Source organism: Vigna unguiculata, chromosome 3 (genome assembly GCF_004118075.2).
Source record: "Vigna unguiculata cultivar IT97K-499-35 chromosome 3, ASM411807v1, whole genome shotgun sequence".
In the NCBI taxonomy this organism is placed as follows: Eukaryota; Viridiplantae; Streptophyta; class Magnoliopsida; order Fabales; family Fabaceae; genus Vigna; species Vigna unguiculata.
Genome location: NC_040281.1, coordinates 45,848,303 through 45,920,391, shown reverse-complemented (window position 1 = coordinate 45,920,391; position 72,089 = coordinate 45,848,303). Strand labels below are relative to the sequence as shown.

The following is a 72,089-nucleotide window of genomic DNA, read 5'->3' as shown; positions in this document are numbered from 1 at the left end:
TTTTCGTAAAAAGTTTTAAAATTTATTAAACAATTTATTTTTATTCTTCAAAGGGAAACACTTATTATGTACTACAAGTTTGAATATAAGTTACAAAAATCAACCCTTATTAATTTCACTAGGTGGCTGCTATTAAATAATTTATTTTTATTATTCAAAGGGATGCACTTCTTATGTACCACAGGTTTGAATATAAGTTACAAAAATCAACTCATATTATTTTCACTAGGTGGCTGCCATGTAGAAAAAGAGAGGCAAATATGTGGTGCATAATAAACAAATAAGTGGGGATCAACGTATTATTTTCGTACAAAGGTTAAAATATATTCATCAATTTTATTTATTATCCAAAAGGATGCATTTCTTATGTACCACAAGTTTGATTATAAGTTACAAAAATAAACTTTTATTGCTTTCACTATATGGCTGCCTTGAAAAAAAAATTGCAAATTAGTGGCGCATAATAAACAAATAAGTGGAGAGCTACGTATTATTTTCGTACAAAGTGTTAAAATATACTCATCAATTTTTATTTATTATCCAAAAGGATGCACTTCTTATGTACCTCAAGTCATATTATAAGTTACAAAATTTAACCCTTATTACTTTCACTAGGTGACTGCCTTAAAGAAAAAATTAGGCAAATAAGTGGGGCATAATAAACAAATAAGTGGAGAGCTATCTATTAGTTTTCTTAAAAAGTTTTAAAATTTATTAAAGAATTTATTTTTATTATCCAAAGGGATGAACTTCTTATGTACCACCAATTTGAATATAAGTTACAAAAATCAACCCTGATTACTTTCACTAGGTGGCTGTCTTGAAGAAAAAAAAAGGCAAATAAGTGAGACTTAATAAACAAATAAGTGCAAAGCCACCTATTAGTTTTGGTAAAAAGTTTTAAAATTTATTAAACAATTTAATTTTATTATTCAAAGGGATTCACTTCTTATGTATCACAAGTTTGAATATAAGTTACAAAAATCAACCCTTATTACTTTCACTAGGTGACTGCCTTGAAGAAAAAAATAGGCAAAAAGGTGGGACCTAATAAACAAATAAGTGCAGAGCTACCTATTAGTTTTCGTAAAAAGTTTTAAAATTCATTAAACAAATTATTTGTATTATTCAAAGGGATTCACTTCTTATGTACCACAGGTTTGAATGTAAGTTACAAAAATGAACTGTTATTACTTTCACTAGGTGGCTGCCTTGAAGAATGAAATAAGCAAATAAGTGGAGCATAATAAATATATAAGTGCAGAGCAACGAATTAGTTTGGTACAAAGTGTTAAAATATATTCATCAATTTTTATTTATTATCCAAAGGGATGCACTTCTTATGTACCACAAGTTTGATTATAAGTTACAAAAATAAACTTTTATTACTTTCACTAGGTGGCTGACTTGAACAAAAAAATAGGCAAAAAAGTGGGGCATAATACACAAATAAGTGGTGAGCTACTTTTTATTTTCTTACAAAGTGTTAAAATATACTCATTGATTTTTATTTATTCTCCAAAAGGATGCACTTCTTATGTACCACAAGTTTGATTATTTTGTACAAAAAAATTAACCCTTATTACTTTCACTAAGTTGTTGACTTGAACAAAAAATTAGGCAAATAAGTGGGGCATAATAAAGAGCTATCTATTTGTCTTTGTAAAAAGTTTTAAAATTATTAAACAATTTATTTTCATTATTCAATGGGAAGCACTTATTATGTACTACAAGTTTGAATATAAGTTACAAAAATCAACCCTTCTTACTTTCACTAGGTGGCTGCTATTAAATAATTTATTTTTACTATTCAAAGGGATGCACTTCTTATGTACCACAGGTTTGAATATAAGTTACAAAAATCAACTCATATTACTTTCACTAGGTGGCTGCGTTGTAGAAAAAGGGAGGCAAATATGTGGGGCATAATAAACAAATAAGTGGAGAGCAACGTATTATTTTCGAACAACGTGTAAAAATATACTCATCAATTTTTATTTATTAACCAAAAGGATGCACTTCTTATGTACCTCAAGTCATATTATAAATTACAAAACTTAACCCTTATTACTTTCACTAGTGATTGCCTTAAAAAAAAATTAGGCAAATAAGTGGGGCATAATAAACAAATAAGTGGAGAGTTATCTATTAGTTTTCGTAAAAAGTTTTAAAGTTTATTAAAAAATTTATTTTTATTATCCAAATGGATGCACTTCTTATGTACCACAAGTTTGAATATAAGTTACAAAAATCAACCCTTATTACTTTCACTAGGTGTGCCTTGAAGAAAAAAGAGGCAAATAAGTGGACATAATAAACACATGTGTACAGAGCTACCTATTAGTTTTGGTAAAAAGTTTTAAAATTTATTAAACAATATAATTTTATTATTCAAAGGGATTCACTTCTTATGTATCACAAGTTTGAATATAAGTTACAAAAATCAACCCTTATTACTTTCACTAGGTGGCTGCTTGAAGAAAAAAATAGGCAAATAAGTGGGACATAATAAACAAATAACTTCAGAGCTACCTATTAGTTTTCGTAAAAAGTTTTAAAATTTATTAAACAATTTATTTTATTATCCAAAGGGATGCACTTCTTATGTACCACAAGTTTGATTATAAGTTACAAAAATCAACCTTTATTACTTTCACTAGGTGGCTGTCTTGAAGAAAAAATTAGGTAAAGAAGTGGGGTATAATAAACTAATAAGTGCAGAGCTAGCTATTAGTTTTCATAAAAAGTTCTAAAATTTATTAAACAATTTTTTTACTATTCAAACGGATTCACTTCTTATGTACCACAAGTTGAATATAAGTTACAAAAATCAACCCCTATTACTTTCACTAGGTGGCTGCCTTGAAGAAAAAAATAGGCAAATAAATGGGGCATAATAAACTAATAAGTGTAGAGCTACCTATTAGTTTTCGTAAAAAGTTTTAAAATTTATTAAACAAATTTTTTATTATCCAAAGGGATGCACTTCTTATGTACCACAAGTTTGATTATAAGTTACCAAAATAAACCCTTATTGCTTTCACTGGGTGGCTGCCTTGAAGAAAATATAGACAAATAAGTGGGGCATAATAAATAAATAGTGGAGAGCTACCTATTAGTTTTGGTAAAAAGTTTTAAAATTTATTAAACAATTTAATTTTATTATTCCAAGGGATTCACATCTTATGTACCACAAGTTTGAATATAAGTTACACAAATCAACCCTTATTACTTTCACTAGCTAAGCTGCCTTCAAGAAAAAAATAGGCAAATAAATGGGGCATAATAAACAAATAAGTAAAGAGCTACCTATTAGTTTTCATAAAAAACTTTAAAATTTATTAAACAATTTATTTTTATTATTCAAAGGGATGCACTTCTTATGTATGACAAGTTTGAATATAAGTTTCAAAAATATCCTCTTATTACTTTCACTAGGTGCCTGCCATGAAGAAAATAATAGGCAAATAAGTGGGACATAATAAAATAATAAGTGGAAAGCTAGGTATTAGTTATCGTACATTGTGTTAAAATATAATCATCAATTCTTATTTATTATCCAAAGGGTGCACTTCTTAAGTACCACAAGTTTGATTATACGTTACAAAAATGAAGTCGCATTACTTTCAGTAGGTGGCTTGTCTTGAAGAAAAAAAAATAGGCAAATAAGTGGGGCATAATAAAATAATAAGTAGAGAGCTGCGTATTAGTTTTCGTACAAAGTGTTAAAGTATACTCATTAAATTTTTATTTATTATCCAAAGGGTGCACTTCTTAAGTAGTACAAGTTTGATTATAAGTTACAAAAATCAACTCTTATTGCTTTCACTAAAGAAAAAACTAGGCAAATAAGTGGGACATAATAAACAAATAAGTGCAGAGCTGCGTATTAGTTTCGTAAAAAGTTTTAAAATTTATTAAGCAATTTTTTTTACTATTCAAATGGATTCACTTCTTATGTACCACAAGTTTGAATATAAGTTACAAAAATCAACCCTTATTACTTTCACTAGGTGGCTACTTTGAAGAAAAAAATAGGCAAATAAGTGGGGCATAATACACAAATAAGTGGAGAGCTACTTTTTATTTTCCTACAAAGTGTTAAAATATACTCATTGATTTTTATTTATTCTCCAAAAGGATGTACTTCTTATGTACCACAAGTTTGATTATTTTGTACAAAAAAATCAACCCTTATTACTTTCACTAAGTTGCTGCCTTGAAGAAAAAATTAGGCAAATAAGTGGGGCATAATAAACAAATAAGTGGAGAGCTATCTATTTGTCTTTGTAAAAAGTTTTAAAATTTATTAAACAATTTATTTTTATTATTAAAAGGGAAGCACTTATTATGTACTACAAGTTTGAATATAAGTTACAAAAATCAACCCTTATTACTTTCACTAGGTGGCTGCTATTAAATAATTTATTTTTATTATTCAAAGGGATGCACTTCTTATGTACCACAGGTTTGAATATAAGTTACAAAAATCAACTCATATTACTTTCACTAGGTGGCTGCCTTGTAGAAAAAGAGAGGTAAATATATGGTGCATAATAAACAAATAAGTGGGGATCAACGTATTATTTTCGTACAAAGTGTTAAAATATATTCATCAATTTTTATTTATTATCCAAAAGGATGCATTTCTTATGTACCACAAGTTTGATTATAAGTTACAAAAATAAACTTTTATTATTTTCACTATGTGGCTGGCTTGAAAAAAAAAAATTGCAAATAAGTGGCGCATAATAAACAAATAAGTGGAGAGCTACGTATTATTTTCGTACAAAGTGTTAAAATATACTCATCAATTTTTATTTATTATCCAAAAGGATGCACTTCTTATGTACCTCAAGTCATATTATAAGTTACAAAACTTAACCCTTATTACTTTCACTAGGTGACTGCCTGATGAGTGCGTAGTTGTGGTGCTAATGGTAGCTAACGAAGATGGTGGCGCGCCAGTTTCCATGGCTGCTGCGTGAGGAAGAAGGTGGCGCAAGGTGCAGATTCGTGGTGGTGGCGAGAACGGTGGCGGAGGTTTGTGTGTCTGGTTCGATCTGTGAAAATGGAGCAGGTACAATGGTGCGGAGCGTGAACGGAGAGGTGCTACGATGGTTGTCAGAAACGGCGGCGCGAATGGAGGAAGATGGTGGTGGCGCACAGAGCTACTGGACGCGAGAAGAAGATGGCGTTGCTGTTCATGGTGGCCGGAAGACGTGAAGGTGCGCAGTGATGACGGAAATGGCGCAGTGTTGTTGCGGTGGTGCTGTCGCTGCTGGTGCGTCGCCAGCAATGGTGTGATGGTGATGCAGTGGTGGCCGGCGAGGTGAGGAGGTGCGGCGGCGGCTGCCATGGTGGTGGAAGGAGAGGAGAAAATTAGGGTTAGGGTTTTGGGAGATGAAGATGATGACGTGGCAGCCTTCCATTGGACAGCTTGTTAGTGCAAGGATTGTTGCCACGTGGCTTGCTTTGGTTGGCTAATTTTAAGAGGTGGGGATTGCCACATGACATGATCTGGTTAAATGGAGTTTAAGTGGTAGGAGGGGTGCAACTTAGTGAAAACTGGGGGTGCAGAACAGGTTTTTTGTGGTCCACTTGAGGAAAGAGTGTGCAAATAAAATCTGGGGGTGCATTTAGCTCCTGATTTATTCTTTTTCAGAATTTCTTGATTTTGGACTTATTTTGTAACTTTGAATATTTCAAAATCACATTATTAATTGACTAAAAATAAATTCCAGCTGCATTAACAAACGTTAAAATATCCAATAATATTTTATGCAACTAAAATCAATTTTTACGCCACTTTTACCAAACTTACTCAATAAATCCAATAATCACAAATCCTAATTAAATCAATCTTTAAGCACAGAAAATTCAATTAAATCCCCAAATTTAAATATTAAATGAGGGCAAAAACTTGAACTCATCACACACCCACACTTATCCTTTTGCACTCCTGGGCAAAATTGAACAATTTCAAAACTTTATTCTGAGGTCTTTTATTCCATATTTTCAGTGGATTAAAGAAATGAATACCAATGGAAACAGATCAATCTTCTAGAAATCATGTTGTCATGCACATACAAATGGATAAAATTTGATAACGTTGTCGTTGACGCGATCAAATTAATACTACTTATCTTATAACAACTTCAGTATTGTTAAGAAAGTAGTCAACAAAATAGTAAGGGTAAAGTAACCCAAAGTCGTCTCCCAACGAACACGGAATTGATTTTTAACAAATTAGTTCTTATAAACTATACAAATGAGTTAGTCAAATAAAATAAAAAATATAGGGGATTAAGATAAACAAGATAGAAATAAAATTTAAATGATAAAAAGAAATAAAAACAATAGTAAAGAAAATAGATTGATTCCATTGCTTTTTCAAAATAGATTCATCCTCGGTTATCTAAAGATTATTGCTCAATTAACTATTGTTATAGATTTACAAATTAATCAATGTAAAGTCTCAATTAATTTGTTGGTGTTCTCACTTTTAACCAAAGTACAGTATCAATTAAAAGTGAGAACTTTTAGATTATCCACAGTAAATTCAACCAAAGTACAGTCTCAATCAAATTTACTATGCCTAATCATGTCTATTCTTTTATCTCCTTACCAAATAAAAAGCTTAATTAATCAAAGTAAAGTCTCAATTAATTTTCGTTAGAGTAAATACCTTTAATCAAAGTAAAGTCTCAATTATTGGTAAAAACTCATTTAATCATATGAAAGTTTCTAAATAAAATCAAAGTAAAGTCTCAATTAAATTTAAAAACCCTTGACTCATATGATCAATATGCATATAGATCTAAAATCATTATTTTTTATGAGATTCAAAGATAAAAGACATAGATGAAGGAAAACCTCAACAATAATAAAAGAACAAAGAAATTAATTGATCTAACCTCAGAATCCAATTAAGAAATTACAATGGAATCAACCCGAGAAGTTTAACAATTCATGGAATACAGAATAAAAATGGAAGAATGGAGATAGAGAAAGGAAACGAAATTAGGCCCCCTAAGGGTTCCAAAACTCCGAAGTCCCGAGCTTGTTTTCTTCTACTTCTCCCTTGGTCTCTTTATATAGGAATTGGACTAGGCTTTTCTGTTGCTAAAATCTCTCAAATATCTTTTAAAATAAAATAAATATAAATATTTAAAAATATTTGGAGAGATATAGAGTATTTGACAAATATAGTTGGTTGATAATATCAATATCTAATATAATTAAATTAATTAATTACTTAAAGATATATGATAAATTATCACCAATTAATATTTGTATTAATTTTCCAAATCAACCCTTTGCAATCTCCTCAAATTATCTTCTAAATAATCCAATATCTTCAATATATATTTGTTTGTTGTGGATCTAAAAAGATTCCAGAAGATCTTGTCATATTTAAAAAGATTTGGTAGTTAATATCTTTTAATATTTTATGATATAATTAAATAAGATAATTATTTAAAAATATCAAATAAAATATCTAAAGATATCTTTTTCCCAAATTATCTCTATCATAAAGATAAAGAAAACCGTAAGGTCCAATTTTTTTGTTCCTCTCTTCTTGGTTTAGCCAAACTTCTTCACTTTTTCAAGTTTTTCTTGCCGTCTTCATGCAATGCTTGGCTTGAATTTTTGTGCTTTTGATAATTCCTTATTCTTGGATTTATCTTTAAGGTGTCATAAAGCTTTAATCAATATATTTCCACACCTCCATGAGCTCAACTTAGCTGCAGCTGCACTAACACACCTCAAAATATCTAACGAACATTTATGTAACTAAAAAGGTATTTTTAACATGTTTTTGTATCTCAAGCTCAATAAACCCAATTATAGGAAATCCCAATTAAATCAATCTTTAAGCACACAAATTCAATTAAATACCTATAATTAAACATTAAATGAGGGCAAAAATACGCACTCATCACTGCCTTAAAGAAAAAATTAGGCAAATAAGTGGGGCATAATAAACAAATAAGTGGAGAGCTATCTATTAGTTTTCGTAAAAAGTTTTAAAATTTATTAAAGAATTTATTTTATTATCCAAAGGGATGAACTTCTTATGTACCACAAATTTGAATATAAGTTACAAAAATCAACTCTTATTACTTTCACTAAGGACTAATTGAAAGGTATTCACATACTTATTCACCCTCTTTCTTCTTTTTGTTTAGTCCAATGAACCCCTCTTTTATTTCTTTTAAGATAATTTTTTGAAAGTGTTCAAACTAGATAGATTTTGCAATTGATAAAAGAACTGGTATCTAATTCTAAGAAGTATCATTCTTTTAGGGAATCTTCCAATTGATTGACCAATCCAAATTATATCAAATTCTATAATTATATATTCCAATTAGATTATTATATTATCTATCTAATAGGAATATTAGAAAGATAATTAGTCTATTCATAAGAGGAGATGAGATCATATGAAAAATATAACCGATTATTTCCTTTGTTTGGGCTCTTGGCCATCCGCCGGAAGTTTCGTGTTTAATACCGATATTTTAGCAACAAATCCAATAAATCTTAGTGTAGTGTTAGGTCTACTGGTTTTTTTTGGAAAGGGAGTGTGTGCGAGTTGTTTATTTCAAAGAATAAATTGGATTTAACCAAACTGCATTTTTTAGTTTAGTTAGAATTAAGAAAATGTGCAGAATCCTGCGAATTACTTCTGAATTCATTTCTTTTTTGAATAAATTAAGAAAAATCTTAAAGAACCATAGCATTTCGCGCTTTATTGGTAATCCACTTTGATTCTCTATTTACCAAAAATTTTGGACTATTACCATGGTTAAAAAGAGTTTGAAGTCTATACGCAGTGTAGTACTCTTTCTACCGCTATATTAATACAGAAAGGAAACGGTTTCAAAAAAATTATTCGATTTTTTTTCGATATAAAACACTCATGTCGATAAAAAAAATGGCTTGAATCCTATTTATGGCGAGAAAAAAAAAACGGGTGAATTTAAACCTCCCCTATGTACGATGCGTAATGCCTTGAAGAAAAAAAAAGGCAAATAAGTGGGACATAATAAACAAATGAGTGCAAAGCTACCTATTAGTTTTCGTAACAAGTTTTAAAATTCATTAAACAAATTATTTGTATTATTCAAAGGGATTCACTTCTTATGTACCACAGGTTTGAATATAAGTTACAAAAATCAACTCTTATTACTTTCACTAGGTGGCCGCCTTGAAGAATAAAATAAGCAAATAAGTGGAGCATAATAAATAAATAAGTGCAGAGCAACGAATTAGTTTGGTACAAAGTGTTAAAATATATTCATCAATTTTTATTTATTATCCAAAGGGATACACTTCTTATGTACCACTAGTTTGATTATAAGTTACAAAAATAAACTTTTATTACTTTCACTAGGTGGCTGACTTGAACAAAAAAATAGGCAAAAAAGTGGGGCATAATACACAAATAAGTGGTGAGCTACTTTTTATTTTCCTCCAAAGTGTTAAAATATACTCATTGATTTTTATTTATTCTCCAAAAGGATGCACCTCTTATGTATCACAAGTTTGATTATTTTGTACAAAAAAATCAACCCTTATTACTTTCACTAAGTTGCTGCCTTGAAGAAAAAATTAGGCAAATAAGTGGGGCATAATAAACAAATAAGTGGAGAGCTATCTATTTGTCTTTGTAAAAAGTTTTAAAATTTATTAAACAATTTAGTTTTATTATTCAAAGGGAAGCACTTATTATGTACTACAAGTTTGAGTATAAGTTACAAAAATTAACCCTTATTACTTTCACTAGGTGGCTGCTATTAAATAATTTATTTTTACTATTCAAAGGGATGCACTTCTTATGTACCACAGGTTTGAATATAAGTTACAAAAATCAACTCATATTACTTTCACTAGGTGGCTGCCTTGTAGAAAAAGGGAGGCAAATATGTGGGGCATAATAAACAAATAAGTGGAGAGCAACGTATTATTTTTGAACAACGTGTAAAAATATACTCATATATTTTTATTTATTAAACAAAAGGATGCACTTCTTATGTACCTCAAGTCATATTATAAATTACAAAACTTAACCCTTATTACTTTCACTAGGTGAGTGTCTTAAAGAAAATATTAGGCAAATAAGTGGTGCATAATAAACAAATAAGTGGAGAGCTATCTATTAGTTTTCGTAAAAAGTTTTAAAGTTTATTAAACAATTTATTTTTATTATCCAAATGGATGCACTTCCTATGTACCACAAGTTTGAATATAAGTTACAAAAATCAACCCTTATTACTTTCACTAGGTGGCTGCCTTGAAGAAAAAATAGGCAAATAAGTGGGACATAATAAACAAATGTGTACAGAGCTACCTATTAGTTTTGGTAAAAAGTTTTAAAATTTATTAAACAAATTATTTGTATTATTCAAAGGGATTCACTTCTTATGGACCACAGGTTTGAATATAAGTTCCAAAAATCAACTCTTATTACTTTCACTAGGCGGCTGCCTTGAAGAATAAAATAAGCAAATAAGTGGAGCATAATAAACAAATAAGTGCAGAGGAACAAATTATTTTCGTACAAAGTGTTAAAATATATTCATCAATTTTTATTTATTATCCAAAAGGATGCACTTCTTATGTACCACAAGTTTGATTATAAGTTACAAAAATAAACTTTTATTACTTTCACTAGGTGGCTGCCTTGAAAAAAAAATAGGCGTGGGGCATAATAAACAAATAAGTGGAGAGCAACGTATTATTTTCCTACAATGTGTTAAAATATACTCATGAATTTTTATTTATTAACCAAAAGACAAAACTTAACCCTTATTATTTTCACTAGGTGAGTGCCTTAAAGAAAAAGTTAGGTAAATAAGTGGGGCATAATAAACAAATAAATGGAGAGCTATCTATTAGTTTTCGTAAAAAGTTTTAAAATTTATTAAACAATTTATTTTTATTATCCAAAGGGATGCACTTCTTATGTACCACAAGTTTGAATATAAGTTACAAAAATCAACCCTTATTACTTTCACTAGGTGGCTGTCTTGAAGGAAAAAATAGGCAAATAAGTGGGACATAATAAATAAATGAGTGCAGAGCTACCTATTAGTTTTGGTAAAAAGTTTTAAAATTTATTAAACAATATAATTTTTTTATTCAAAGGGATTCACTTCTTATGTATCACAGGTTTGAATATAAGTTACAAAAATCAACCCTTATTACTTTCACTAGGTGACTGCCTTGAAGAAAAAAATAGGCAAAAAGGTGGGACCTAATAAACAAATAAGTGCAGAGCTACCTATTAGTTTTCGTAAAAAGTTTTAAAATTTATTAAACATATTATTTTTATTATTCAAAGGGATTCACTTCTTATGTATCACATAGTTCAAGAACTTATTTTTACACTTTCTTTATTTATTTTTATTTTCTTGATTTTTCATTTCTTAAACTTTTTAAATTCTTTTTTAAAGTTGTTATCAACTTCTTGATCCTTTTTAAATCTCCAAATATTTTCTTTAAATTTGTTTTGTAAAATTTTAATCATCACATTTTTTTATTCTCTTAAAGTTTTTAAATTCTTTTTCTTGAACTATATTTTTACACTTTTCTTAACTTTTTTTATACTCTTCATTTTCAAAACTTCTTCAAGAACTTATTTTTACACTTTCTTTATTTATTTTTCTTTTCTTGATTTTTCATTTCTTAAACTTTTTAAATTGTTTTTTGAAGTTGTTATCAACTTCTTGATCCTTTTTAAATCTCTTAATATTTTCTTTAAATTTGTTATGTAAATTTTAATCATCACATTTTTTTATCCTCTTAAAGTTTTTAAATTTTTTTTCTTGAACTATATTTTCTCACTTTTCTTAACTTTTTTCAACTTTTCATTTTCAAAACCTTGTTCAATAACATATTTTTACACTTTCTTTATTTATTTTTCTTTTCTTGAATTTTCATTTCTTAAACTTTTTAAATTCTTTTTTAAAGTTGTTATCTACTTCTTTATCCTTTTTAAATCTCCAAATATTTTCTTTAAATTTGTTTTGTGAAATTTTAATCATCACATTTTTTATCCTCTTAAAGTTTTTAAATTCTTTTTCTTGAACTATATTTTCTCACTTTTCTTAACTTTTGTAAACTCTTCATTTTCAAAAACTTGTTCAAGAACATATTTTTACACTTTCTTTATTTATTTTTCTTTTCTTGAATTTTCATTTCTTAAACTATTTATATTCTTTTTTAAAGTTGTTATCAACTTTTTGATCCTTTTTAAATCTCCAAATATTTTCTTTAAATTTGTTATGTAAAATTTTAATCATCACATTTTTTTATCCTCTTAAAGTTTTTAAATTTTTTTCTTGAACTATATTTTCTCACTTTTCTTAACTTTTTTCAACTTTTCATTTTCAAAACCTTGTTCAATAACATATTTTTACACTTTCTTTATTTATTTTTCTTTTCTTGAATTTTCATTTCTTAAACTATTTATATTCTTTTTTAAAGTTGTTATCAACTTCTTCATCCTTTTTAAATCTCCAAATATTTTCTTTAAATTTGTTTTGTAAAATTTTAATCATCACATTTTTTATCCTCTTAAAGTTTTTAAACTCTTTTTCTTAAACTATATTTTCTCACTTTTCTTAACTTTTTATACTCTTCATTTTCAAAACTTCTTCAAGAACTTATTTTTACACTTTATTTATTTATTGTTTTTTTCTTGATTTTTCATTTCTTAAACTTTTTAAATTCTTTCTTAAAGTTGTTATCAACTTCTTGATCCTTTTTAAATCTCCAAATATTTTCTTTAAATTTGTTTTGTGAAATTTTAATCATCACATTTTTTTATCCTCTTAAAGTTTTTAAATTCTTTTTCTTGAACTATATTTTCTCACTTTTCTTAACTTTTGTAAACTCTTCATTTTCAAAAACTTGTTCAAGAACATATTTTTACACTTTCTTTATTTATTTTTCTTTTCTTGAATTTTCATTTCTTAAACTATTTATATTCTTTTTTAAAGTTGTTATCAACTTTTGATCCTTTTTAAATCTCCAAATATTTTCTTTAAATTTGTTATGTAAAATTTTAATCATCACATTTTTTTATCCTCTTAAAGTTTTTAAATTTTTTTCTTGAACTATATTTTCTCACTTTTCTTAACTTTTTTCAACTTTCATTTTCAAAACCTTGTTCAATAACATATTTTTACACTTTCTTTATTTATTTTTCTTTTCTTGAATTTTCATTTCTTAAACTATTTATATTCTTTTTTAAAGTTGTTATCAACTTCTTCATCCTTTTTAAATCTCCAAATATTTTCTTTAAATTTGTTTTGTAAAATTTTAATCATCACATTTTTTTATCCTCTTAAAGTTTTTAAATCTTTTTCTTGAACTATATTTTCTCACTTTTCTTAACTTTTTTAACTCTTCATTTTCAAAACTTCTTCAAGAACTTATTTTTACACTTTATTTATTTATTTTTTTTTCTTGATTTTCATTTCTTAAACTTTTGAAATTCTTTCTTAAAGTTGTTATCAACTTCTTGATCCTTTTTAAATCTCCAAATATTTTCTTTAAATTTGTTTTGTGAAATTTTAATCATCACATTTTTTTATCCTCTTAAAGTTTTTAAATTCTTTTTCTTGAACTATATTTTCTCACTTTTCTTAACTTTTTTAAACTCTTCATTTTCAAAAACTTGTTCAAGAACATATTTTTACACTTTCTTTATTTATTTTTTTTTCTTGAATTTTCATTTCTTAAACTTTTTAAATTCTTTTTTAAAGTTGTTATCAACTTCTTCATCCTTTTTAAATCTCCAAATATTTTCTTTAAATTTTTTTGTAAAATTTTAATCATCACATTTTTTTATCCTCTTAAAGTTTTTAAATCTTTTTCTTGAACTATATTTTCTCACTTTTCTTAACTTTTTTATACTCTTCATTTTCAAAACTTCTTCAAGAACTTATTTTTACACTTTCTTTATTTATTTTTTTTTCTTGATTTTCATTTCTTAAACTTTTTAAATTCTTTTTTATAGTTGTTATCAACTTCTTGATCCTTTTAAATCTCCAAATATTTTCTTTAAATTTGTTTTGTAAAATTTTAATCATCTCATTTTTTTATCCTCTTAAAGTTTTTAAATTCTTTTTCTTGAACTATATTTCCTCACTTTTCTTAACTTTTTTAAACTCTTCATTTTCAAAAACTTGTTCAAGAACATATTTTTACACTTTCTTTATTTATTTTTTTTTCTTGAATTTTCATTTCTTAAACTTTTTAATTCTTTTTTAAAGTTGTTATCAACTTCTTGATCCTTTTTAAATCTCCAAATATTTTCTTTAAATTTGTTTTGTAAAATTTTAATCATCACATTTTTTTATCCTCTTAAAGTTTTTAAATCTTTTTCTTGAACTATATTTTCTCACTTTTCTTAACTTTTTTAAACTTTCTTTTCAAAAACTTGTTCAAGAACATATTTTTACACTTTCTTTATTTATTTTTTTTTCTTGAATTTTCATTTCTTAAACTTTTTATTCTTTTTAAAGTTGTTATCAACTTCTTGATCCTTTTTAAATCTCCAAATATTTTCTTTAAATTTGTTTTGTAAAATTTTAATCATCACATTTTTTTATCCTCTTAAAGTTTTTAAATTCTTTTTCTTGAACTATATTTTCTCACTTTTCTTAACTTTTTTAAACTCTTCATTTTCAAAAACTTGTTCAAGAACATATTTTTACACTTTCTTTATTTATTTTTCTTTTCTTGAATTTTCATTTCTTAAACTTTTTATATTCTTTTTTAAAGTTGTTATCAACTTCTTGATCCTTTTTAAATCTCCAAATATTTTCTTTAAATTTGTTTTGTAAAATTTTAATCATCACATTTTTTTATCCTCTTAAAGTTTTTAAATTCTTTTTCTTGAACTATATTTTCTCACTTTTCTTAACTTTTTTAAACTCTTCATTTTCAAAAACTTGTTCAAGAACATATTTTTACACTTTCTTTATTTATTTTTCTTTTCTTGAATTTTCATTTCTTAAACTTTTTATATTCTTTTTTAAAGTTGTTATCAACTTCTTGATCCTTTTTAAATCTCCAAATATTTTCTTTAAATTTGTTTTGTAAAATTTTAATCATCACATTTTTTTATCCTCTTAAAGTTTTTAAATTTTTTTCTTGAACTATATTTTCTCACTTTTCTTAACTTTTTTAAACTCTTCATTTTCAAAACTTGTTCAAGAACATATTTTTACACTTTCTTTATTTATTTTTCTTTTCTTGAATTTTCATTTCTTAAACTATTTATATTCTTTTTTAAAGTTGTTATCAACTTCTTGATCCTTTTTAAATCTCCAAATATTTTCTTTAAATTTGTTTTGTAAAATTTTAATCATCACATTTTTTTATCCTCTTAAAGTTTTTAAATTCTTTTTCTTGAACTATATTTTCTCACTTTTCTTAACTTTTTTAAACTCTTCATTTTCAAAACTTGTTCAAGAACTTATTTTTACACTTTCTTTATTTATTTTTTTTTCTTGAATTTTCATTTCTTAAACTTTTAAATTCTTTTTTAAAGTTGTTATCAACTTCTTGATCCTTTTTAAATCTCCAAATATTTTCTTTAAATTTGTTTTGTAAAATTTTAATCATCACATTTTTTTATCCTCTTAAAGTTTTTAAATTCTTTTTCTTGAACTATATTTTCTCACTTTTCTTAACTTTTTTAAACTCTTCATTTTCAAAAACTTGTTCAAGAACATATTTTTACACTTTCTTTATTTATTTTTTTTTCTTGAATTTTCATTTCTTAAACTTTTTAAATTCTTTTTTAAAGTTGTTATCAACTTCTTGATCCTTTTTAAATCTCCAAATATTTTCTTTAAATTTGTTTTGTAAAATTTTAATCATCACATTTTTTTATCCTCTTAAAGTTTTTAAATTTTTTCTTGAACTATATTTTCTCACTTTTCTTAACTTTTTTAAACTCTTCATTTTCAAAACTTGTTCAAGAACTTATTTTTACACTTTCTTTATTTATTTTTTTTTCTTGAATTTTCATTTCTTAAACTTTTTAAATTCTTTTTTAAGTTGTTATCAACTTCTTGATCCTTTTTAAATCTCCAAATATTTTCTTTAAATTTGTTTTGTAAAATTTTAATCATCACATTTTTTTATCCTCTTAAAGTTTTTAAATTCTTTTTCTTGAACTATATTTCTCACTTTTCTTAACTTTTTTAAACTCTTCATTTTCAAAAACTTGTTCAAGAACTATTTTTACACTTTCTTTATTTATTTTTTTTTCTTGAATTTTCATTTCTTAAACTTTTTAATTCTTTTTTAAAGTTGTTATCAACTTCTTGATCCTTTTTAAATCTCCAAATATTTTCTTTAAATTTGTTTTGTAAAATTTTAATCATCACATTTTTTTATCCTCTTAAAGTTTTTAAATTCTTTTTCTTGAACTATATTTTCTCACTTTTCTTAACTTTTTTAAACTCTTCATTTTCAAAAACTTGTTCAAGAACATATTTTTACACTTTCTTTATTTATTTTTCTTTTCTTGAATTTTCATTTCTTAAACTTTTTATATTCTTTTTTAAAGTTGTTATCAACTTCTTGATCCTTTTTAAATCTCCAAATATTTTCTTTAAATTTGTTTTGTAAAATTTTAATCATCACATTTTTTTATCCTCTTAAAGTTTTTAAACTCTTTTTCTTGAACTATATTTTCTCACTTTTCTTAACTTTTTTAAACTCTTCATTTTCAAAACTTCTTCAAGAACATATTTTTACACTTTCTTTATTTATTTTTTTTCTTGAATTTTCATTTCTTAAACTTTTTATATTCTTTTTTAAAGTTGTTATCAACTTCTTGATCCTTTTTAAATCTCCAAATATTTTCTTTAAATTTGTTTTGTAAAATTTTAATCATCACATTTTTTTATCCTCTTAAAGTTTTTAAACTCTTTTTCTTGAACTATATTTTCTCACTTTTCTTAACTTTTTTAAACTTTCATTTTCAAAACTTGTTCAAGAACATATTTTTACACTTTCTTTATTTATTTTTTTTTCTTGAATTTTCATTTCTTAAACTTTTTATTCTTTTTTAAAGTTGTTATCAACTTCTTGATCCTTTTTAAATCTCCAAATATTTTCTTTAAATTTGTTTTGTAAAATTTTAATCATCACATTTTTTTATCCTCTTAAAGTTTTTAAATTCTTTTTCTTGAACTATATTTTCTCACTTTTCTTAACTTTTTTAAACTTTCATTTTCAAAACTTGTTCAAGAACATATTTTTACACTTTCTTTATTTATTTTTCTTTTCTTGAATTTTCATTTCTTAAACTTTTTAATTCTTTTTTAAAGTTGTTATCAACTTCTTCATCCTTTTTAAATCTCCAAATATTTTCTTTAAATTTGTTTTGTAAAATTTTAATCATCACATTTTTTTATCCTCTTAAAGTTTTTAATTTTTTTCTTGAACTATATTTTCTCACTTTTCTTAACTTTTTTAAACTCTTCATTTTCAAAAACTTGTTCAAGAACATATTTTTACACTTTCTTTATTTATTTTTCTTTTCTTGAATTTTCATTTCTTAAACTTTTTAATTCTTTTTTAAAGTTGTTATCAACTTCTTGATCCTTTTTAAATCTCCAAATATTTTCTTTAAATTTGTTTTGTAAAATTTTAATCATCACATTTTTTTATCCTCTTAAAGTTTTTAATTCTTTTTCTTGAACTATATTTTCTCACTTTTCTTAACTTTTTTAAACTCTTCATTTTCAAAACTTGTTCAAGAACTATTTTTACACTTTCTTTATTTATTTTTCTTTTCTTGAATTTTCATTTCTTAAACTTTTTAATTCTTTTTTAAAGTTGTTATCAACTTCTTGATCCTTTTTAAATCTCCAAATATTTTCTTTAAATTTGTTTTGTAAAATTTTAATCATCACATTTTTTTATCCTCTTAAAGTTTTTAAATTCTTTTTCTTGAACTATATTTTCTCACTTTTCTTAACTTTTTAAACTCTTCATTTTCAAAAACTTCTTCAAGAACATATTTTTACACTTTCTTTATTTATTTTTCTTTTCTTGAATTTTCATTTCTTAAACTTTTAAATTCTTTTTTAAAGTTGTTATCAACTTCTTGATCCTTTTTAAATCTCCAAATATTTTCTTTAAATTTGTTTTGTAAAATTTTAATCATCACATTTTTTTATCCTCTTAAAGTTTTTAAATTCTTTTTCTTGAACTATATTTTCTCACTTTTCTTAACTTTTTTAAACTCTTCATTTTCAAAACTTGTTCAAGAACTTATTTTTACACTTTCTTTATTTATTTTTTTTTCTTGAATTTTCATTTCTTAAACTTTTTAAATTCTTTTTTAAAGTTGTTATCAACTTCTTGATCCTTTTTAAATCTCCAAATATTTTCTTTAAATTTGTTTTGTAAAATTTTAATCATCACATTTTTTTATCCTCTTAAAGTTTTTAAATTCTTTTTCTTGAACTATATTTTCTCACTTTTCTTAACTTTTTTAAACTCTTCATTTTCAAAACTTCTTCAAGAACTTATTTTTACACTTTCTTTATTTATTTTTCTTTTCTTGAATTTTCATTTCTTAAACTTTTTAATTCTTTTTTAAAGTTGTTATCAACTTCTTGATCCTTTTTAAATCTCCAAATATTTTCTTTAAATTTGTTTTGTAAAATTTTAATCATCACATTTTTTTATCCTCTTAAAGTTTTTAAATTCTTTTTCTTGAACTATATTTTCTCACTTTTCTTAACTTTTTTAAACTCTTCATTTTCAAAACTTCTTCAAGAACTTATTTTTACACTTTCTTTATTTATTTTTCTTTTCTTGAATTTTCATTTCTTAAACTTTTTAATTCTTTTTTAAAGTTGTTATCAACTTCTTGATCCTTTTTAAATCTCCAAATATTTTCTTAAATTTGTTTTGTAAAATTTTAATCATCACATTTTTTTATCCTCTTAAAGTTTTTAAATTCTTTTTCTTGAACTATATTTTCTCACTTTTCTTAACTTTTTTAAACTCTTCATTTTCAAAACTTCTTCAAGAACTTATTTTTACACTTTCTTTATTTATTTTTCTTTTCTTGAATTTTCATTTCTTAAACTTTTTAAATTCTTTTTTAAAGTTGTTATCAACTTCTTGATCCTTTTTAAATCTCCAAATATTTTCTTTAAATTTGTTTTGTAAAATTTTAATCATCAATTTTTTTATCCTCTTAAAGTTTTTAAATTCTTTTTCTTGAACTTATTTTCTCACTTTTCTTAACTTTTTTAAACTCTTCATTTTCAAAACTTCTTCAAGAACTTATTTTTACACTTTCTTTACTTATTTTTCTTTTCTTGAATTTTCATTTCTTAAACTTTTTAATTCTTTTTTAAAGTTGTTATCAACTTCTTGATCCTTTTTAAATCTCCAAATATTTTCTTTAAATTTGTTTTGTAAATTTTAATCATCACATTTTTTATCCTCTTAAAGTTTTTAAATTCTTTTTCTTGAACTATATTTTCTCACTTTTCTTAACTTTTTTCAACTCTTCATTTTCAAAACTTCATCAAGAACTTATTTTTACACTTTCTTTATTTATTTTTCTTTTCTTGAATTTTCATTTCTTAAACTTTTTAAATTCTTTTTTAAAGTTGTTATCAACTTCTAGATCCTTTTTAAATCTCCAAATATTTTCTTTAAATTTATTTTGTAAAATTTTAATCATCACATTTTTTTATCCTCTTAAAGTTTTTAAATTCTTTTTCCTTAACTCTATTTTCTAGCTTTTCTTAACTTTTTTAAACCCTTCATTTTCAAAACTTCTTCAATAACTTATTTTTATACTTTATTTATTTTTCTTTTCTTGAATTTTCATTTCTTAAACTTTTTAAATTCTTTTTTAAAGTTGTTATCAACTTCTTGATCCTTTTAAATCTCCAAATATTTTCTTTAAATTTGTTTTGTAAAATTTTGATCATCACATTTTTTTCTTCACTTGAAGTTTTTAAATTCTTTTTCTTGAACTATATTTTCTCTCTTTTCTTAACTTTTTTAAACTCTTCATATTCAAAAACTTGTTCAAGAACTTATTTTTACACTTTCTTTATTTATTTTTCTTTTCTTGAATTTTCATTTCTTAAACTTTTTAAATTTTTTTTAATGTTGTTATCAACTTCTTGATCCTTTTTAAATCTCCAAATATTTTCTTTAAATTTGTTTTGTAAAATTTTAATCATCACATTTTTTTATCCTCTTAAAGTTTTTAAATTTTTTTTCTTTAACTCTATTTTCTCAGTTTTCTTAACTTTTTTAAACTCTTCATTTTCAAAAACTTCTTCAAGAACTTATTTTTACACTTTCTTTACTTATTTTTCTTTACTTGAATTTTCATTTCTTAAACTTTTTAAATTCTTTTTTAAAGTTGTTTTCAACTTCTTGATACTTTTTAAATCTCCAAACATTTTCTTTAAATTTGTTTTGTCAAATTTTAATCATCACATTTTTTTATCCTCTTAAAGTTTTTAAATTCTTTTTCTTGAAATCTATTTTCTCACTTTTCTTAACTTTTTTAAACTCTTCATTTTCAAAACTTCTTCAAGAATTTATTTTTATACTTTATTTATTTATTTTCTTTACTTGAATTTTCATTTCTTAAACTTTTTAAATTCTTTTTTAAAGTTGTTATGAACTTCTTGATCCTTTTTAAATCTCCAAATATTTTCTTTAAATTTGTTTTGTAAAATTTTTATCATCACATTTTTTAATCCTTTTAATGTTTTTAAATTCTTTTTCTTGAACTCTATTTTCTCACTTTTCTTAACTTTTTTAAACTCTTCATTTTCAAAAATTTCTTCAAAAACTTATTTTTAAACTTTCTTTACTTATTTTTCTTTTCTTGAATTTTCATTTCTTAAACTTTTTGAATTGTTTTTTAAAGTTTTGATCAACTTCTTGATCCTTTTCAAATCTTTAATGATATTCTTGAAATTGTTTTTGCAAAATTTTACTTATGTTATTGAGTTCCTTTCTTAAAGTTTTTAAATTCTTTATTTTGAATTTTATTTTCTCACTTTTTTTAATTTTTTTAAACTCTTCATTTTCGTTGACTTCTTGAATTACTTATTTTTACTCTTTTTTTACTTTTCTTTTCTTGTATTTTATTTTCTTAAACTTTTTTAATTTTGTTTTTATTTTTTATCAACTTCTTGATCCTTTTCAAATCTCTAATTATGTTCTTGAAATTTTTTTTGCTAAATTTTATTCATCATATTGAGTTCTTCTCGTAAAGTTTTTAAATTCTTTTTCTTGAAATCTATTTTCTCACTTTTCTTAATTTTTTTAAACTCTTCATTTTCATCAACTTCTTGAATTACTTATTTTTACACTTTCTTTACTTACTTTTCTTTTCTTGAATTTTATTTTCGTAAACTTTTTGAACTCTTTTTTAATGTTTTTATCAACTTCTTGATCATTTTCAAATCTTTAATTATATGTTCTTGAAATTGTTTTTTGTAAAATTTTACTCATCATATTGAGTTCTTCTCTAAAAGTTTTTAAATTCTTTTTCTTGAAATCTATTTTCTGACTTTTCTTAATTTTTTTAAACTCTTCATTTTCATTAACTTCTTGAATTACTTATTTTTACACTTTCTTTACTTTTCTTTTCTTGTATTTTATTTTCTTAAACTTTTTGAATTCTTTTTTAAAAATTTTATCAACTTTATCATCCTTTTCAAATCTCTAATTATGTTTTTTATATTGTTTTTGCAAAATTTTACTCATCATATTGAGTTCTTCTGTAAAAATTTTTAAATTCTTTTTCTTGAAATCTATTTTCTCACTTTTCCTAATTTTTTTAAACTCTTCATTTTCATTAACTTCTTGGCTTACTTATTTTTACAATTTTTTTACTTTTCTTTTCTTGTATTTTATTTTCTTAAACTATTCAAAAAAAAAATTAAAGTTTTGTCAACATCTTGATCCTTTTCAAATCTTTAATTATGTTCTTGAAATTGTTTTTTTTTTAATTTTACTCATCATATTGGGTTCTTCTCGTAAAGTTTTTAAATTCTTTTTCTTGAAATCTATTTTCTCACTTTTCCTAATTTTTTAAACTATTCATTTTCATTAACTTCTTGAATTACTTATTTTTACACTTTTTTTACTTAGTTTTCTTTTCTTGAATTTTATTTTCTTAAACTTTTTGAATTGTTTTTTAAAGTTTTTATCAACTTCTTGATCCTTTTCAAATCTTTAATTATGTTCTTGAAATTGTTTTTTTTTTGTAATTTTACTCATCATATTGAGTTCTTCTCGTAAAGTTTTTAAATTCTTTTTCTTGAAATCTATTTTCTCACTTTTCCTAATTTTTTAAACTCTTCATTTTCATTAACTTCTTGAATTACTTATTTTTACACTTTTTTACTTAGTTTTCTTTTCTTGAATTGTTTTTTAAAGTTTTATCAACTTCTTGATCCTTTTCAAATCTTTAATTATGTTCTTGAAATGGTTTTTGCAAAATTTTACTCATCATATTTTATATGTGCATTTTTAGTTTATGGATGTGCGTGAGAGTTCGAGCTAGTGGAATAATGAGACAGGATTGGGAAAACGTAGGGGTTCTTCGCAGAGAGGGAAAAACTAGGAAGTTCCCATAATCTGCTACGTCGCCTGGCGGTGCATAATCTTCCGCCAAGCAATAGTTGGAGGTTTTCCAGCTTGGTGTTCTGATGTTGTAGGGGTCGAGAGTTGTGTATGGTCATTGTGATAAATTTAGGTGGACGAGAATATTAAATTTAAACTGTGATAAGCAGAATGCTATACCTAAAAGAATATGAAGGTGTATATATTATTAGTATGTGAGAGTTGGTGTGTACATGGTATTGTGAACATAATAAAGAATGATGGTGATGGTCACTAAGATTGCGGGTGTTGGGAAAAGGTGGAGTTTTGTTGGATAAAGAATTATAATTTTTGGATACTTATTATCTATTAGGGTAAGGTATCAATCATAAATTGGTGTAGCTTTGAGTGAAAGATATTGAATGAAAGGTTGACATCATTTCAGTAGGGAAGTAGCAGGTAGTCTAATTTTCATGTACTGGATTGGTGGTCTTTCCCATGAGCTTGATTGAGGTATTATGCAATGTTAAAGTACTTGGTAAAATCATAAGATTTGAATAAGGGAATTGACAATTATGAATGATAGGCATTTAAACCATATGAGGGCCGTAGATTACCAAGAATTTAACTTTGAGTGACGACTGTATTTCTGGAATTTTGGAAGTACTTTGGGTTGTAAGCCAATCTAATTTGGGTGCTAAAACCAGTAAAGTTCGTCTACTGATATAATGCCTGGCGACATGGGTGTGGCTGTCAGGCGATAGGTCCAGTAGGGATGTCCTTGCATCGCGTGGCGCTTGGCGGCAAGGTGTGCTCCGCCAGGCGATAGACCTTAAAACAGTGGGTCTGACTAGAGCCTGACGCTTGTCGACGAGGAGGTCCCGCCAGGCGGTCTGCACACTAATTTCGCCTAGGGCGCTTAGGATGTGCCAAGTGATAATGCTGTAGGTATTGGCTTGTGTGTGTTGTTTGTACGCATTGATGCGGACTTGGATAAGGAGATGTTGTGCCATGAGCAGGTAGGTTCATGGATGGTGGTGAACACGTGATGATATGAGCGGGGAGGTTCATATCTTGTTACTCTCGTGTGGGGATACAAGCAGGGAGATTCGTATGTTTCGTGCTCACACTTGAGAGATGCTACGAACGGAGAGGTTCGTAGTTGGTGGATTACATGTGTTAGATTACGGACTAAAATAAAATAATATATTGAGGACTTAGAATTAAGTAAAAAAATATATCATGAAAACTCGTTATGGAATAGAGGAAAAAAGTTGAAAAAATATATATTATGGAGTATAGAGAAATAAACACTCATAATAAAATAAAGTTAGATTGAAAAAAATTTGTACCATATCTGAGGATATGTTCTTATAAAACTTGTAATGGATAGAAAATTAATATTGTAGATGGATATTTGTATGGTTAACGTATACGAGTATTTTTTATATCCACATGTTAACGGAACAGGTACAACTAGTATCATAGTATCGGTACTTGTAGATACCCGTACCAGCTATACTATCATTTAAATTAAAAAAACATGATTAAAATATTAACAGTTTGATTTTGAATGAGTTATTTTTTTATCAATTGATTTTAAAAAAAATCATTTCTTTGTAAGTTATCATTCAAACACTATCTAAATGGATTATTTAGACTTTGTTTGAAATTTATGATTATGTATTGTATTTTATTTGAATTTATGGTTAAAATATGTTAAATATTTTATTTTACTTTTTGTAAATATCCATGGATATTATATATATATATATATATATATATATATATATATATATATATATATATTATTCACATAATGGATATCCATATGGATATAAGAACTATACGTGACAGATATTTATCCAGCAAGTAAAATAGTGGAGAACTATTACACGAAACATACCCGTCTTGTAAACATCCTTAATTAAATTAGTTTTTTTTTTTCATTAAGCAATTGTATTTAATCCAATGAAATGACATTAGTTTTATTTAGTTTAGTTATCAAAATAATTATATGTTTTAAAAAATGAAAAAAAAATCACTTAAAATATAAATCCAAATATCATACTGTAATATTTTATTTTGATAAAAAAAGAAATAGTACATATTCTAATCAAGAACAATAATTATTCTACAATTGATATATATGATGAGTGGAGGAAAAGTATTTGTTAAAATGTATACCTACAATTGACCGGATATTATTTTACCGAGTGGAGTAGCTTGAAAAAGCAGAAGAATCAAATTCATACCTATTATGGCATGTAAAATATGATTTAGTGGATTGGTATTGAAACCATCCGATAGCGGCGATGGGTTTGCTCGCAAAACCCATCGAATATTGATGAAACCTAAACCCTATTCCCTTCCCCTTTTCAACCGATACTTTTGCGCGCTATCTCCTCCTCTCATGGCCCAAACCCCACCTTCTCTCGATGCAGAACAACCGCACGACGACCACCACCACCACCACTTGGGTTTTCCGGCCCGCAGTCTATGCGGAGAGTCTCGGGCTGAACGGGCTTGGGCTCACTGGTCCAAGTTGGGCCGACCCAGATTCATTGTGGCCCCGATGGTTGACAATTCGGAGTTGCCGTTTCGAATGCTGTGCCGCAAGTACGGTGCCCAGGGCGCCTACACCCCCATGCTCCATTCCCGCATCTTCTCTGAGACCGAAAAGTACAGGAACGAAGAATTCACCACTTGCAAGGTATGATAAATTACAATCATCCATTTTTCTAATTGTGTTAATACTATTATTGTTGCTTTGTTGTGACTTTTGGGAGAAACCGCAGGAGGATCGACCGCTCTTTGTTCAATTCTGTGCCAACGACCCTGATGTTTTGTTGGAAGCTGCACGCAAGGTCGAGCCTTATTGTGATTATGTTGATATTAATCTTGGGTAATGTATATTTACATTCTCTTTCCACCAAATCTGCTTCATTTCAATACCTCCTGTGTTAGCCACTTGAGCCATAGTTTATAGGAATAGGAGGAAATGGAAAGGAATGAAGAAGTGGTCATGAATCCCTTTTAAATTGAAGTTGTAAGTTGTATCCAAACGAAAGATGTCCTTGTAGTTTTATTCATAGTTTTCCACCAGAAATGTTTTTGTTTGAATAGAAGTTTACCCCCATTTCATGCTTCAAGGGATGGGAGTGTATTTTTAAAAAATTAAAGGAGAGGTTAGTGTAATTCAATCAAGTTCCCAGGGAGGAAAGTAAGCTGAAGTTTATTATTGTATTTACCATACTAGGAATTCTTGTTTGTTTTATTTGGTAGAGAGACAGTAGTAAGGTTAATGAGAGAAGCAGATCCTCTCGAATTCCTCTCACAATTTAATACTCTGTAGGCTGTATTCATCTGGTTTGGCTTATTCCTACACCGTGCTCTGGGTCAAATCTTTGATTCCTTCTGAATAAAATTGTGCTTTTCTTCATTTCTGTTGCGGTGTAACAGTATTGCCAGTTATAATATTAAAATATTATTCAAGTGAGAGATAGCGATCATCCATATAGATAGGATGGAATACTATCACCTTAGAAATACAAAAACTTTCCTTGTTTCAATTTTAACGATCGTCATTGGTCATCACTATGCTTGGATTTTATCTTTTGATAAAATTTTGGTGTATTTGTTTGATTTGATTTTGTAGGTGTCCGCAGCGCATTGCTAAACGAGGAAACTATGGTGCATTTTTGATGGATAACCTTCCTGTTGTAAAATCTCTAGTGGAAAAACTAGCTGAAAACCTCCAGGTTCCTGTTTCATGCAAGATTAGGCTATTTCCCAATTTAGAAGACACTTTGAAGTATGCTAGGATGCTTGAAGAGGCTGGTTGTATGCTTTTAGCAGTTCATGGCAGGACCAGAGATGAGAAGGATGGGAAGAAATTTCGAGCAGACTGGAAAGCTATCAGGGCTGTGAAAAATGCAGTCAGGATCCCAGTCCTTGCAAATGGGAACATACGGCATATGGATGATGTTAGAGACTGCTTGGAAGAGACGGAGGTTGAAGGGGTACTTTCTGCTGAGACCCTGCTTGAAAATCCTGCTCTCTTTGCTGGATTTCGAACTGCCGAATGGGTTTCTGAAAGTGAAGGAACCAATGTGGATGGAAAACTAGACCAGGCTGATCTGCTAATAGAGTACTTGAAACTTTGTGAAAAGTACCCTGTGCCATGGAGAATGATTCGTTCTCATGTTCATAAATTGTTGGGAGACTGGTTCAGCCTTCAGCCTCATATCAGGGAGGAGCTAAACAAGCAATCTAAACTGACTTTTGAATTTCTTTATGACATGGTAGATCGACTTAGGGATACAGGTACAAGGATCCCACTTTACAAAGAGACCCGAGTGGAACTTACATCGGACAGTTACTCAGATCGACTCGGCTGCACACCAACATTTGAAGCTCAAAGTTGAGCCAAAACCTCAATGAAATATTTTGTGGTAGAGGTGGTGAGGTTAGGCTAAGCTAGCATGATTACGCACGACTTAGATACAATTTTGTTGTGATTAATTAGGAGTAAGAATGGTTAAAATATCCATTTTCTTCTTTTTTGTGTTGTATTTGTCTTCATTCTTATGGCAATTGTCAATTGGCTGTGTTGTACCCTATTAAAACGCTGATGCGATCAGAGCGGATTAATTTTACGTGATTGTCTTGAACGTTTCATAAGTTAGAATTGGTTTGTGTTCTCAACCCCTCGACGATCTGATAACGAAACCTCCTGGTAGTGTTGTTTACTTGTTGCTCTAAGTATGATTTATGACAACTTAGGATATGTGGATTCACAAGTCCTAGTCGTGAACTCGTGTGGTGATAAATTTTGAGAAGGAAGGTATTGATAAATGACAGGCTTGATTTGCATTACAATATTACAGTATCCGCAGTTGTAGGTCTAGTAGCAAGCTAGAAGCCTGCTAGACAAGATCAAGATGGCTGGCTTATTTGCACACCAGAACAAGGAAAACAAAGTTACTAAAAAACAAAGTTTGTGAGAACTTTGGCAATTAAATGCTCTCCATAGACTGGTCTTTCGAACTTCGTGTTGCCATTTGCCCTCGTTTTATGTGTGTCCAACGGCTCTACCGCAGTATCGAAGTTTGTCTGTTCATTTATCAGTGACATCTGTGACATACAGAAACAAAGGCGAGAAAAGAACGAAACATGTAAATTTTAGATGTGGCTAACCTCGTAAAAGTATGCTACGCTGACTCTGTATTTTGAGTTGTCGTTTATCACCCGATGAAAAGTTGACTCGTACAATCCATTGGAGTATATCTGCAGTTCTCTTCCAGACTTAATGAGATTATCTACCACATTCATAGATGAAGAGATTAGGTATAAGATACCTTTAGCATGTCACCAATGTTGCACACAAAAGTCCCAGGAACTGGAGGTGCTGATATCCATTCGCCTGATAGGTTTCTCACCTGAATCAATTTTCACACCATAAATATGGTGGGTAATTTGCCTCAAGGCGTTTTAGTTGCGCCTCTTTAGTTTCAAATTACAGTTGCAGGACCATATAATATTATCCAAGATAAAATAGAGAACGCAAACTTAAGTCAATAGGTGTGGGTTGAATTGAAAGAATCGACTACTTTTAAGGATCGGCTGACCTGCCATGCATTAGGCTCGCAAAAAGCGGCCTGGGATGGTTCATATAAGAACTGTGAATTAGTTTTGTTAGCTCATACAGCGCAATGAATGACCAACATGTGTGCAGGTCAGTCCACAAGCAAAATCTTAAAAAAGAAAAAGTATATACAAATGTTACTATAATAATTTTGTTTTAATGTTTTATATCTTTGTTGAGCCCTTTGAGTCTACAATTAATAATAAAATTGAAATAAGATAAATAAACACAAAATTAACAGCTACATCAAATAAATATATCATTTAAATTTTTCATTTGCATGGAAACGTAAAAAGAAATTATTGTCTGAGTTACAAAAAAATTACTATAATTAACCAACATCTCTTGACTCTAAAAACATATTGTTGTTTTTCCATTTCAATAATATTGAATACAGTCTTGGAAGAATTTTCATATTCCACTTTTTCATAATTATAATCTTATCTATTATCATTTATCATTTGCATACATTTGAACAATGAAAAAAGATGAATTTAAATTAAAAGTAATAGAATAAAAATAGGACAAGTCAAATAAAAGTACGAATAATTACTTCCATACCTTTTAACAAGAGATTATCCTTATACTTGTTATATATATGAGAACTAATGCGCAAACAAGAAAGTTAAAAAAGTAAAACAGTGAAATTTTTTTATCGTAGTAACTAGTCCACCTTCTCCGATCATTGATATGTGCAAAGTATAAATTATATATAAGATCATGCGGAATAACAAGTTAAAATATTCCGTCCACTCTGCATTTTTTCTATGAACTAGAACATTCTCATCTTACTAAAATGATAGTTTTGAAAAAGTTTTTCTTGACAATTTTTTTAAGTCACACCAAACCTTTTTCTTCTCTTTTCAAATTACATCAAACTTTTCTTTTATCTAAAGAGGTACTGCCAGGTGGACATTGTCAAAACTTTCAAAAAAAAATAGTTAAAAATTAATTTTTCTTGGGGAAAACTCATTTTATCCAAGAAATATAGTCCAACGGAGGAAATGGGATACCAACAGATCTGCTCCGAAGTTACAGTCTTACAGACCACTGACAGATATTTAAAAAACTGGAAGGAACCCCTACATTTGCAAAAACTATTAGGTGGTTCTGAACCAGCATGGTCTCAGTCAATCTTTATGCAACAATTAGTAAGTATTAATTAAACATTGGTAGAGACCATAAAACAAGCGGCTCAAGTAATAATTTCTACCAAATTTAGGTTTATAATTGCATGGTACAAGATTGGTTGCAATAAGAGTAGAGGTCAAATCAATAACTGCATGCAATAAACGAGGAGTTTGAGCATCTTAAAATACAAAATAAAACATAAGTAAGTGCATACCTGAAGTGCGTTTGTATCCTCATCTTGGTTAACCAATGTCAATAAACCTGTTAAACAATATCTAAAATCACGGACAATGACCAGACAAATATTCTCGACTTATAATAATGCAAAGGTACAGGTATACCGTAATCAGTGTGAGCTCCACTGCGTTTATTTTGATTCAAAGAATTGGAGAAGAATAAGTAGCAAAGGAAAAGGCATCAGCAATCCAAGTACTTAAAAATAGGGAAATTTTGGAAAAACCAGATCCAGGATTTCATTACCATCCAATGTCATTTTTAAGAACATGTGTTCCATTCACAGTTGATACACCTGGGTATCCAATGAGCCGCATTACCCAAAATGGATCCCCAGCTCTTTGACCTTCGAATTCATCAGGTGATCCACCTAATCCCAAAGCAATTCCACGCATAATTTTCCTTGCAAGGTCTGCTCTAACAAAGGAACTATGTGAGGAATCACGAATTTAACTGTAAGAACTCACATGATGGAAAAAAAGAGTGGATGAGTAAAATACATGCCTGTGCAGAGACGAATATACTCCTCCATAAGAACTTTGAACGTTGGAGGATATTGTGGCCTGCATGGTGAACACAAAAACTGAAGAAGGTCAAACCAAATGATGTAATTATCTTGCTTCTTTCTGGATGCTAATACTCCAAAATCCAACTCCCTTGTCCAGTAAATCAAATGCTAGAGTAACAGAGTCAGCTCAGAGAAGAACATCAATCATGCTAAAGTATCCATAGACTATAAATCCAATTCAATGAATCTTCCTAGTTATTCAGGATTAAAAGTATATATGAAATTGTTCTCGAGCTAATTTTTAGCTAAATATTGAAGGGTGTTTGTGGAGGAATACATGCAGTAATAAACAGAAAATCCCTATTTCTATGTACCACTGGTTGCTTCCTTCCATAGTTTTGCCCAGATCTCCATACATGCCCTTGGTCACTTCTCTATAGCACTGTTAAAGGAAAGAAAATTAAAGGGATCATTTGTTGCTTAATAGAATCACCAGAATCAGAGTGAATTCTGGATCAGCTACGCCAGACTCCAACCAGAGAAGAAAATGAAATATTGAGGAAATCTGATCATGTACAATGTTAAATACCATTGGTTGATCCATGAGCTATATTACACAGAAGTTACAGGTTGCCACTTTTAGGGAAATAAAATTATACTTGACTCTAAATTGTACTGAGATGAGCCTAATGCACATGATATTAATAAAGTAAAGAAGTCATTTGGACGTGATTGTTCTATGACATGTATATCAGAAAAGAAGGTAACCAAAATTATACTTTCAAACCATATAAAACAAAATACATTTAATTTACAACCTATTCTAACAATATAATAATATATTAATAATTTGTATTTAAATACTTACAAGTGGTTATAATATTTTAAGGGTGTCAACCTTTTTTATGTCATGTAACTATAAGACTTACATCAATAGCTTCGTGCATGTCAGGTACACCTTTGGTTATATTTTCTCCAATCCTTTGATAACCTCTGCATCAGACATCAGGCTGTTATCAGTAAAAATTTAATGCATAAACCTCATGATCTGAACTGAAACTTACATACAAAGTAGATCGACGTAAACCAAGCAAACCTGTATCCAGCAGCCGGAGTCAATTTTATTTTTGCCTTTTCTTCATATGGAAGTTCAAAGAAACTGCGCGTTACATCTCTAACTTCTTTGAGGAGAGTCTCCGGAACACCATGTCCTTTCTGTCAATCAAGGAACGCGGGATTCGAACATTAAACACAAAATGACCTCTTTAATAATAATAAGTTCCTTTAAAAAAAGAGTTTATCTGTACGATTGTGGAGGAATTTTTTGCTTCAAAACTCTCTTGCCTCGAAATGCGTAAAGAAATCATAGAAGGGAAAAAGTGTTAATAGAACAAACAAATACCACGTAGAAGAACCCTGCCTCTATACAAGCCTTATCCAATTGTCTTACAACCTCGCGTACACCAGGGTCCTCGGCCATTTTGGGATCATCTGCCTTAGCCAAAAGCGAACTAATATCTGCATCACCGTCACCGTTATAAGAGATTATTCTTAGTTATCAGATTCTGAACCTAACTCAATATTTTACTCCCCAATTCTCTACTACATACTATCCGAAGCAAATGCAATCGTAACATGTTTAGACAAAATTCCGATAAACCCAAGTATATATATGTTAACAAAATCATGGAAAGTAAAACCGTGAGCGTGTACAAACATGTCTACGAAAACAGAACTTAATAGTATGAATAGGTATGATGGAATTGAGGAAAAGATGAAAGTAACGAGAATGAGGGTTATGGAAGTGGAAAGGGGGTTTACCAATTACGGGGATGGAACTAAAGTTCGTGGCCATAGGGGAATTGTGGTTCTCTGAAACTCAAAATACTTTTCTTAGTGTGATTTGTGTGAGGTATGGAAGAAGGTAGTGAAATGTGAAGTGGCATATACAGGAATCTGACGAGACAACAGAGTTGTGTTGTCGTATATAGGAAAAGAAAAACAGTAGGTACGATGACAGACAAACACCCAAATTTTTATTTAGAGAAAGGGCAATGATTTACACATTTACCTTCATTCATCACTTTTATAATCGACAATTTTCAGGTTTTACGGGAGAGGTTTTACGGGAGAAATCAACACTGATTAAATCTGAGCCTTTTAAGTTTTGGGTTGAAAGTGGTATTAGTGTCTTATATATGGTTCAGATTTTATTAATATTGTATCTTCCTAATCAAACTCTTCCTTATAAACCTAACCTAACAACAACGAGGAAAAATGTGTCAAATGAATAACCATGTCAAAGTACTTTTTTTTTTCTTAGGCTGTATTAGCATGTCTTCAGAGCACTGTGTAGAAAATTTTGGTAGGATGAATTTACGGGTTGACTTACGTTTTTTTCAGTTGATTCGGAGGAGAAAAGAAGAGCGGATTTGAGAAATAAGCTGATTATCTCATCTCATAGAAAAGATTTGGATGCATGAAATATAATTTTACAATTTTTTCTCATCACATACCATTAAACTTTGATAATTCACTTCCTCATTTTGTAATGTGGAAGATAGACAAGTGTGTGTGTTGTGCTGTGTTACTTAAACTGAATAACACATGTTTGTTAATTCCTAATAATAATTTAAATTTTCTATTTGAACTTGTACATTACATGAGTAAATATTTATTTTTATATAATTAAATGTTATAATAATAAATATTTGTAATATACAGTTTATGACAAATAAATGTATAGATTATATTTAAATTTAGAATCAATAATTGTAGGTTATTTTTTATAAGTTTGAACTTTCATTATGAATTTGGTATGATTTTCAATGTTTAGCATTTTTTTATCTTATTTATTTTTTAATAATTTTTCATGTGATTATAAATTATTAATAAATCTTAAAGTATCGATATAATTGAGATATCAAAGATCGAGTAATGCTTAACATATCTTTATTTAAAATTTTAGATTATTTTTAATTATTGACCTATTTTAAATTATTAAAATCAAATTTAAAAATAAAGTATAAGAGATTACACCGAAAGAATTAATTATTTAATAAAATGAAATGTACAGATAAAATTGAAAAACAAAATCTGATAACAATAAAGAAAGCTGTTTATTGGATTAGCGTATAAAGTATATATAAAAAATAAAATTAATTAAAATAAAATTAATTTTAATTATTCAAGTATATATATATATATATATATATATATATATATATATATTGTTTTAGTTTTCAATTTATAATGCCATTTTTTAAATTTGATTTTATATGAAACTTTGATTGTATTAGGTTCTTATACATTTTAAAACAAAATAGGTGGAATCTTCGTTACCTAACAGTTAATTTTCAATACCAGTGTTCACGGGTTGCTTTTCTCTTCCTTCTAGTTTACACACCTTCTTATTTGATAGTCATTAAGATTAGGAGTGTAATAAAATATTATAATTGAAAAATATGATCTTATTCCTGGATGACATTTTTTCATTATTCATGTGAGTTTTGACTATTAACTGATGTTACAGAAATATTACCAAATAATTTTATAGTTGTTAAGTGTTAGGTGGTTCTAAACCATTATGTCTATGGTAAATAATTATATGTTATTCATTTTTCTGTTAAGTTATTGAGTATTCTATTAAATTAATTAAAAAATTATATTTAGGAAAAAAATTCTCAAAAAGAATATTTTATTACTAATATAGTTTTATTAAATTAATTATAAATTTATGTTTGAAAATAAACTTTAAATAATTTATTATTAGTGTTTGTTAATTTTTAGTGGTATTAAAAATGGTATTTAATGAGTTAAAATATTTTTTTAGTAAATTATAATTTTGTTTATAAATAAGAAAATGAGAATGGTTAATTATCTTTATTTTGTTTGTAATCAATCTAATTCTATTTATTTTTTTTTCTGTGACTTCTCTTATCTCTGTTATCTCTTATTGTTTTTTTCTATTCTAGAATCTTTTATATTTAGAGTTTTAGCAAATTATATTCTTTGAATCTCTTGTTGTTGGTGTATACCGATCTTTTCATCCTCATTTCTGATTAGTATGTTTTTTTTTTCTATTTGTGTTGTTGTTTTTTGTTTTTTGTTTTTTTTTCTTTGTTGGATTTGTATTAGAACTATAAACGTATTCTTTTTGCCCAATTTTAGTTTTTGGTACTTTTATAATTACGGGTTTTTAGAATTTTTCTTTTGCATATATCTTGATGACGAAAAAGGGAAATTTTTCTACAAAACTATGACTTAGATTAAGGTTTAGTCTTTTTTTTATGATAAATTAATTTGACCATAATTCAAAGTTGGGCTTATGTGGAAAGGTAATTCAAGTTTAGGGAGAAAAAAAAAATTACTATCGGATTGGAGAAGAACAATAATTTTTTTAATTATTTTTATTAATGATTAATCTTAAAATAAACTTTACATATTTGTGCAAAAGTTGAGACTTGAGGAGGAGAAAGTCTATTATCAAATTTACTTCCCTGTCAATCATAACCACTTGTAATTTTTTATTTTATATAAAATATATACAACTACAAAATTTGAATCATGCTATTCAAGAATACCGAAAAAGAGAATAATTAAGGTTTTAATTGCATCACAAAAAGGAGTTACGAATCAATTTATAAAAATATAAAAAAAAATGAATTAGAAAATACATGTGGATGCTTTTTGAATGAACAAAATAATATATTGGTAAAAAAAACAATAGAAAAAAGGAAGTAGTCAATGATGAGGATAATTCTAATTCTCATACCCATGATAATGAGAGGAGATCAAGAGACTAGATGATTTGATCAACATATATAAGATCCAAGTCATTGGAAGAATATTGATACAAATTTTATATATTTATCCGTAAAAATAGATTTCATTAAAAATAATTATATAGATTTTTCTAAAAATATACATTTTAGACACCTTTCTTCATCAAATTATATTCAAAGTTTCATTTTCTTTTTCATTAAAAAAAGCTAAAAAAAAAATAAACAAAATACCTTATTTTTTAAGTTTGATTTAAGTCTACCAAACTTTTTGTTCCGTACTAATATTGTCATTTTTATTATAAACTCCACTTTTTTATTGTCACTACTTTCGCGACATGAAGAAATCAGGAGTAGTGACAACTCCTCCATCAAGTTCAGCCTTTGGGTAATATGAAGAATAACAACTTGGATCTTGGCACAATGCAGGCGTTGTCTTCAGCACGTGCACAAGAACATTGACAAGAGTGATTTCTGTTGCCCTCTTTCCCTCCACATTCTCACGAATGAAATGTGTTAAAAATATTTTAATATAATTTAAAAAATAAACAATAAAAATAAAAAAATTGTTATTATTCACGTTTTTAATGGACTCTTAATTGTATGAGTTAATATTATTTATGTTTAATGAATATATTTTTATTATAATTTATTTTTGTATCTTTCTTTTCTACCTACAAATATCATCTAGATATATGAAGAGAGACACAACAAACATTAGAGTTCTATCAAAAGTGTGTTTTTTTTTATACTATCTCTTAAAACAATGATTTTTATAAGATTTTCATAAGATTCAGATATCCTTCGCTGCACTTAATCGATGTGATGGATTGTTGTATTTTAGGAGAGAAACACATATGATTTTGTTTTGCCCTTTGCATACAAACGTTTTCTCTAAGAATAATGATATGCGTGCCTCAATCCAGACTATTTATACTCCTTACCTCATTTATTGTTTATCTATTATTTATTATTGTTATAAGAATTATTGGATCTCTGATTAATATTTTTTTATTTTTATACATATCAGTATTATTATTATTGCTCTAATTATTATTATTATTATTATTATTATATTATTCATAATTTTATTATTATTCATATTATTTGATTAATCACTTTTTAACAAAGTGAACAAAAAGGTCGGAGGAAATAACATCCACTTTTATGGTGTTTTAACCTTTATACCGTGTTGCAAACAGCCAACTAAGAAAAATAATAGATTCTTTGGTTATGCTGTTTCCTACAAATTCTAATGGTTGGTTTTGGCTAAGAGCCTCATTATTTTCTATGAAATTGCTTAAACTTAATTAGTTTTTCGCTGTAATAAATGAACAAGTTGCATACTTATAAATAATGAAGTTGTAATCGTAGTATATAGTTTTTTCGTGGATGCGTGACTTTGTAATATAGTCTTAACGAGGAGATTATTTGTGTTGTAGAGGCTGTAATTTTAAAGAAAGCAAACAATTATAATATTAGTTATAAAATTATCAAAAAGTAATTAAGAAATATTTTTTAGAATTTTAAAAACTTTAAAAAATATTTTGATTTTTTTACAGTTTTAAATTTTTTATAAATGTTTAAAAAATTATGATGTTTTTTATTGTCAAAATATTATAAAATAAGATTATATTTTGTATCGATTTTTAATTCTTAATATATTTTTTTCTTTTGTAACAATAATATCAACATTTAAAACAGGGGAAATGTGTCCTTACAGGGAGGCCATGGCCTCTCTCCCTCTTCCAATTTTTTTTTCTATATATATTTTTAATTTTAATATTTTTGATATGTTTAAAGATTTTATATATTTATCGTGTTAAATATATTTTTAATTTCTGAATTTTGATGTAAAATTAAAATTTATTCTTAACATTTGAGTTGTTTACGGTGTTTGACACGTTCCCCTTTTAATATCTGCTGAAAAACGCGTTTGATGTATGAAAAAATTAACTTAATTAGGTTAACAGTACTATATTCATTCATTTGAAGTTTGAGGATTAAAATATATCAAAGTTTCAGACAGTAACGAATTCTAATTTTGCATCAAAGTTCATAGACTAAAAACATATTTGTTTAATTAGGCAAATGGTACCACTTTCTTTTGGATGTATCAGTTTGGTACCCGCTTTTAAAAAGCTGTCAATCGAGTCCTAACTTTTTAGAAGATGTCTCAATTAAGTCCATTTTTAGAAAAAAATTATTAACGCCGTTAACTTTATATCAATACTTAATTTTGTAATCTTTTAAAAATTTAGGACTCAATTAACACTTTTTTAAAAGCGGATATCAAATTGACACATCTAAACGAAAGTGAATACCATCTGACTAATTAAACCAAACATATTTAATCTTTTATTTTTGACATCCCTAAATTTTATCTGAAGATCCACCATTGATTTCAAATATTTTTGTAGTTTTTATTATATGTATGTCTAACAGTTATAACTTTTAAAAATTTTATTTGTAGAAGTTTTTAATCACTACAGATATACATAATTAAATATACTTATCACAACCTTCTTTGATTTTGACTATGACAAATCACCACAACCTCCACCAACGTTTGTCGGAGAAATTCTCCGTTGCAGCAACCATCACAAACTACTGTCTCCATGAAGAAGACCACTTTCAAATAACACAGGCAAAGGAAAAATGGAATTCCAAAATCGGACGGGGTGCAGGTAGAATTTAAAGGGATGCAGATAGCAATTGCCCAACTAATCCCACTTGCGTCTATTCTATTGACGAAAATTTCAGGGCCAGAGGCAAGGTCATAGCCCAAAGAGGCCCAATGCAAGTATTAAGTTGACTTTTAAGCAAACCATCATTTAGCTAAGAGGCCGAGTTCACTTGTAAAACAAAGCCGTATAGTTGCTGAAGCAACTTCCTTCCAACTAGAAGCGACCTTAAACTTGAAAGGTGGCTATCACACAACTAACTAATGTACCTAACGCTCTTTTCTAAAGGTGAGAATACAACTTTCTACTTCATTACACTCATCCTCATTCCCAATATCTCATCAATTATATCTATCAAACCATTGCAAGCCCAACATAATCTGTTTCATTGCATCAGACAATTTTTTACATAAGCCAATGAAACCACGACATGCAAACAAACAAACCATTTTAAATTTAAACTAGACATATTTTTGTGTTATTATTCTTTAATTTAAATTAATAAAAGCCGGTTGCTAAAGTTTTTTATATAAAATTCCAATATCACTAAAATAAAGTACGCAACACAATCTCTGTCTATTTGGTATTGCTTTTGCTAATGCATATCCTGAATTGAAAATTGGAAATTTGAATTAACAGAAGAAATTACAATTCTGAGAGGGATAAAATGGAAAGCCAAAATTCAAAAAAGAATTATTTTTACAGGCCCCAGCCAGGAAAAGTAAACAAAATGTAGGAATGGAAAAAGGATGATAAATACCCAGAGGGATGGCGAAACAATGGTGAAAGAAGTAGTTACGTTACGTTGATGAAGCATTCCCTGACCCAGAAGAAGAGTGACTCTTACAATACTGAACACTGCTCTCATCCATTCTTTCCACCACATAATGCCCTAAATTCTCACTTGCCTCCAACAAATTCTCACTGCAAAGAAACTCACTCCCACAAACCTTTTCCACCTCGCCAGAGAAGTCATGCACAAACACATGAGTCTTAGGGTTCCCACCCTTTTTGCTCCTCGCCAGAACACCGGCGGTGAAGATCGCCGACATCCTTCCAGGGGCGTCGGGCCAGTCGCCACGTGGCCCGTCCACCAGTATGATATCCCAGTCAACCTCGTACACGTGGTTGGGAAGGTCGTTGAGTCCCAGTTTGCAGTCTGAAAACAGAAGATTCTGCACCGGCTTGCACTCGTTGGCTACCCGTTCTTTAGCAGAGGCTATGAGCTCCTTCATCTCGCTTCTCTTGGTGGTGTATTGCACGTCGTAGGCGTCGATTTCTGGGTGCAGTTCTTCGTAATATGCAGCGTAATAACGGTTTTCGTCGATGAACACGGTTCTGCCGTAGTGGTTGAGGGCTTTCCAGAGAAGGGTTTCGGACGTGAGACCGAAGATGAGTAAGTTGCACGGGGACGAGCACTTCCGGAGCACGTCGGAGATGGGTTTGAGGTCTGAGTGTGGCATGCGGTTGGTGTCGTTGGATTTTGAGGCGTAGTGGAGGAGAGTGTTGATCACGGTGGCCGGCAAAGGAGCGGTTCCGAGAGCAGAAACCGGGGCATTGGAAGAAGCAATCACGGAAGAAGTTGCGGTGGTGATGAAGGTGGATTCTCTGGTGTAAATGAGGGTGACGAGGAAAGCGAGGGTGAGGATTGATATAAAGGCTAGGAGCCATAAGCGGTTAGAGCTTCCTTGTTTTTGGATATAAGGGTGGAGAAGGATGAATTTGGTGTTGGTGTTTGTGTTCTTCATGATGATGGTTTGGAAGGAGATTCTGTGGTTTGGGAGAGAATTGGGAAAGAAGGATCGAATTTAAAGAAGTATTGGAATAGCATAAGAGAGAGTTGAAGCAATGTGTAGGGGTGGAAATGTTGAGGGTGACCTGAATTAGTAGTACCTTACATTATACATTGACCCTCCTACAAGCCTCTAGACTAGAACCGAAAACAACGTTAATGAGAACGATTTTGTTCAATTTTGTTATATTTGGTCCATCATTCTTGATGTGGTTGGTTGATATTTGTTTCACTGATTAATTAATAGATTCCTAATAGAGATAGTTTAGTTTGTGAGGAAGGTTTTGATGCAGAGGCAAAAGAGGGTTAGAGGTGTGAAGATGCAGAAGAAGGTACTGGGTTGGAGTGGTTGGAGCTAAGATGAAAGAAGCTATAGACAATAGCCGTAGCGACCCAGTAACTAATTACAAGCCAGAGGTCGCTTTTCCTTGTTGATTTAAGATTTTGTTCCTACGTAACCACCCTTTACAATATTGGTAATTTCTTAGAAAAATAGCTACCCCTGAAGGAGACAACGTACCTGCAACGATTCAATTGGTCCCCGTGAAACACATGTGATTATCAACTTTGTAGTTTGCAGTAGTTCATATACTACTGCTACAGACACGTTCCCACGATTTCAGAGTATAATAAGGCCTCCGAGTTTTCTTTCTATTACTGTGATTTGTTTTCTGATACATGTTTTTCAGCTTGCTATCTCGTTAGTCAAAATGTGAGTGTCATTGTGTCAACTACCATAGAAAACACGTTAACCACTACTTAAAAAAATTAAAACTTTCAAATTATACAGTCAAGTAGCTTTTCCTGATTTTGTGCCTTTCTTTTTGTTATGAATATCAGATTTTCTTTCATACTTATATGTAGATGTGTAGATATAGACAATATAATAGCAACCAGAAAGTCCTGTGAATTATTTTCCTCAACTTGAATAGCATTTTAAAAAAATATAATCAAAATGTTGGAACTTTTGTTAGGCTGGTGAAAAAGAAAGTCCGTAATTTAATAATGAATGCAACTAATAAGAACACATAATGTGTTACTATATAACTCTAGACAAGTGAACAAATTAAATATGTTTTGGTAAATGTAAAATTAGTGAATTTAGTTATTTTTTATTTTATGAAGTTTGAATTATTCTATTTATTTTTTATAAAACATATTAATTTTAATTTCTGTAAAATATTTTTCTTTGTTTTTAATTCTTCCAAAATTTCAAATCATTGTCTTTAATTAGTCTCTAACATTTATTTTATAATTTTAGTAACTTTATAGTGTGTTACGTATTGTTATGATATTACAACACTAATATGCTTAACTTTGAATTTTTTTTTTTCGGAACAAATAATTAACTAGTATCATACAATATCAAGAATAGAGAGGACGATTTCAATTTTCCAAGGATAAAAACATAAAATATTTTACAAAACTAAAAGTCAATCAAAAATTAAAAAATATATTTGAAGCCCTAAGCTGCAGCAGTGAGTTTTAGTTGGGCCAAAACATGAAATGGATCAATCTGTACATAAATAACACTTGGGAAAACGGAGTTCCAAATTGACAAGCTCATCCTCAATAACTCTATTTGACTCATACTTCCCATATATAGAAGAAGAAAAAATTAGGACATGGCGTGGGAACATCCTATTGTGTGATCAAATATTCAAAAGAAACAGTGTCGTATTTTTGAAACATTTAGTTATAATCTGCTCTGTTTCAGAAATGGAAGTAATGGCCTGACACTTGCTAAGAGTGGATCACCTGTGAGCCTTTTTTTAATCAAAGTGCTTATTCTCTTTTTCTTAAAAAGAGAAACTTCTTTGAATGACAAATGTTTGTCAAAATGCCTTTGGCCTAACTGATCATTATGGCATACCCTTTGGTGCATGAAATTAACAGTGACATGATATTGGTGGGGTGTGTACCCTGTTTTGACTCAAGTAGTTATCTGGGTTGGCCATTCAAATTGTGGGAAAAAGAAGAGAAAAAGAGAGAAACAAGAAGGGACCTCCACGTGATACAAATTTACAAAAGGTTGGCACATATTCCAAAAGGTTGCACTCATTGGCACTCTGAAACATGAAAAGAAGATTCATTCTTTCAGAAACCTACCATTGCTTGCATCTTATAGCTCTTCAAAGTCGATGAGAATACTTCTCGAATTGAAATCTTTCACAGGGAATCCAAACATCCACTGTTTCAGCAAAGCACGTGGATTTCCCAAGTTGTGGCTCGAGAATGCCATCAGATGTTTGGAGTATTTTAATATAAATATGTTTTGCATGAAATAGATTCTAATTACTTTGAAGAAGTTGAAGGTAAGGCAAAGATTCATCTGCACATCCATTTTCAAATCTCAAATGTCATAATTTAGTTTTTAATTTAATTAGCATTTAAGAGATAATTAAATTATGTAAGATAGATATAAAATTAAAGATAACTGTATATTATATATATATATATATATATATATATATATATATATATAATTCTTATATTTTATTTTATAATTTAGATATTTTTAATAATATTTAATAAAGGAAAAGAAATTTTATTTTTTACTATTTTTCCTTTTACTAATACTCTTTACCGAGACGCTGCTGGTGGAAACATATTGATGGTATGGATATATAGTGATTATAATTGGTCTTTCTAGAATGATTGATGCATTTGAGGGCATACAAAATTAAAGACAGAAAAACATATCCCTTAAAATGTCACACCATTATTAATTTTTAATACTAGTCGTATTCCAACTCGTTGTCGAAAAGACTATTATAATCGTTTGAGATATTTGACGCTTCTATTTATTTAATTTAATGTAAGTTTTTTAATTAATATAATGTAAAATAACAACATATCAAAATAAAATATAAAGACTCTTAAATTCACAAAGTCCATTTTATCATATATTTGCAATAGTTTTGTTATGGCTACCACGAATAAATAACTTTTACCATAGTTAATAAAATAACCTAAGAAGAACACATCAAGGGAAAGGAAGATGATGAATTTAAGTGGATTAGAGGGTGAAGTTTGTGTTCTTCACTTTAAGGCTTTTTATGGGATGAATGATTTGAGAGGGGGAAGAGATTGGAATGATTAGAGGGTGAAGTTGGTATTGTCTTGTTTTTTAGGGAATTTTTTGAAGTGATTTTGGAGTGGATTAGAAAGTAAAGTTTGTGACTGAATTGACTAATATGACATATTAAAAAAAATTAATAGATAAAAAAGTTATATTACTAAAATGCCCCTATTGTTAAAAAATGAATTAAATTTACTTTTATAAATTTTATTGAATGATTGAAATTATAAAAAATGAATAATACAATATATTTGGTATGAAAATATATGTAAGGTGGAAAATAATTTATTTACATGGAGATTTTATTTTATTTTTAATAGTAATTTTAGAAGTAATAAATTTTTATTATAACCATAATAAAATTTTATTTGTGTTAATAATTTTTATTATGTTGTTTTCATAATAAGGATAAATGAATAAATGTGCAAGAAAATCGAAATATGAGATAGTAATTTCGTAAATTGAAATGTAATCAGTTGCTAATCATCGCTAGACATCACCTTCTATCACCCTCAAAAGAGCAAAGTAATCACTTGCTAATTCTCTCTTCCCGTAAAACATGAATAGTAAATCCTTCCAAAAGAACAATGTAAGGGATTTAGAGGTGAGAGTGAGAGGATTTATATGTAAAATTTGTGAAAATTTTTGAGTGATTTGATGGATGTGATAGATTAAGAATTAAGTTTAATAAAAAGAAAAACAAGATTACCAAATTACCCTTAATTTTAAAAGTAATTTAAAATTATAATTAGATGAGTTAGATTTATTTTAGAAAAAATATATTAAAATGAATAAATTAAAAAAATATTTTAATAAAAAATAAAAAAATAATTACAATAATAATTACTTTTTAAACTTGTTTTAATAACAATTTTGAAATTTTCGGTATTAATAATTTTTGTAAACATAATTTTAAAAATCATATTTTTACATTAATATCATAACTAAACTGAAAAAATAAACTAAGGATATAAATGTAATCTGTCTAATATCTCCTTAAATCATCGCATAGGAGAGTGATTATAAAATAGAGGAATCTCCCTCTTCCTTCCGTTCCCCCTCCCTCAAATCCGCAGAAGTGAACAACTACATCACCTTCAAATCATTTCTCTCACTTTCTTGTGAACAGTAAATTTGTCAAAAAGAAACACAGTATAAGAAATTTAGAAGTGATAGTGGTTGAATTTATAAGTAAAATTCGTAAAAGTTTGTGAGTGATTTGATGTAAGTGATACATTAAGAATTAAGTTTAATAGAAAAAAAACAAGATTACCAAATTGTCCTTAATTTTAAAAGTAATATATAATTATAATTAGATGAGATAGATTTATTTTAGAAAAAAAAATATTAAAATGAATAAATTAAAATAACATATTTTAATAAAAACATATTTATTAAAAAATTAAAATAATAATTAGTTTTTAAACTTTTCTTAATAACAATTTTAAAATTTTCGGTATTAATTATTTTTGTAAACGTAATTCTAAAAGCCATGTTTACAATATTATCATAATTGAATTGAAAAAATAAACTAAGGACATAAATATAATATGCCTGATATCCCCTTAAATCATCGCATAGGAGAGAGGATTAGAAAATAGAGAAAATTCAATCTTCCTTCTTTTCCCACTCCCTCAAATCCGCATAAGTGAACAACTAGATCACCTTCAAATCATTTCTCTCACTTTCCTGTGAACAATAAATTTATACAAAAAAAAAAATAGTGTAAGGCATTTAGAGGTGAGAATGAGTGAATTTATAATTAATTGTTTAAAGTGTCGCCCAATGCTAGTTATTTATTTCATAAAAAAAATTAATTACACATGGCTCGTTGTTTGCTATTTTTAACGCCATCCAGAAATAGGGATAAAACAATGATTTTGAAAGTGCATGATGAATCAATCAGTGACAAAGTTTCAACCATGAACCATTTCCAAATTAGAGTCAAACTTTAGGGAGTAAAAATATTTTTCCCTTAAATAGACAAGTAGTACATTGTGTAATTGGAGACAAATAGAAATAAACAAATAAATAGGGTCAGTGTGTAATTAGACATGAATATAAATAAATAAATAAATAAATAGGACCAATGCATAAATAAATATATATAAATTAATAAATAAATAGAGTAGTATGTAATTAAATAAAAATATAAAAAATAAATAGGACCTATGTATAAAATAAATAAATAGAATTTGTGTGTGAATAATTAAAGATGAATATAAATATAAATGTATAGACCGAAGATATATAAATATAAATAAATAAAACCAATGAATAATTAAAGATGAATATAAATGAATAAATAAATAATTTAGAAATACATATAAATAAATACAATCACTTTAAATTGTATTGAACTAAAGTTGTCACATTGGCACGACATTGGCACGACTTTAGCATTAAATTAAAATCATATCACCTTGACATGATTTTTTTACAATAAAGTCATATAATCTTGACACAACTCATCAATTCATGTAATTCTTTTAAAAATTGTTCATTTTAGTAAATTGAATAAAAAGAAAATTCTTAATTTAGTTGGAAAAATAATTAAATATATTTTTGGTCCATCTATATTTAGTGAAGATCGGAATTAATCAATTTTTAAAACTTTATCTAATTTAATCTTCCAACTTTAAAACTATGTGGATTTAAGCAAAACATTTTTCTCATTTCTTATATCTTCTTTCTTTCCCTCTCTCCTTCTTTTATTCTTGTTTTCTCTTATATTTCTCCCCTTCTTACTGTAAAAATTTCTTACTTTCCCATACGTATAAGTAAATTGATGAAGCAAATATTCATTTTTTTTCTCCTCTTTATCTTGTAAGTTATGAAGAAGAAATTTTTGTCTATTCTTTTATTTCATATCTTAAAAAATAAGGATATATTAGTGTATATATATATATATATATATATATATATATATATATATATATATATATATATATATATATATATATATATAATTATCGTATATTACCTTAATAAAATAAAAATATATACATATATAATTTATAAACAATATAATTATTTTGAATTATTACATTATAAATTTTGAGATATTACAGATGAATAATCTTTAGTACAATCATTGGAGCATTATCTGCTGTTTTTCTGAAAAAGAAAAAGAAATTCTGTATAGAAACATTCTCATACGACGGTCGCCATTATTGTTGCAAATTCAAATTTAAAGATGCCCCATAAATCCTACAAAGAGACATTCACAATTCACAACATACTATTTCATGATATCTTCTGTAATTTACCAATGTATCTTCGGAAAACCTTTTGCTTAGACTTTAAGAGGTATATTATCTATTCAACAGTTTAATTTCATAATCATAGATAATAATTGCTATATACTACAAGAAGTTGTCGTATTCTCATAATTGATAGGACCATTAAGTCTTACTATATGTACTTATTCATTCATTAGGGTTTACGATGAAGAGATGTAACATAAATATTTTAAAAATAGGTCTTATACGTACATAATAAATGGGGTTCACGATTAAGAGATGTAAAATAATAATTTAAAAATAGGAACATTACATAATGTACCTTAGAAGATATATAAATTATGACTGAAACTTAGAGGGTAAGGATAACATTCAATCGTTTCAACTTCCAAAAAAGGACACATGGCCATAATGGGTTATGGATTTATAAATTGGTGGCAGACGAAAAGATTAACCAGCTAAGTACGATTTTATTTTTTAATATTTTGTTGCTAGACAAAAAAAAAAAAAAAAACTTTGAATGTGAAGATTTGAGCTAGAATAATCACATATATGAAGTGGGGTTGGGCGAAAAATTCCCTTGATCGACTTGAATCCAACTAATCCAAATCTGCAAAATAAAATATTAGATGACTTTGGTTGGATTATTGAATTAATGGATTAAAAAATTGGGCTCAAATAATTTTAGAATATTGGTTTTGGTTTAAAATAATTGCTTCATCGTTAATAAAAATAGACCTCGTATATTACAAATGAACAAACTTATTTCGTTCAAATAATTATATCTTTTCATCATATATTAAAATTAAAATATAATAAATTGTTAGTTGTATAATATTATAACTATATATAAAGGAGTTTTTTATAATTGTAGGTTTTTTTTTTATATATTTACTATCAGTTTTCCCTTTATTAATACAAATAATTTTATTCTTTAAATTCTATATCTTTATTTTATAATTATTTTTTTAAAATATAATAAATTGTTAGTTGTATAATATTATAACTATATATAAAGGAGTATTTTTATAATTGTAGGGTTTTTTTTTTGTATATATTTACTATCAGTTTTCCCTTTATTAATACAAATTATTTTATTCTTTAAATTCTATATCTGTATTTTATAATTATTTTTTTAAAATATATTTTGTATAAATTTAATAATATTTTTAATAATAATTAAAATAAATAGTTCTTTTTAATCAAAGTAGACACATACGCAAAAAGTAAAAGATTATCGGGCAGAAATATCCTAAGTTAGAGAAAATAGAAATTTAAATATACGATTTATCATGAAGGATTAAAAAATATTATTTTATTGACAGTTTTTTGAATATTTCTATTTCAACACAAATAAGAAAAATAAAAAAAAATCTCTTTAGAATATTTTTTCCGTATATATATATATATATATATATATATATATATATATATATATATATATAATACAGAATATAATTACAAAAATTATAAAAAATCGAGTAGAACAATATAAGTAGGACAATCTGTGCGTCTGTATCGGTCATTATCATAGTTTTTTAAATTACAATTTTGTGATGGTAAAAACTATTTTGTTTCAGGTTTGATTTTCAGTTTTGATTTATTAATAAGTTGTTTAAAGAATTTTTTGTTTATGTGTTTTAAATTCGTCTCTTTCTAGTTCATATTATGTAATTTTCTAATCACATTGTTTTGATGAAAAGTTCTAACACGTAAAAAAAAAAACTACAATTACATTTTATTGTTAGGTATTGGGCTCTATTCCTATGTGGAGAAAATGTCTAAAATTTGAGAAGTCCATGTCTCACTTAACTTAGTGGAGAGAAGGCTATAAAATAAAGAGAGACAGAACAATAGAGTCAGAATACACTGAAAGCCCTAACATATAGGACGGGAGGTAGAGGGAAAATTTTGTTCACGTGTTTTTCACAGAGCTGTCACAGTAGAATCGGCGCTGCGGAAATTTTTACAGCAGGTTCGGAACTCATTGCTCTTCATTCTGACCGATCGGATCTTTGATACTAGGTCTGAGTTGGGAGATATTAATTTCTTGGAAGATATTAATTTCGCACTGCACTAATGATTTGTAGAGGTTTCCTCACTTGTTCTTCTCTATTTTGAAAGCTTTGTTGCTTTGTTATTTGGTTGGGTGTTGGAACTAATTTGTACTATTGATTGAGACTCTTTTGTACTCTTATTGATCATAATGAAACTATTTCTTTGACAAATTCTTCGAATGCAAGACAAACGCATTATTAAAATATTTTTTTTAAATTCTTTTACAAAACTTTCCTTCTCAGATTAGTTACAGATAAATAACATGTAATATAGAAAGTAAAAGATAAATAAGATCGTTTTGTTTTTATATGAGTTTAATCATTTATTATTCGGAAATAGCCATTTTTACTAAGTTACACATATTATTTGGACATAGTTACTTTTGGCTAAACTTTTAAAAATAACTTCTTTAATAATGTTGTTTTTGCATAACAACTTTTTAATAGTATAAGTCTATGTTTTGTGTTCATTTACTTGTGATTTTTTATAAGATTAATTTTGTGTGTATATTGTTAGGTCAAACTTTTCTCATAACTTTATAAACTTCTCCACATTAAGAAACAGAATTAAGAAAATGGAGAATGTTGAAAACCCACTGCGTCATGTTGAAACTAATATTTGTATTGTGTGGATTGGGAGTATTTATGCTTAACGGTGTCCTTGGTATGGGTGAAGAGGGAAAAAGAGAGATACCAAACCATGAAAAATTAGACAAGGTTGGGTGGATTAGTTGAAGAATGTATGTAGAAACGAAGAAAAACCGAAGACGGTGGGTTCCACCACAGAAAAAATAATATTTACTTCTTGTAACTAAGTTTTACAATAACAAACAATATAAAATTTATAATAAATTAGCGAACACACAGCGTAAAAAGCGCATGTATGTTCGCACTTCATACACATTTAAGTTAAGGTTAATAATATATTTTTTTAAATATAAAAAATATATAATTTATTTTAAAATAGTTATTAAATATAAAATTAAAAAAATAAAATATATGTACAAAATAGGTTCTAAAAATAATTGTTAAAAAATAAAAAAAATTAAATAACCATTAGAATTAAATTATTTATAAAATAATTAATTTTAAAAATAATAATTAAAGATAAAATTGAAAAAATAAATTGTAAATATAAAAGAGAAAATCTTCTTTATATATAGTTATAAATTAATATTTTACTATATAAATTATATAACAATATTATTTTTTACAATTGATAACTTTTTTAAATATTATAGTTTATTTTTGAAATGATTTTATTGAAAGAAAGACCTTAATTGTTTTCTATTTAGTAATTACTGATAAAAACACTCTTGCTAATGGTTATTCTAATTTTAAAACATTAAATTTACGGTTATATATATAAACATGACTTCATATGTGAATTTAGATAGTCAAAACAATATATGTTGACCGGTATACTAAACATATTAGTAGATAAAAGAAAAGCCGAAATTTTATTAAAAGAAGTTACTAATAATAAACTTTCTTGTAAATCTAATCTCTGACTTTCTTTTAATATGATTTTGATAAAATTTTTATTACTGGTTAACTCGTGGAGTTAAATGTAAGGCATTAAAATTCAAATTGAGAAAAGAAAAAATCTAACTCAATCGCTTTGGTTTATGATTAAGTTGGATTAAAAAATTTAGGTTTAATCATTGATTTGGTTAGTGTTTTTGTCTACAAATATAAAGTTGGTTTTCTAATTTTTTATAATTTCAAATTGATCCGATTTGTGAAAATTGATGTAACTTGATATTTATTTGTGAAAAATTAATGTAAAATTAGTCTTTCCATTAAATTCTGGTTTGTGAAAATCGATGCAATTTGATTTTTTTATTAAATTTATTCACCTTAAATTATTTTGAGTCACAAACATGGACCAATGGACCAATGAGTCACATGTAAATAAAAAAAGTACACTAATTCAAAAGAAGAACAAAGTAAACTTAATTTAATTTGGATTGTGTACAACAATTATTGAATATGTATATAGATAAAAGGATTATTTTTGTGAGTGACACACTCGTGATTCTTTAACAAACAGGAAATTGTGTCATTGTCATGAAGCATATTCTTAAATATAACTGTTAATCTATTTGTGATGACTTAAGGTTGAGGTCATCTTCATTTGTATATTATAGTATACTATTACACTAATCTAACAAACATAAAAGTAGTAGTAGTATTATTATTATACTCTGTTTTTATATTTGTTTGGACAAAGGTGGCAAATTATTTTTTTAATAAATGGTGGAGCTGATGATTGAAAGAACAAAGAGGACATCACATGATCGTTGATCTATAAGAAGAGACTTAGCTTACACTTAAAGTTCAAAGGCAATGAACTCAATCTCATAATTGCATGTACACCATACTCATAAAGTTCACCGGCCATACTCATACTATTACCTCAAAGAGAAACTCAATAAATTTCTAAGAAACAATATCAATTATTTTCATTTGCGGGAAAAAAATCTATTTTTATTTTATCATTTATATGGAAATAGAAATGGAAAAAAAGCTATTATATGAAAAAATGGATAATAAATTAGGTCCGGCCAGCTTATCTCATTGCAAACTTAAAAAGAAACGTTATAAATAGTTTACTTTTTTTACACGAGTACTTAGGAGTCTTATCCATACACCTCATTGTCAAAATCACGTTTAAAATATATATATATATATATATATATATATATATATATATATATATATATATATATATATATATATATATATATATATATATATATAATGTAGTTTGTTGAATGAGAAATAAAAGTTAATTTGTGAAATCTAAAAATTACGAAATCCTGACTTCATTGAGAAAAATGTGTTAGGAATCAAGTGTTTTCTTTGACAAAATGAATTATAAAATCAAATTAAATGACTAATTGTGTGATAGTCGAGAGTTTTAACCTCTCTAACTTCTTTACTCAGTTATTCTTTCCTTTGCCATTTTTAAATTGATATATTTGTTAACTTGTTACAAGTAAAAGGAATTTATAAAACTTATAAACTTTAGTTTTATTGAGTTTAAAATCAATATTATTAGTTTCTTTATTCATGTTCAAAATTTAATTTTTAACGCTAATATTCAAAAAGACGGCTACATTTGTTATGAAACAAATTAAATTAATTACAAACAAGTCAACAATAGTTCAATGGTTATTCTTGTTGATTTTCAAGTGAGTAATCGATTGAACTTATATTTACACTTGGAGTATCACTGTTGGGTAGAATCATCGGAAAGATTTAACACCAATGAGCATGAGCCTAATCCAAACATAAATGATTGACACCACTTTCAATTCAAAACCTTAAGACCATAGGTTTATGGGCCTTTATCATTGATGTTCAACTTTCTCATTTTCACCTAAGGTGGGACTTAGACTCACACTTTATTCCCAACAATTCTATAATAACAAGTTATATATATATATATATATATATATATATATATATATATATATATATATATATATATATATAATAAAAATATCTAGATTCCTTTTAATGTAGAATTATTTCTACTTGACCAATTTTCTTAAAAATACATCTTTACTTTACAAAATTTAATTTCTAAGTAAAAAAAATCTAAAACAAAAGTAAATTAAACTTAAGAAAGAAATTAAAACTCGGAAATGTAGTTGTAACCACAACTTTTACTTAATTGTTTTAACAACAATAAAATAAAAAAAAACTTAATGCCTCTAAACGCAATTTCTATCACTGTACCCCAAAAAAAATATTAAAATCATACTACACAACACGACCTTTTTATACATTTTTAATTAAAAAAAAACTAATTGAGAAATACATTTTCAAATACAAGTTACCCAATTACGTAATATTTTTAAAAAGATACGCATTTCAGTAAATTGAGAAAATAATGGCATCATTTTGCCTCTAACGCTCTCACATTCAAAAGGTCACTTTAGGCCGTCCATTCCAAAAATCCGAAAGCTTCTCTAAAAGATTCCTTCTTATTTATTTATTTATTTTTACTGATAAAATTTTATCAGAAAGTGACAATTGAAAGGTTGAGTAATATATATATATATATATATATATATATATATATATATATATATATATATATATATAATCTCTTAATTCGTTGTTTTCTTTGTGCAATACCGAATTTTGATTCATGCAACATATTGTTAGGCATGTTATATTAGTGGGGATTAAAAATAATAAAATTCTTTAGCACTTAGCACATGCAACTCTTCTGTCATCCACTTTTGGAATTATAAGTTAACGTACGTTAAATTAATTACAGTAGTTTTTTGCAGTAAAACAATTCAGGTTTTGAAATAAATATTTGGCTAAGGCTAATCGTTTTTACAATAGGAATATTTAGTTGTCTTATTTTGTATCTTCAAACATTTTGATCAATACAAATTATAAATATATTTACAAGACAATACATTAGTATAGTATATCTCTTAGTTTTAGGAATAACAAGTCTTTGTTATGAAATTTATAATAGATTTCACTTTCTAATATATACTGTTTACTTTAATTAGAACTCAAAACTTTAGTTAACACTTTGTATGTTCACTTTAAGTATTGGGTTATTTTAGAAATTCTGTTTGTATTTATTTATGATTTATAAATTTCAAGATCTCACATTAATTACATTCTCATATATTCAATTTTTAAATAATTCAATTTTGCAGGTGAAGAGAGAAAAATAAATAAAAACTATATAACTATTTTATTATAGTTAATAAAATAATAAAATTTATTATATATTTAACTCCCTACAAAAGCTATCTTAAAAATACAGATTAAATAGAACAGTGATATATAACTTTAGTTTCAGTTACATAAGTAGCATATCAAATATAGAATTCCTTATCAACTCGATTTTCTAGTAGAGTTGGTTAATGAAATGCTACAAATGTTGCACTTTGCGCGACAGAAAATCTAACATGGCTAAAAATTCCTTAGGACCATGACCATGACCATAACCAACCACGCCAAGCAACATTCTAAAATTCATATTTCTATATTTAAGTTGTTCGTGAGAATCTAAAAAGAAACTTTGTTTAGGGAACACACAGGACCATTACATTACATAATTCATGTTTAGGTGAGATAGATTTTTTAGGTAATAAACAATTTTGTTTATAAAACCTTGTTAAGAAATTAGACAATAAGTCTAACGAGATCTTTAGATGCAAATTCTGAGAGGAAAATAAGATTACGTAAAATTAGGTAAAATTGATGCGTAAAAATCATAGGTACAGAACTGTCGTTAAATAATAATGTGAAATTGAGAAGCAGTACGTGTTTGAGTTTGTAATGATTAGAGTTTAATAAGAAGAAAAAAAAAGTTTAATGCGTGAAGTTTGATTATGAGTAGTATTAAGCATTTTGTAGGATATAATAAAGGAGATGAGATGGGATTGGAAATGGGTGTTGTAGAAAAAGATAAAGAAAAGCGCACGAGGATAGACAGAGAGAGAGAGAGAGAGAGTTTATATCATTAGGAAAAAGGGAAAACATTAGGTAATAATTTGCAGCATTCCCCACTTTCACGTGAGTCGAGTAGGACTTGAAATCCAGCTGCTTCCCACTACTGTTAGAGGATATACTCAGAGTTTCGACAACAAATGTGTTTCACCTCAAAAACCAAAAACCTGAACAACCGAAGAAACAGAAAGAGGAAACAATGCATGGTGGTAGCAGAAGGGCAACGGCAGCACTGCTCCTTCTGTTGCTACAGATAATCAGCCTCGCCGATTGCGGTGGCTCCACGGTGTCCTCCGACGCGGTGTGGTTGCTGTCGTTTAAACGGGAAGCGGACCAAGACAACAGGCTCCTCTACACTCTCAACGAGCCGTACGACTACTGCGAGTGGGAGGGCGTGAAGTGCGCACAAGGGAGAGTGGTCCGCTTCGTCGTCCAATCCATGGGCCTGCGCGGCCCATTCCCTCCGGACACCCTCACGAAACTGGACCAGCTCCGCGTCATGAGCCTCCGCAACAACTCCCTCTACGGGCCCATCCCCGATCTCTCCCCTCTCACCAACCTCAAGTCCCTCTTCCTCGACCACAACAACTTCTCCGGTTCCTTCCCCCCCTCTCTTCTTCTCCTCCACCGCCTCCTCACTCTCTCCCTCTCCCACAACAATCTCTCCGGTTCGATCCCGGTTCGGCTCACTCTCCTCGACCGTCTCATCGCCCTCCGCCTCGACTCCAACAACTTCTCCGGCACGCTCCCTCCGCTCAACCAAACCGCGCTCAAACTGCTCAACGTCTCCAACAACAACCTCACCGGTCCTGTTCCCGTTACCCCGACCCTCTCTAAACTCAACGCTGCCTCCTTTTCGGGAAACCCTGGCCTCTGCGGGGAGATTGTTCACCGAGAGTGTGGCTCGCGCTCCCGCTTCTTCGGCCCCGCCACGTCCACCTCCACGGCGCCGTTGAGTCAGAGCGAACAGTCTCAGGGTATTTTGGTTGTGCCTGCTTCTGCACAAACAAAGCGTCATCAGAAGACTGGGCTAGTGGTTGTCGGCTTTGTTGTGGCGGTTGTTGTTGTGAGTGGTTTTGTGTTGTCTGTGGGTTCGGTGGTGAGAAGGAGGCAGGCGGCGGCGGGGAAAGCGGTGGTTGCGGAGGGGGATGAGGTGGAGGGGGTTGTGGAGGTGGAGGAGAGGGAGGTGAAGGTGAGGAGGATGGAGGAGGCGCACAGGAGTGGGAAGCTGGTGTTCTGCTGCGGGGAGGTGCAGCAGTATACGCTGGAGATGCTGATGCGGGCTTCGGCGGAGTTGCTGGGGAGGGGGAGCGTGGGGACGACGTACAAGGCGGTGCTGGATTCGCGGTTGATTGTGACGGTGAAGAGGTTGGATGGGGGGAAGAGTGGGGGGAGTGATGGGATGGTGTTTGAGCGCCACATGGAGGCTGTGGGGAGGCTTCGCCACCCCAATTTGGTGCCTTTGAGGGCTTATTTTCAGGCCAAGGGAGAGAGGCTTGTCATATACGATTATCAGCCCAATGGCAGCCTCTTCAACCTCGTTCACGGTAGTCACTTTCCATTTATTAACATCAATTATGAATTCAACTGCACTGTTTAGTCCGTCCTGTTTGTATAAATTTTTTCTTCGAGTAAAAAAAGTGTGAAATGAACCAAATTTCTTTCCGTAACTTGAAGGCAATTTTCTTACTCTTGGGATAGAATTTTGTTTTCAAAAGTTTCAATGCATGTGTTGATTTTAATTTTCACAGGTTTGATTTTTTTTGTCCTTTTAACTTATTGTAAATGCTCAGTTCTTCACTTATTGTTCTTGCCGGTTACGTTACACTTCTGCGTTTTCTGCTCTGTAATCAAGTTTTTGAACTTTGGTTACTGTTTCGTCATATTTCGGGAAAGTATAGGTAAGTGTGACTTTGCGCCAACAGTCGCAACTTCTGTACTAAAGAATCTAAAAACTTTGCCATTACAGTCGAAATGGCAATGATGTGCCATTTTCAAAATCTTCATTCTAATGTCAAAATTGGGTTTTGGAGTTGAAGTTTCGAAGAAGACTGAGGATAAATGTTGTGGGGGATGGTGCTTCGATTAGAATTTGATTTGATGGATGATGTGTTGTTCTGCAAAGGGTTGTTGTATGTGGAGTGGTACGCTTTGTCAGATAGGTCTGTATTGTGTGTTGCCTTTTTCTCAATTGTTTTTTACTTTGTTTTCCTTATGAGCACTGGCTTTCGGGGTTTGGTGGCCGATGTCGACAGTCACGGGGCTGGGTTGTATTTGTTTCTGTTTGGACTATTTTATTTTTGGTTGGGATGTGTGATATGTGTGTACTATTTCAATGCCAGGTTGACTGCGGTGCTTAATACGGTTGACCTTTTGTTAAGCCAAATGCACTTTTATTTCAAAATTTCCAATTTTTATTGCTGTTCAGTGTCAGAAGTCTTAATGTGGCCTAATGTTGTGGGGACCAATCTGTTTCTGATTACCCATAATTTCTTAACCAAGATAGGTGTTGCATGTGCAGGTTCAAGATCGGCGAGGGCGAAGCCTTTGCATTGGACATCATGCCTGAAAATTGCCGAAGATGTGGCACATGGACTTGCTTATATACATCAAGTTTCAACTCTAATTCATGGCAACCTGAAATCTTCTAACGTTCTTCTAGGGACGGACTTTGAAGCCTGTATTACGGACTATTGTTTGTCCTTCTTTGCAGATCCTTCGTTCACTGAAGATTCCGATTCTGCGGCTTATAAAGCACCCGAGGCTCGCAACTCTAGCCGCAGAGCCACATCCAAGTCTGATGTTTATGCTTTTGGAGTGCTTCTATTAGAGCTTTTGACGGGTAAACACCCTTCCCAACATCCTTTTCTTGCACCAGCGGATTTGCAAGATTGGGTGAGAACAATGAGGGATGATGATGGCAGTGAAGACAACCGGCTAGAGATGCTCACGGAGGTTGCCAGTATTTGCAGTGCAACCTCGCCGGAGCAGAGGCCAGCAATGTGGCAAGTCCTTAAGATGATACAGGGAATAAAGGACAGCGTTTCGATGGAGGATAATTCATTTACTGGCATCTCTTAGTTTCTGAACTATATATTTATCTAAACCTCACTGGGCTCTCTTTGTCCTGTTGTTGAAAATGAAAGAAATTTGTCGCTCGTGGACGAACTTAGACGAGTGATTTTGCAAGCCAGGCTGAAAATCAAGCACTCATTTTGCCGAAATCTCACCAGGTATACAGTGAAAAATGCAGAAGCATCGGATGTTACGGTTCTATTATCTGCCGGGGCTGGTTTGTGCAGTTTTTCTTAGTTCTATAGACACAGTAACATAGAATTATAATGCATTTGAGTTATTGAAATTTTCTCCGTTTCTCTGACAACCAAGGGAGAAAAAAAAAACTGAAAAAGGTTGAATGGAGACTTGACTCAGCTGATCTTTGAAGGAAAGCTTAAAATACCTTTAATCTTAGCACAGTAGTACTTTTTGTTGTTTATGTGTATATTGAAATTCAGAAATATATATTTGAAATTCACAAAGTTATTTTTAAATTTTTATCCAACATTAGTCTCAGTCCCCTCCTTTTTGGTCAATCTTAGTTCTAGGAAACTAGTTTTGCCTACACAAGAAAGCCCATTCCTCTAAAGGCAGTAGTAATTTTAAATGAACTATAAAATTTGGTTGAGTCTGTGTTGAACAACTTTCTTTTTCTTCTGTCAAAGGCAACTACGTCAGGCTACACCGTTCTACTGTAATTTGTATCAGACAGCCACACCTAGGTGTGGGGCAAGCAGAGGACCTTTTTTTTTTTTTTTTTCTGGAAATGAACTTTGATTCTGTTTCAAATTCAAAACCAATTGACATTCTGTCCTCCAAGAAGGGTTTCGGATTCATATTGATGTGGAAATAAATTTCAAATTGAAGATAGGTTTCAGAGAATGAAAAAGGATGGAAATAAGGGAAAAGGTGGAAAGGTTTATTGGATTAAGGAAAAAAAGAGTGGAAGGGAAAATGAATGAAATAAAAGTTTGAGTATTAATGTGATAGATAGAGTTTTAATTCATAAAATTTTAAAATTCAAATTTTGTTTATGATAAAATTTAGTTTGCTCAAAATAAAAAGATTTTAATTGATTGAATTAATTTAAAATAAAATGTGAATGGTAGAAATTAAGTTAAAATAAGATGAGTGATTAATTTAAGTAAAAAAGATTTTAATTGATGAAATTATTTTAAATTGAGGATAGTAATATTTTGATAATTTTTTTTATGCAATTTTGACCTCACTAGTTCAATCATCTTTAAATCACCAAATCATTCCATTAAAAAAATCAGAATAAATAATTAAAAGATGATTAGAAGAGTTAAAAATGGATGAGGAAGAATAGGTAAATATCGTTGTCCATATTGAGAAATGATCAATTAAAATCGATTTAAATTATTTACCATAAAGCATAAAAGTAATTGATTTCTGCTTACTAGGAAATCAATTTTGTGAAGCAGATAACTGATTCCACGGGCCGAGAATCAATTCCGTTTCGGCAAGAAATGATTCATCTTCGATCAAAATCGCTTATGCTTCGTCATGAACTATTTTTTTCTTCTTCTGTTTTCAAGTTCAGTTGTCACGATTCAACTATGGTAGGTCAAGCTAGCACAATTTTATAATGCAAGCGAAAAAAAAGTAAGGATAATCCAAAAATTACATTTACCGTGACTTTCTCCGTCTTTCTCTTCAAACTTGCGAGAAACCTTCAAATTTTTCCTATAAATCAACACTCTCATCTCGTCGCACATCACCTTATCTAAAAAGGAATAACACCCTCAAGTTCGTTTTCACTAACAAAAATAACTTTAAAACAAACCAAGTATAATAAATATTCAATATTTTTGTAGAGTTTAAAGTAAAATTTATTTCAAATTTCAACAAACTTAAAAGTTAATATTCTTTTAAAATCCAATTGAGTTAAATTTAACTTAGTTTTCTAAATTAAATTCGAACACTAAATGAACTCCAGGGGACAAAATCACCTAATAAGAAAACTATAAAAGACAACAAAAATATAATATTTTAGGTGGTAACTGTTATTAGGATGTTAAACAAAATGGATGTTTAAATAACCTTGTCCGTTAAAATGTTTTTAAGAGGGGAATTGAACGTGGTAACTTTTTAATTGTTTCAATTTATTTCAAAATACAGGTAGTTTTCTGTAAATACTTCTAAAAGATGAAAATGAAAAATTGTATAAATTAAGTTTTCAGTGTTAAATATTTTCAACTGAGTCCGTTAGATTTTTTTTTTTTCATTAGATACTCAATTTTATAGTTTTTTTTATTGAATTATTACCTATTAATTTCTTTTCATTAAATTGAGTCACGGTCGTCATTTTATTTTCTTTTCTCTATCTATTAAGACATGTAAGATTTTGTTGCAATTAATTTAAAATGGTTAGTATCATTAACTGTAACATTATTTTAAAATAATCACAAAATCTCATAAACAAGAAAACAAAATGAAAGAACGATATAACATTCATATGATTCAATTAACTAAATTTATATAACACCAACTTAATTCAAAATTATAAAAATTGAGGACCTGATAAATAGAAACAAATTATTATAGACTCAATTAAAAATATTCAAATGAAAAATTTAAAACTTAATTAAACTTTGAAATTATTTAAAAGTAATTTATTATATATTTTTAAGCGACTTATATTGTGAATTAAGTTTTCAAGTTTTTCCTCAATTTCAGTATCTTCATGTTTCCGCTGTAATATACATGAAGACACACGCGACTAACTAAATACAGGGATATTTATATTTAATGATATATATTAAGTCGAACTTTGTAATGTCCATTAGCTCAGCCATTTGTGTTTCCAGGGACTGCGGTGGATCTCAGTCGCAATGAATTGAAAAAGCATCAAATATAAAGACAATTAGCTGACATAAACAACACAAGAAATTTCTGGATATATTACATCTGTACAAGAAAAAAGACTTTCACGCTGTACTGATCACAATTCACAAAATTTGTAAAAATAAAAAACTACAGAATTAACACGAGGCAACTTCACAAGCTGCATCCATATCCTAACCTATGCACATGTTCAAGCTACCCGATCAACCTATATTACCATAAATTCCGTCCTCTGATATTGTCCATGCCTATCTACGCCTACCATCTCTTATTACAACTTACAATCTACACAGAATTATCACAACTTTCTCCAACAACCAAATTGTATCTCAGCAAAAAAGACCCTGACAGGTCCAATTTACATCATGCCTGCATGCATATTGTAAATTTATGAGAATAATTCCAGCTTACAATCCAATTTTCAATTATAAATAAATTACATGAAACATTCAAAAATCAGCTGATTCTATTCAGTGTCCACGTATTCTGAACCCAATCAGTTGGAAAGATCAAAGTGATATGATAAACGAGATATAAGCACTTACGGAGAAAAAGCATAAGTCAGCAATGTAAATAAATCACATCCAATTATTGCTTTTAGTTCATGAGTGTTGGGTTATATATCATATGAGAGTTATAGTCATCAGGTTCTATATATATTTGACATTTGTGTTAAACATATAAGATATTTGACATCACTTTTATCCCAATACCTTAAGATAATATATTATAGGTTTTTATTCTTATATAGTGTTTAACTTTGTCTATTCTATCTAATGTGGGACTTCGACTTATACTTGGACTATTTCCAATAATGAGAACTTTTCAATCAAAGTATTTAATTCCTGATGAAGAAATTAAAGGATGAAACTCATTTTATTAAGTTAAGGTACATTAGGAAATTTTAACTCATTTTATTTTCTTTTTCCAGTAGCATATATTTTCAGTTAGTTCATACGCATAAGAATCCATGTCATACTTTTTCTTAGGTAGTACGTCAAAGATTATAAAAATACGTTTAGCAAGAAGTCTTGGGCGTCAAAAATAGCTTGCGAAAAAACAGGGTAAAGATTACCTGCAATCAACTGTCCTCTTGGCAAGCCGTGTTGAAACATACCAGGGGTCGATATTCTGAATCATACATGTTCCTTACTATGAACTTAAGATCACATCACGTTAATTAAAGCTTGTGCTCGAGGCCTTGACCTCATAATGGTCTCGTCACTGTGTTTGATCCATTCTGAGAGTTTCCAGGGCTTCTGCCACTTCCATTTAAACTGTAGCAGCCATTGATGATGACTTCTCTTCCACTTCCAAAGTTTTCCGGCTTGTCCCATAGCAGCTAGCCTCTTAGTTGACAGCTCCCCAATGGGTATCATCTGAATATAAAACAATTACAACTGAAAAAAAAAAAATATCATCGTCATCAGAGAAAGAGAATGGAGCAGGGTACCTTTCGTGCTTCGTTTAAAAATGTAGCCGACTCCGTGACAGACCAATTAACAACTCCAGGTGTGAATTTGAGTTGCTTTGGTGCAGGAAGTGACATTGGAGACAACGGATCACTCATTTCATCAGCAAGGTGTTTCAACGACCGTGAATTTTCCTGATTTCAGTCAGAAGCTGAATATAAGTATAATATAAATGAATGAAAGATTAAATTTGAAAGATGTCTTGCGTGATCAAGAAGCCACAATTGATCTAAGTCAAGATCTAAATAATAGATATAAATGTTTTGACCTCTGATAAAACAAAGGTTATGAGGTTCTAGACGGTCATTCAAAATCATCTGCTCCATTAGAAGTAGTACATCCTATACAAAACTAATTCAAATGGTTGTTACCAGACAACCTGTAGCTGTCTAATGTTGGAGCAGAAACATTTTACCACACAAACTCATGTTTATTGCAAATAGAATGAGTAAATTCTCACCAATGCTGGTGTATTCAATGTGATGGCAACAGCTTGTTCCCTTATTTTTTCCTCCTTTACAAGTTCTTTTCTTCGTGCTTCACTTTGTTGTAATAGTGCTACAAGCTCATTTAGTTGCTCTTTCAAATCATTAAGTTCCATATTCTTTGCCAACAGTTGGCACCTGTAAAGATGATGCTAGCTACCGTTACTTGAAATATAGGAAACAAAAAATTTAAAAATCTCAAAAAAATTGGAATTTAATATTGCCAACCGAACAAATACCCAGGTAAAAAATAGAGCAAATGCCCAGTTCATAAAGTGGATAAACTCAGTAGAGAGGAAATAATCATATCTGGTAACAAAACCATCCGACAAACTGCTCAGATTCTCTGGTTATTTACTAAAGATTTATTTTTTCCTTGGAATACTAAGAAAAGTTCGTAGCTAGAAATCCATAACTCTCTACACTGCAGTCAACAGATATAAATAAAAAGCTAGAAAAGCTAAATTAGTTCCTCAGATATTCCATACGCACCTTGCTTCAGCAGTAGCACTGAACAAATACTGAAGCACATTCTTTGCATCTCCCATTGAGCGTAGCTGATTCCAACGACCACGGTTGTTTAGCGTGCGTTCCCTTTCTTCTGCTTCAGTAAGTTGTGAAGCCATGGCTTTCAAAGCAACTGAAGACATGCACAGCATGTTCTCAAGAGAAGCTATTCTCTCAACTTTTGCATCTGGCGACATGGATAACAACCTAACAAACAAATACAAAACATGACAAAGACATGAGTTACATCTATTGCTCCAAAATAGCAACAGAAAGACACCATGCATTTACGGAAGTATGAAAATAAATTCTACCTCAAATATTTGCTCTTTCCTTTCGGAACACTCAGCTCATCTGAAAACTGATCCTGCTTTAGTAAAGCCAACTCTTCTTCCAGTGCAGCTTGGCTAAAAATATTCAATCAAGAGTCAATGAAGTGAGTTTGGGAGTGTGGCATTTTTTACTGGAAAGGAAAAAGGAGGAAAAATCGTGATCACTCACACTTGATTTTGTTTGTCAAATTCAGCACGAACTTCATGCACGTGAACCATGACCTCTACCTCCTGATCAAGCCACTTCTGGAGGGATTTTTCATTGACCTGGACATACAAATCAGATTACAATTGTCTTAAACAAATTTGTTTGAAATTGTAGATAGCAGGAAAATCAATTTGAAAGGTATGTGTAAGGAAGGAACTCTAAAATTATACAAATTTTATTACGCAAGTAGAGAATTCAACAGCAAAATTTCATTAAATACAATTTAAATAAACTTGTTTGTTACCCTGATTCATAACTCATACAAAGATTATGAATTTCACGAAGGATTCACAAGGATGGCAAAGTTTCACTTATGGGTTCAAGGGTCAGTTTACCAATTTGAGTTTGTTTATTGCAACAGTCATGTTGTCTCTTAAGTTGACAAATTACTTAATACAGTATGTAAGATAAGCATAGTTTATTACCAGCCCGGGATGTAGATGTCCATTTGAATAAACTGAACGAGACACCAAAAAAAAGTTAGTAAACTATAATATATACATCTATATGTGTGTTTGTATACAGTAAAAGGAAAATAATTCCAAGTTCAGTTCTACCAGAGTTGTCACGAGGAGACGATTTACGGGCTTCCAACAGTTCTTTTAGCCTTTTTGTAGCCATTGTTGCTTCCTCTGTCTTCCTTTGAAGAACCTGCATTCAATAATTAACCATTGATACTTGGTTCTTATTTCATATCAATCAAAAGGCAATTTTATATATCTTCAGATCTTTGACTTACCATTTTTTGGCGATGGTTTAGAGCCTCAAGTTTATGTCTTTCGTATTCATTCTTTCTTCCCTCCTTTTTCAACTGCTTGAAATAAAAACAAAAATTAAAATTACAAGCACGGAAAGTTTCTAAGTACAATAAACAAATAGAGTTAAAGTTTGAAATAACTACTATATAAAACATCACAATAATAAAATTCTAGAACAAAATGAATATTAACATTCTACTGACCATTTGGCCACAGATACTCTGATACCATGTCATGAACAAATATCGCAATTTTAGAAACATTATGAGAACTCAAATACTTCTATATCTACATTAGTCATTAAATGCTATGTAAACATGGATTCAATAATTAGATGGGGTGAGATTAAGAAGCACAAGAAAATTGCAACATATAACAAAAATTTGGCATGCCATATTGAGACAAAGCACAGAGGAGTGCTCAGAGGGATCTCAAATTAATCACAGTAAGACACATTGAAACTCCTCTGCAATTTTTAAACCATAAAATAAATTATGAAGACAACAGACATCTTTATAAAATTAAGCAAACCACCTGGAGCAGCTCCTTCTCACGAGAGGCCTTCCATTGTCGAAATTGTTCAGCCTCTTGTTTCATTTTATGCTGCAACTGAACCTGCAATGTATGCGAATAGAATTGTTGGAAATGAAAACAGAAAAAGAGCAGTTGATAATGCATCCACTCAACAAAATCAAAACCGGCCTTCTGAGCCTTGATATACTGTATCTCAGCCTGCAGTCTTTTTGCAGCTTCTTCACTCTTCTCTTTTTGCTTTAAGAGTTGCACCTGGCTTTCTTGTTTCTTCTTGAGGTCTAAAATCTGATGTTTCAATATTAAAAAAATTAATAAAAAAAAAAAAGTCATGGTCAAAGAATGACAACCTTATGACTCGAGAATGACATTAAAGCAAGTAAAAAAATAACCTGTGCTTCCAATGCTTTCAACTTTTGGCCACGAACATCTTGGGTTTTGTGTGCTAGCCCATCTGAATTAGTAGCAAGATTCTCTACCTCATGCCATAATCTGTCCCTCTCTTCCTGTCATTGTTAGTCCAAAATCCATCATTGGGATAAAAATAGACTTCTAACACTGCACTTCATAAATATTTAAAATTAAATAAGTTCAGTCCAACCTGTACTTTTCTTTTCTCCTCCTCAAGTTCCACAATTTTCTTCCCGAAATGTTGTTTGAGTGCCTCAGTATCAACTCCAATGAGCTTCATCTCAGACTGCAAGGAAAAGAGGGCGATAGGTTGAGAAAATCAGTAGAAAATCCATCACTCTGTTTGAACATGATGCAGAATGATATGATGAAAAAAGCCTAATGTTTATCCGCATATGGAAAATCATAAAGTTTAACACTCATTTACTGATGTATGCTCTCTGTGGCCCTTGTGATAGTAGCATATGAATCAATTAAACCAATTAGCACACTCCAATACCCTTCGTGGTTTGCTTTTTGAGAGGTGCTGACTAGGCTAATACTTTGAAATAATTTGAGTTGACTTCTTAACGCTAGATAGAAGCCAGAAAATTGCTTGAGTAATGTATTTCTATTATACATAGATTCACGAGTTTGCAACTCATTAAATTTGATGTTTAACAAAAAAATGAATTCTGAATTGTGCTTAATTAGATTAAAAAAATAAATTTCAAAGCAGGCATTTATTATCACTTCTATCCACAGTCTCAAAAACAAATTATAAAAATGAAACCTCTTTCTGCTCCAACCGCTTATTCAACTCATTCATCTCTTTATCCATGGTATTTTGTAATAGCACATGTTCCAACTCTTTTTCTTCTTCGTCAGTTTCCCTTGAATCTTCACCTGCAAAATGGGGAAAGAAAGGAGAACGTTCAAATGTTGAAGACTGAACCAAAAGTATAAAAGCTTCACTCAACAAGTCCAAACAAGCATAGTGGGGAACAACTTAACATCTCAAACACATGGTATAACAAACAGGTATAAATCTACTACTTAATTTTGTATCATTCATCCCCAAGATTCCCATGCCCGTAGCAAAGCACAACAAAGCATGATGTGTAGATTTGATGATTTTGATGATGCATGCACCTCTAGTTGTTGGTGTTCTACTCTCGATGGTTCATTATCTATAGTTTCATCAAAATGTAAAACATGAATAAATCTCAAAGATAATCTAAAGCAAATTCGCTTTGAAAAACTAGTTTTATTCTTTTTCTGAATATAATAATTGATTATGTTCAGAAATAATTGATTATATTAAGAAATAATCAATTATGTTGGTCAAAATTTGGTTTTCACATGTTTCAAAAATAATTGATTATTTCAAGCAATAACCTATTATGTTGAGTAATTTTAATACCCCACATTCACAAATAATCGATTATATTTAATAATAATCGATCATATTGATTCAAAATGTTTTCTGGGTTACATGAAGAACATGATAATCATTATATTTAAGCATAATCGATTATATCGGTCAACAATCATAAATCTCTATCAAATTGCTTTAAAAAGAGAATCCTTCAAGTTTTCTTATGAAAACACCACCTTTCAATATTTCAAAAAAGAGCTTAGTGGCTTTCTAAAGAAGAGCTTTCTTGGAGTATAACATATTACATTTTGTTTGAAAAAAGTGCTCAAGATTTATCAAAAGGGGTGATCATACTATAGGATTTTCAATAATAATATGTCACATACCAAGTAATATCTTTCTTTGTTTTTCTTGTAATCTAATTTGATATATTTGCACCAATGTTTGACGTGCGTTGTAGATAATTGTGTTTTCATTACCTTTGCAAATTTTCTTAAAGGTGTTTCAAGGAATAATTTGTACATCTTGTTCTAGTTACATAGGTGTTTTTTGTAATTGCATAATTCAAGATGTTTAGTGAAAAACCCAACTCAGATTTTCTAGGTTAACTGTATGTAGGTTCAGGAAACTAATATAAATTTTCTTGTATGTTCTTGAGATTTTTCTTTCAATCATCTTGAATTTTTATTGTTTTTGGCATTCATTAACTACTGCATTAAATTTCTCCCATCATCGTCAATTTTAAGCAAAGTTTTCTTCCAAATTGTAAAAGATTTTTGTGTCAATCAATTCACCCCCTTTTGATTGTGTTTTTAGCCATTCTTTGTTATACATATATGCCAAATGCAAACCTTCCATAAATGTGTAATATGTACTAGAAGCAGGAACTGGAAATAAAAAACATATTTTTCCAAAATAATGGAGCAGGAGAACGAGCTATTCATTCCCTCTCCCCATCCACCAGTTTTAAAATTCCTATATATAGATATTCTTAAATTAAAAATAAAAATCAGTTTTTGACTAAAAAACCAGCTTAATTCATGTCTACCAGATATACTTCCAACCATGGGATGGTCAGATGAATCTAAGCTCTGAAAGCGCCTCTCAAGCCCATCAGCTTTCATGAGATAAATGTTTCTATCCTGAGAGAAAAAAATAATAATAATTATGAGATAGTGTTTAATCAACAAAAAAAAAAAAAAAACATGCATTTAAATTTTAAGCATTCTCCTATTCACATACTGCTGGTTCATCGATTTCACATCTCTCTACAAAAGCACATCTACTGCGATATTCATGAAGTTCTCTGTAAAGATATTCATTAGTAGCCTCAAGCCAAGCAATCCTTTCCTTAAGAACCTGTACAAGACGACCAGCAAGATATACATGAACCAGAAAAGATCTCGTGCTAACTTAAAGTGCAAGTCTCAGTTAAGACAAATACCCGCACTTCATCAGAGGGAGCTGCTCCCCGAGAACAGAGTTCAGCCTGCAAGTACTTCAACTGTTGGCGCATTTGCTGCATCTCATTGGATATTAAATCTCGATTAACCTGTAAAGTTAACAATATAGATTGTAGCATATGAAACTTGACCAGAATGAATTTCCTTATCTTCCTCAAATAAGAGGAGAAGAATGTAATATATAAAAGAATTGTGTAAACTTACAACAGGCTTATTTTGAATATTGCGTGCACGGTTTGCATATTTGAGAGTGTTAAGAGTTTCCTCGGCATTGACATCAGCAGGACTTATGCAAGCTGGGCAAAGAGGAACCATTTTGGGATTGAAAAGCATGTAAAAAAATTACTTTTGATTAGAGAAACAATATTATTAATTTATCTATACAGTACTGTATTAGATATACACATTAAAATATCTAATTAATATGTCTAAAAGAGGAAAAAATATCTTCAATTCATCATGTAGAGTACAAAGCCAGCATATGCTTTAATCTGAAAAGCAATGAAAGTGGCAGATATGCTTGGCATCAGAATCTTTTCCATCAAACTGCATGATGAATTATGTCTATATGGCATGTAAAAAAAGGCATCAGTAAGTTTTCTTAAAATGTAATAAGAGAAAGGAAAATACAGTCCATCAGATTTTGTGATATTATATGATAGGAAGCTACCCAAAAATAATGACAAAAAATGTCTTCGTGAACCAAGAACCCACAAATGTTACTAAAAGAACTTAAAATTCGTTAACTGGCTCATACATTAATAAAATAAAAACTCCACTGCAATAAGCTGGCTTCAATACAAAATTAACTGGAGAGGAATATTTCCTAGTTTAAGTGGATTGAACAAAAAGCAAAGCAGGAACATGCTTAAACACAGGTATTCAGAGCCATGAATCAACTTTCAGAAGTATTACCTATCATGACAGTTTTGCTGTTTCCACCAAGTGAATCCTGCAACAAGGGTCAGTGACTTTGGATCAAAAGTTTCTTAGAAACTGACATTAAGAAACTAAGAATTATTAGTTCCTACCTTAACTGGAAAGGGTAAGCTCAAAAGAATGTCAACACCAAAATTTAAATATTTGATACACTGAATACTTTGAATTTTGTATTCAGTAGTTAGTTCCTTGAAAGCTTGAAAACCACAAAGAAGTTGGAGTCCAGAAATATTTATACAGAACATAGAATCCTTAACTGGCTAAATTTTGAAATATATATATATATATATATATATATATATAGATATATATATATATATATATATATATATATATATATATATATATACACACACACACACACACACATACACACATAATCATTGCAAGGAATTTTCATGGCATTGCACAAACCACTAAAAAGGAAAGGTATGGCAAATATGATCTCAGAAAGGCAAAAACAAGAGACAATTGACTAGTATCGCCAGTTCTAAAAGCTATCCAAATGGAAAAAACATAATTAATCAGTCTTTAGATAAATAGGGGCCATATCACCTGAGAGGAGTGATTACTTGTAAAAGGAACAAATCTTGATGTTTAAACCATACATTGATTGTCTGTGTATGTGAGTGTTTATAGATATAACGAGTATTCCAAACAATAAAATATCCCTAACCTGTAAGAGTCGAGTGAGTTTGCTATCACGATAAGGAACATGCACACCTTCCTTTCGCTTTTTCTCATCACCTAGTGCACTTATGACATTACCAAGAGCAAGAAGACCTTTGTTGATGTGTATTCCTATTGAAAAATAGTCATTAAATCCTTGTCATTATAATTTCAATTATTGGAACACTCTCTCTGACTCAGAAGTATACAAGGTATTCAGGTTAATCATGTATTGCAAACCTTCTTTCAAACGAAGGCCATCAGAACCTGTTCTTTTAGCTCGTTCAGATCCAGCTAGATCTACCAAATGGAGCTTTGCTGAAAGGTATTCTTCACCCATATCCTCATCTGAAGAGTCATTGGTGGTAGAAACAGAATGGAGCTTGTGCATTTGTTCTAATGTAATTGTGAAAATGGCATGTGACCGACTAGTACAAGCAAAAGAGGAAATAACAAATTATTAGATTATAAAGATCAAATTTAATGGAAATCACATCATGGGACATAAGGAATTAAGTTAATTTATATGGTGGCATTGACTATTAACCTTTATCTTTTTCCACCTAATTAATGGTTGTATCTCTGCTTATGTTCTTGTTAGGGATCTTCCCTTATCCTCTTGCAAGAGAGTTTAAGTAATAAATTTACCACATTTACTGTTATCACTGACAAGAAAAACTGTTAAGTAATTAAGGAAATTTAAAAAGAAGTAGCAGACAATTTGGTGGGGGTCTTATAAAAAGGACCAAAAGAAAACAGCCCAAAATGGTTCTTGTAAAAAGGATCAAAGGTAGCATGCGCCAGTGGTGCTGGCTTGGAAAGGTTTACAATGAAAGAAAGTAAAATTTCACATCAAACATTAAAATATCAACGGGCCAGTATGTGCAGTGTAAGGAAACTACAATTTTCTTAAGCATCCGAACACAAAATGACAGCATCAAGTATCATTTATTTATTAGGTGGACAAGGAAGATTGAGAACTCATTTACCTGGACTGGTTGTTCATATTTGTACTTCCCGTTGCCCTACTTAAAGAACCCTGTTCCAAGTATGCAGACATCTCATGTAATGTACTTACAGAAATTTCAGTTATTCCTGCCAGTGTTATTATTCCATTTGCTGTTTCACGAATTTGTATTGGTGACTTCCCAGGAACAGTTATTTTTCCAGAATGGCCATTAGAGTTGGAGGTGTCTGATTTGCCCAAAGATACCGTATCCAACAGGTCCCTGACCTCTTCCTTTAAAATCTTCAAAATCAAATGCATAATTAAGTCCCTGACAAGAATAAGAGTTCATGGAAACATTTCCTATTTCTATGAAGAGCAATGCACAAGCACAGCCAGCCAATGGTATGTTTGGATCAATGGTTCAAAAAAGACTGCCGTGTGGAAAATCATTTCACATGGAACATCCTCAATTTGACCAGTTATTTAAACCGCATATAAGGATTCAAATTTAAAAAAAAAAAAAAAATTTAACGTACGATTCTTCATATACAAACCCGCATAGCGTAGTAGATATACCTCAATGAAGGAGACTCGCAACTGAAATTCTGTTTGATGCTTTAGTGTTTCAACTTTGTTGAATAAGGCATTCATAACCTGAGGAATTAATCCGATCCGACAATTGTCATTATAGCCAGTTCCCATGGTATACGTTTTCCCAGATCCTGTCTGTGGCAAATACGAATGTCAAATACAAAAGATGAACAGAATGATATTTCTCAACTTCAACAGTCCTTGACATGCAAGGTGAACCTAACCTGACCATAGGCAAGTACTGTAGCATTGTATCCTTGGAATAAGCCATCAACCAATGGAGCAACGCATTCCTCAAACATGTCAACCGAAGGAGATCCACCATTTCCATAAACATTATCAAATGTAAAGGAATGCGATCCAATCTGAATCTGGTCATTGAAATACCATAATCAAATTCTCCGGAGCCAAAAGCACAAGAAATGTGCACACTCACAACTTCTCCACATGTACCAGAAAAATATCAGAAAAGTACGAGTTCATAGTCACAATCTTCAAAGGAAGTAAGCTTTCACCATTGAAATGCACGCAATTTAAAGCTCGTCTTAATTCATTTCATACAGTACATCGATGCAGAAGAGCGTGTTTCTATAAAATTTAAGTCCATGGTCCAAACAGTAGAACAAGTTTTATTTTTCTTAAGGTTGCATGTATATCTTCATATAAATAATCATTTTATTTCCCTGTTCTGAGGTTAATACAAAAGGAAATTTTCCAAATATAATTTGGGTGAATTGACTAAAAAATCTTAAACAATCTGATATAAATTCCCAGAATTGAAATCATATGTAATGGCAAATTTTCAGTCCCATGGATCAATTTCATTGCGCGTAAGATAAAGAAAAACAACGAAAAATGCCAAACAAGAAACCAATCCATAATAGGACGAGCTGAGTGAAAATTACTCATAGCATGAAAGAGGAAAATGCCTCACTCATCCCACGACTAACAATAATATAATCATAAAGTACAAAAGTAAAACTCCATAATCCTTTCGAATACCAATTTTATCAAATCAAACAACCCCAAATTGTAAGTGAAAGAAACCTGTGAAACTGGACTTCTATTAATTTTCTTTTTCTAGAAAAGGATTGAAGCAAATTCTAAGTTTCAATGCTAAATAAACAAGAAAGGAATCATAAATGCAGCCATTAATAATAATACTTTTATTTACCCAAAAAGAAAGAAAGAATCTTCCAAATGATAATTAAGCAAACCCGGGTGCCGAAAAAAGAAGAAGACGCCATTAATTAATGAATTGTCCGCAAAACGACAAAGCAAATACTAATAACTATTACTATAGTAAAAAACAAAAAACAGAGAGCTGGAAATAAAAATAGAAAAGAAAAAAGAAGGAGGAAGATGAGGTGAATGAAGAAGAGAGAGAGTACCTGAGGCTTCCCAGGCGTGACGGAAACACATTCAATGCAACCTTGCTGTCGTTCATCGGCAATGAGAGGACGAATGTGAAGAGCGACTTTAACAGAACAATTCTCCGATGCTTCCATGGGAAAGAGCCAAAAAACGTGAGTGAATGTGTTTTGTGTCTGACTGAACAGTTAGGATTAGAATGAAAGAAAACGATGCAGCAGCAAACAGCAGAAGATAAGAGAGAGAAGGAAGGTGGATTTAACAGCAAGAGAGAGAGAAAGAGGAAGTGGTGGTTGTTGAGAGAAAACGAAGAAGAAAGAAACAAACAAAAAAAGGCGTCGTTTGAAGAGTAGCGGAGCAGAAACCGCTAAGCAACAACAACAACAACAACAACTTCAACACTATCAGTGTCACTTTTCTTCTTCTTCACTACTTCTCTTTTCTTCTCTTCTCTCTGTTCTATCTTCTATGGCTATGGAGATGCACGCTCTCTCTCTCTCTCTCTCTCAATTGATTTTCTCTATTTTTATCACTCCTTAATCTTTTTTTAATATTATTTTATTTTTTTAATTAGATGGGTTATTTTGTTTCTCTTCGCTTCTCTTTTCTCGTGTTAAGTCCCCGCCTCCAACTGTCTTCACTCTTCCCTTCCCTCTCTGCCACTCTCTTTTCCCTCCACTTTTTTTTTTATTTTTTATTTTTTATTTATTTATCTCTCTTCTTTAAGTTAACACCGCCTCCTCCTACTGCAGAAGGACAAACAAACCCACTCCTAATTAATTTATTTATTTATTAAAAAAACTAATGATGAAAGGTATTATATAAATAC

At 29.4% G+C, this 72,089-nt stretch overlaps 5 protein-coding genes across 8 annotated transcripts; 2 read left to right on the top strand and 3 right to left on the bottom strand.

Annotated features, from left to right (window-relative positions):
* The first annotated feature begins 24,843 nt into the window (after positions 1-24,843).
* On the top strand, positions 24,844-27,328 carry LOC114177696 (tRNA-dihydrouridine(16/17) synthase [NAD(P)(+)]-like). Of its 2 annotated transcripts, none has more exons than XM_028063168.1 (3): positions 24,844-25,354; positions 25,440-25,508; positions 26,300-27,328. In XM_028063168.1, the coding sequence occupies exons 1-3, from the start codon at positions 25,080-25,082 to the stop codon at positions 27,066-27,068; spliced, it is 1,113 nt and encodes a 370-aa protein (XP_027918969.1). In that variant the 5' UTR covers positions 24,844-25,079; the 3' UTR covers positions 27,069-27,328. The 2 variants fall into 2 exon arrangements, with proteins under 2 accessions (XP_027918969.1, XP_027918968.1); XM_028063167.1 differs by having other exon boundaries at positions 24,845-25,354; positions 25,440-25,546.
* Positions 27,329-27,488: 160 nt separating this feature from the next.
* LOC114177697 (probable 2-oxoglutarate-dependent dioxygenase At3g50210) lies at positions 27,489-32,226 on the bottom strand. Its single transcript, XM_028063169.1, has 12 exons — positions 31,983-32,226; positions 31,564-31,679; positions 31,258-31,376; positions 31,091-31,154; positions 30,536-30,603; positions 30,158-30,216; positions 29,900-30,065; positions 29,761-29,780; positions 29,634-29,680; positions 28,002-28,082; positions 27,841-27,930; positions 27,489-27,756 (listed from the first exon to the last, which is right to left on the bottom strand). Exons 1-12 carry the CDS (start codon positions 32,014-32,016, stop codon positions 27,628-27,630), a joined length of 993 nt encoding a protein of 330 aa, XP_027918970.1. The 5' UTR covers positions 32,017-32,226; the 3' UTR covers positions 27,489-27,627.
* Positions 32,227-38,231: 6,005 nt separating this feature from the next.
* On the bottom strand, positions 38,232-39,819 carry LOC114176539 (protein IRX15-LIKE-like). The gene has a single exon (XM_028061610.1). The coding sequence runs from the start codon at positions 39,372-39,374 to the stop codon at positions 38,427-38,429; it is 948 nt and encodes a 315-aa protein (XP_027917411.1). The 5' UTR covers positions 39,375-39,819; the 3' UTR covers positions 38,232-38,426.
* A 13,427-nt stretch (positions 39,820-53,246) lies between these two features.
* On the top strand, positions 53,247-56,849 carry LOC114178257 (probable inactive receptor kinase At5g67200). The gene is made up of 2 exons (XM_028064065.1): positions 53,247-54,839; positions 55,814-56,849. Exons 1-2 carry the CDS (start codon positions 53,492-53,494, stop codon positions 56,371-56,373), a joined length of 1,908 nt encoding a protein of 635 aa, XP_027919866.1. The 5' UTR covers positions 53,247-53,491; the 3' UTR covers positions 56,374-56,849.
* Positions 56,850-59,241: 2,392 nt separating this feature from the next.
* Positions 59,242-71,759, bottom strand: LOC114179078 (kinesin-like protein KIN-4A). Of its 3 annotated transcripts, XM_028065286.1 has the most exons (26): positions 71,281-71,759; positions 70,114-70,260; positions 69,875-70,024; positions 69,339-69,598; positions 68,590-68,777; positions 68,357-68,481; positions 67,657-67,693; positions 66,946-67,037; positions 66,723-66,830; positions 66,521-66,637; positions 66,327-66,420; positions 64,694-64,806; positions 64,112-64,207; positions 63,903-64,016; positions 63,682-63,798; positions 63,514-63,594; positions 62,961-63,032; positions 62,779-62,872; positions 62,647-62,678; positions 62,183-62,280; positions 61,996-62,088; positions 61,667-61,888; positions 61,150-61,312; positions 60,671-60,823; positions 60,293-60,596; positions 59,242-59,586 (listed from the first exon to the last, which is right to left on the bottom strand). In XM_028065286.1, exons 1-25 carry the CDS (start codon positions 71,395-71,397, stop codon positions 60,384-60,386), a joined length of 3,096 nt encoding a protein of 1,031 aa, XP_027921087.1. In that variant the 5' UTR covers positions 71,398-71,759; the 3' UTR covers positions 59,242-59,586; positions 60,293-60,383. The 3 variants fall into 3 exon arrangements, with proteins under 3 accessions (XP_027921087.1, XP_027921088.1, XP_027921089.1); XM_028065287.1 differs by lacking the exon at positions 71,281-71,759 and having other exon boundaries at positions 69,875-70,020; XM_028065288.1 differs by lacking the exons at positions 69,339-69,598; positions 69,875-70,024; positions 70,114-70,260; positions 71,281-71,759 and adding an exon at positions 68,897-69,296.
* Between the last annotated feature and the right edge of the window lie 330 nt (positions 71,760-72,089).

Excerpts from the sequence above, each read along its gene's own strand:
- LOC114176539 (XM_028061610.1), bottom strand. The coding sequence starts at position 39,374 with ATGAAGAACACAAACACCAACACCAAATTCATCCTTCTCCACCCTTAT.
- LOC114177697 (XM_028063169.1), bottom strand. The coding sequence starts at position 32,016 with ATGGCCACGAACTTTAGTTCCATCCCCGTAATTG. Across the intron at positions 30,066-30,157 it reads GTATATTCGTCTCTGCACAG|ACCTTGCAAGGAAAATTATG; the intron begins GCATGTATTTTA and ends TTGTTAGAGCAG. Across the intron at positions 27,931-28,001 it reads ACATTGGTGACATGCTAAAG|ATATACTCCAATGGATTGTA; the intron begins GTATCTTATACC and ends AGAGAACTGCAG.
- LOC114178257 (XM_028064065.1), top strand. The coding sequence starts at position 53,492 with ATGCATGGTGGTAGCAGAAGGGCAACGGCAGCACTGCTCCTTCTGTTG. Across the intron at positions 54,840-55,813 it reads CCTCTTCAACCTCGTTCACG|GTTCAAGATCGGCGAGGGCG; the intron begins GTAGTCACTTTC and ends TTGCATGTGCAG.
- LOC114177696 (XM_028063167.1), top strand. The coding sequence starts at position 24,989 with ATGAAACCTAAACCCTATTCCCTTCCCCTTTTCAACCGATACTTTTGC. Across the intron at positions 25,355-25,439 it reads AAGAATTCACCACTTGCAAG|GAGGATCGACCGCTCTTTGT; the intron begins GTATGATAAATT and ends GAGAAACCGCAG. Across the intron at positions 25,547-26,299 it reads TATGTTGATATTAATCTTGG|GTGTCCGCAGCGCATTGCTA; the intron begins GTAATGTATATT and ends TTGATTTTGTAG.
- LOC114179078 (XM_028065286.1), bottom strand. The coding sequence starts at position 71,397 with ATGGAAGCATCGGAGAATTGTTCTGTTAAAGTCGCTCTTCACATTCGT. Across the intron at positions 67,694-68,356 it reads AACTCACTCGACTCTTACAG|GATTCACTTGGTGGAAACAG; the intron begins GTTAGGGATATT and ends CCCTTGTTGCAG. Across the intron at positions 62,089-62,182 it reads TTTGACAAACAAAATCAAGT|CCAAGCTGCACTGGAAGAAG; the intron begins GTGAGTGATCAC and ends GAATATTTTTAG.